Below are 72,089 nucleotides of genomic sequence, written 5' to 3' on the forward strand. Positions count from 1 at the left end.
TTGTGCCATTTGGGACTCAGCCACAGACTACTAGGGAGTCTGTCGGGAGGAATTTCCTCATTGGCTCCCAGTGGCTTACACACATAGCGGAGCACATAATGGAAATCCTGTCACCAAACTGCATTGAACCTGAAGAGGGGAAAGGTGGATGCGAAGGAGGGGGGGAGGAGGCGGGAGGATGGCTGGAGCCCTGGTGCTTGCCTTGGCCAGCCAGACATCACATAGGCTCTGGCTAGAGGTGGCAAAGGGCTTAGCTGGTGGGGGCTGGTCGACAGTAGGGGGTATGGGGGGTGATGCGGGTGGCTAGTTGTAGGTTGTGGATAGTGGAGAGGCAGGGCGGGGCAAGGTGGCTGGCCCTGCCCTTACCAGACCTCTGTCATCAGTGACGAGAGTAACCCCCGTGTTTATATGCTTGCCTAGTGTGGCTTAGAACACAAATGGGCTATCTGTGTCACTGTGAAATTAAAGCAAAAGTTATTGGCATTCATTGAATATATGGCACCTAGTTTGCTTATCAATCATGTTACGAATAATTGCTTCTGATACACCAAATGTATGTCCTACAACCGATTTATTTAAAAAATCGCACACTAAGAAGAAGTTATAAGGATAATTTAGTTGCTAATGGCAGCCTGCAGTACCCCAGTCGGCCTTCAATTTGAGTTACTCAGAGGGGGCAGCACTGAGCTAGCCTGCAACGTCACTTCCTGGAGTAGCACAAACTGTGAGCAGGACCGGATTAGGAAATCATGTTTCGATTGGTTCTACAGACAGATTAGTTTTCTCTTTTCAGCAGTAGGAATTTGCTTTACAAACTGTACGTTTTTCCTGCGATTGTATTTTGAAATGTGCAAAAGACAAACTGTGGGCTGCAACCAACCATAGAAATATAATCCATATATGGCAGTTCCCATTAAAGCCAGGACTAGCATCCATTGCTAGAGTACCCATGAGTTTAACAGTCAAATTGCCAGGATAAATGTTACAAAACCCTTATGTGTATTATATGTCTATGGCCACAATGCAATAAGCTGTAGCCTATATTTGGCATGCTGCCCAAACTGCGGCCTACCCGACTGTAGGCATACCGGTAACTGCCAAAATAAATGAAACACTTGAGTAAACAAGGGATGCAAAGTATATGTTATGGTGTAGGGTGCATTTTCCTGGCATGGTTTAGGTCTACTTGTAGAATCTATGTCAAGGCGCATTGAAGCTGTCCCTTTTAAGACACTTTATATTTCTTTCATTTTGGCAGATTTTTTATAAACTATTGATTTTCTGTGGCTAAATGATACTCTCAGGTGTATTTTGAACATCGAGGGTGGGCTCCTGTGGTTGGATAAAAAAGTATAATAATACATTTATTATAATACATTTGGGCCCCCTATGGGCTTGGGCCCCTGACTCACACAATTGACCAGTCACATTTATTTATTATGCAGTTTATTTAATAAATATATGAATCAGTTACCCAATCAAGACAGGGCCCCCCCAGTTACCCACGAGGGCCCCCTACCTCCTCTCCTCCCCCCATCTGATGTTTAGCAGAGTGGCAGCAGGCTGTCTACACCACAGGAGGTTGCTGGCACCTTAATTAGGGAGGACAGGCTCGTGGTAATGGCTGTGTTTGATGCCATTCCGTTTTGCTGCCTCTTGGGCCCCCCACAGGCATGGGCCCAGGGGCTTCAGCCCCGGTAACCCCTGCATTAATCCAGCCCTGTCCATGAGACACCATCTTAACTGACAAAATGTGGCTTCAGTGAGCTATTGAGTCTTCACATAGGAATTAATGGTGTCACGTGATCGATGGCTTTGTCCATTCATATATACAGTCATTGGCTTAAAACATCCTATTTTTCATCTCTATTCTAATCATCATTGTTTTGTTACTTTTAACCTCTTCTGCACCAATTAGGAACATCCTATGTGACAGTCCTAAGGGCCTCAAGTTGGGCCTACTTGTGTATGTTTTGTTATGGGAATTATTATTGTTTTGTGTGGTGATGGGGGCAAAAATCGATACAGTTGCATATCACAATATTATTTTGGGACAATATTATATTGATATTTGATATATTGCTTTGTAAAATCTTTTTTAAATAGTGAGCCAACAGGATATCTGCACTTTTATTTCCTTGACTGTCCAAACCTCATTCTCATGTTCTCTTTTCAGCAGACATATATTGAGGACTATGTTTGGAACATCAAATCGCAGTTAATTTGCAGTATCGAATCACAACATTTTACATTTTAGTCATTTAGCAGACGCTCTTATCCAGAGCGACTTACAGTAGTGAATACATACATTTCATTTTCATTTCATGCATTTTTTATTTATTTTTTATTTTTTGTACTGTGGGAATTGAACCCACAACCCTGGCGTTGCACACACCATGCTGGCGTTGCAAACACCATGCTCTACCAACTGAGCCACAGGGATAATTTCATATCGTGAGGTCCCTGGCAATTCCCAGCCCTAGTTGTGTGTGTGTGTGTGTGTGTGTGTGTGTGTGTGTGTGTGTGTGTGTGTGTGTGTGTGTGTGTGTGTGTGTGTGTGTGTGTGTGTGTGTGTGTGTGTGTGTGTGTGTGTGTGTGTGTGTGTGTGTGTGTGTGTGTGTGTGTGTGTGTGTGTGTGTGTGCGTGTGTGTGAGAGAGAACTATAGACTCGGACACTGTCATTGGACATTTGTTGTTTGTTTTGTTCCTTGTGCCCACTGCTCAGGCTAAGGGACACTGTTGTTTTCGTGGCTGGAGCAAAGAGGGAGCAGGGAGAGAGGAGGAGGAGGGAGGAGAGGGTCGGGAGACAATAAGAGAGGTGCTGATTGGCTAAGGAGAATCAGCCTTGGCATCAATTGGAGGAGGGAGGAGGAGAAGAATGCTGGACACGCAAACCTCTGAAAATGAATGTCTCACCCACACAGTGTATACTCGTGCATCATCACACACATATTCCAACACACACACAATACATTCACTTCGATAAACACTGGCTTTAATCAGAGCTATGCAGAGAAAGATGAGGTAATTTTCAGACCATGCATCTGCATCATCAAAGCAGTTTAGAGCCTCCCTCCACCACAACAGTCCATAATGAGATCCTGTTCTGTTCTGTTTGCTCCCTCCAATAACATGTGCATATTTCACTGAGCTGAGGTAACTATGGATTTGGATGGCAACCCGCTTCTACCACGTTATAAGTGCTATGCATTGATTGGTTTCAGGGCCAATTAGGCTGAGACGTAATGCTAAAGCAGAGGGTTTCGATCTTAAGAGTTCTTCAAAGTTCTAGAGCTTGTTTGTTCTGTGTTCCACTGCCATCACCATCATTCTACTCACATTGCACAGCGACGACTCCGCGATCTCAATAAGGCTCGTAGAACTCTAACTTAATCTGCTGGATAAAACACTTAATCCATCCCCCCCATTTCCTCCCTAACGGCTTAATCCAGGAAGCTCTCACAATATAATTATTAATTTTTTTACTGATGCTTTTATCCAAAGCCACTTATTAAAGTGTGAGCCTAGTTTTATACAGAGGGCTTTAGTGGAGCCCACCAGATGTAGGCCCTACCTTTGATCAAGGGACACCGCCACAGTTGTGTCCCACCACTAGAGAGTTGAACCCGCCGCAGCCCCCCATAAGCACACACATACACACATACATTCACTCCCAACACACTTACACATAACCTTCAGAAGGAAGAATTCAGAGTTCCCAGGGTTCTCTCTGCTCCCTCTGCTGCACTTCCTGTGGTAGCTGGTGGGGAAACATCTCCCAGAAACCTTTTCAGTCCGTGCAGCAGCCTGGCATTGCGTATTAGGTTGACCTCAAGATGGGTAGCTAGATTCTCTCCTCCCTCCCTCCCCTCCTCCCCCACAGCGGATCTCTCCGCATGTGGATCAAATCAGAATCGTCCACTAATTGACTATTTACAGGGCTCCAGAAAGGCCGTAATGGACTTGATATTAAATCCCCGCTCCACTATTTAAAGCGTGTTTTCAGAGTGCCTCGGCTGGGCTGTAGGAGAGAAGGAGTCAGAGAGGGCCGGGTTTTTTTACAAGGCAGCCCAGTTAAGCCCATCGGAGTGGGTCAGAGTCATCAGAGTGGGTACCGCCCAGCCCGGGTCCGTGTTCCAAATAGCACCCTAGTCCCTATGAGGTACCCTACCCCTGACCGGGCCCATAGGGCTCTGGTCAAAATTAGGGCACTATATAGGGAATTTGTGCCATTTGGGACGCACACCCAGGCGGCTCTCAGACGGGATTATGGGATGACAGCGGTAAGGGAAAGAAAGGGCAGCGTGGACTGGAGAGAGGCAGGGGAGAGAGGCACCGGCACAGCCAGATCTCATCACCAATGAGTTCCAGATGGAACCCTAGGCCCCCAGTCAGGTTCTCACAGATAGGCTGCATCCCAAATGGCTTTTGACTTTTGAAAGGTAGTGCACTATAAAGGGAATAGGATTCCATTTTGGACGCATATGATGATACACTGCCATACCTCCGCAGCTCTAGAGTGGGGATACTGTGCTCTGCATGGGGCTTAAACTTGGCTTTTTTATAACAGAGATAGACTGCATTTTATGTGGAAAGTTCGCATAAATTAACGACTACTGCTACATCTGTCTTTTTATGCTCTATTCAAGCTAGCTATAGCCAGAAAAAGGTCATCATAAATTGAACGATGAGAATTAACTTTTGTTTTTTTTCCCAGTAGGTTCTTAATAGTATATTTTGGGTGTCTCCTGTTTTACAGGCAGGTTGTTCAAACCACATGATGCTTTTATTTATCTGTCCTCACCTCTCACACCATAGCATTGTTTCTGTTAGCCATCCTTGGCCTCTCATCCATCATTGGACAATCAAATCAATACAGATTATTTTGTAGTCAAATTACTCTTGACTGAATGGTCCAATATTCCCTCTTTTTCTCTGTTATGTTTCCTTCCTGCTCTTAGATCTGGTTGGCCCCAGCTGCAGTCCGATTCTGCTCACTCCTCCAGACCTACAGCCCAGCCCAGTAGAACCACCCGCACTGAGTTGAACATCCTCCAAAGAAACATGGAGGCCAGTCTAACTATTCAGCCTCACAACCACCATATCCGCCCCACATACACAGCCATCCTAACCATACTTCCTCCTGGTGTGCACATGTGAGAATAACACATTTGTGTATATTACAATACACATGGTTTATTACTAATATCCTGTATCTCATTATTGTCATACTTGTGATTTGTATGAAGCTCTATGTAATAAATATGTCTCTTAATGAATTTGACCAGATATTTTATTTTGTATATAACTGTAAAGATTTATTATGGTAAAATTATTATTTGTACCCACAATAGTTAGGTTCTCTTGTGTAGACACACTGCAAGGCCCCACATCCAATAATTTCTACATCCATTTCAGAGAGGAAATTATCTATATTTCTCGTATCTTTGGTGTATGTATTGTGGGGTATTTGTCATACCAGTAAAGGTGTATACATAACCTAAGTTGCTCATACAGTATATGGGAAAATACATGCATTGTCACTGTCATTTTAAGTACAAATGTTATTCATGTTCAAGATACTAACATGATCTCTGTTGAAAATATCAGCACCCCTCTTATCAGGCAAAGAAAGGTTTAGTCGCCATTATCAGTCAGGTTCAATCGCCATTATCAGTGCACCAAGTTCTCACCCACTGTTTGACATGGTAGACATTTCATCCTGTCTGAGGACCCTAGATCTCTGGCCATTGATTAGTTGGAGTGGGAAGTTCTCCTCCCAGATAGAGAGAAAGAGAACGAGGGAGAGAGATAATGAGAGAGAGAGAGAGAGAGAGAGAGAAGAACAAGGTAGAGAAATAGAGAGCGAACGAGGTAGAGAGAGAAAGGAGGTGCTGACAAGAGCCAGGGCGGAACCATCACCATAACTCAGGACCCTAATGATTGCTGTGTGTGAGAGAAAGCAGAGGGCTACAGGACCGGTATGTATGTATGCCCTGGGAGATCTGACCTCCTTTACCTCTACCATTCACCTACATATTTCACTGTACAGCCACGCTGCCCTGACACACACTGACATATGACAGACACAAATGATTTAATTTGATAGATAACTAACCCAATCAATGTTCATGGTATGATGTCATTTAGGTGGGTGTAGTTGTTGTTTATGTTTAATGTCTTTGATAGCTTGATTGGTTTTTAATAATAATAATTTGGTGGGTGCTTATATTTGTCCTATTTCATACAAGTGTGTGTTAATACGCAGGTGTGAATTGGAAATGTGATTTTTGCATATCCAACCTCTCCCTGAGACACCCTCTGAGAGTGGGGTCATAGCCAGGGTCTGCCATTATAATCGGTGACCCTGGAGCCTTGCTCAAGGGAAATAGAAATATAATTTATATTTCTGTGGGCCCAAAGCTCTAACCTGCTAGACTACCTGCCGCCCGTAATGATTGATGTGAGCTTATGTGTCTTAGATCACCAATGACAGGTAAGTGCTAGTGGAGGATAGACATAAATTCATTTCAGACTGAATCCATTACCATTATTATTACCAATATAATACATCCGCAAAGCTACTCTGTTGATCTTTTCAGCTCTATCTGACCTCTTCAACTTTTTGGAGTAAACATAACGCTAAGCAACAATGGGAGGCATACAAATATTTATTTCATCAGGTGTGCAAAAAAAAGAAGTTATATTGAATATCAAAAAGAAATTAAGGGATAACGTGGGTCTGCTAGGTAATAGACCACCATATTGTTCTATTATTATCCATTCCTACTTGTCAAGGTCAGACAGGCCAGGCCTTGCCGAATGTTACACGGTCGTCCCTGCTTCAGTTCAGCTCAGCTTGACTTCACAATGTGGCGCCTCGCCCGCCCCGCTCGGGCTGTTTTACATTTGCAGTCTTGTAAGGATTTTTCCAACTCAGTCATTTGGGGCTGGGATTTGTGCGGAGCTCTGTGTTCTACACTAGCGTTGACTTAACAGCGATTCCTTAAGCTCCCATCTGGTTGGCCAGGGACCTTCTCCGAAGTCCCACTTCAACAGGCGGGAACGCTGCTTTGGAACGGACCTCGGGTTTGTAGCCAAAGTGCTAAGCGTTTACTACCCTATTGTGGTTCAAAGACATGGGCTAACGCTAACTAAGGGCTGTTAGCCTAGCGGATGTTTGGCTTCATGCTAAGTGGTGTCACGCTAGCTTACAACATAGCTAGCAGAGGCTTATGGCTGAAGGTGAGATCTAGACCTACAAACACTTGAGCTCTGCTCAAATGGACTGCATGTGTGGGCTTGTTGTGTAGTTGACCTGCAGCCCATGTTTAAAAGTTCAACAGATTTCTAACTGGCAAAGTTTCTCAACACAAGCAGAGAAGGCAAATTAAATGAAGGCTTTACTCAAGGTCTCAACAAAACATTTGGACTGTTACTTCAATCTCTTCGCACATACACATCCATGTCCCACTGCGTCGTTTGCTGATAATAATATGATAAAGTTTTGCATTTAAATGTTTTTCTTAGAAAGTTTAATCAATTCATTACTGGTACATACGTGTCCATCTTAATCCTAAACACACTACTTCAAACACATCAAAGGCATAATGGATACTCTTCACTTTGCTGAACACATCTCCTTTTGACACTGTTTGACATTGATCATTTTTTAAAGCCATTATATGGCACGCTATAGGAGGGGTTCTTCCTCTGGAATACTCATCATCATCATCACAGTCCTGATGCTCCTCCAGTCAGGATAACATGGGTCTGAAGGTGCAGAGCTTTTGGGCAGATGTAGGCTTCTATTGGAGTTTGGCCACTCTGATTTGCTTCTCTTCATGCTAAACTACTATAGCTTCCACTGTGCAACTTGGAAAGGTCATCATGGCTGTATTTCAACATAATCTCACTTCAGATGCCTCACAGGCAGTTCAAAGTTGGCTGGCTGGCTAGGGGGAGTCTGGTTGATTCTGGACCGAACGGGTGGGTGGACATCGCTGCTGCCTCAGGAGCCACACAGCACCCCATAGCCCTAGCTATCATTCCAGTGGGCCCCTACACTGCTCTGCCCCATCTGGTACTGGTAGGACGGGTCCCGGATGGATGAGGGGGCACTCTGTGTTGGGAAGGCCGAGAACTCCCTGTGAGGCAGGAGAGGAGACCCAGGCCCAGGCTTCCTGTGGTACAGAGGAGGATAGACCAGCGGCCTACTATCCCTGGAACCAGGAACCGGTGGAGAAGAAGACGAGGCGGAGGATGACGAGGGGATGACGGCCAGGCCACGCTGTGCCGTGGCTGGACTGTAGACTCCTATGTCGGGCTGGGGGCGTGAGGGACCAGAGGGGGTGTGGTGGGGCACCACGGAGGTGGCGGTGGCAGTACTGGTGAAGTGAGCAGTGAAGGGCTGGTAGGGGACAGCCTCCACTGTCTGCACACTGTACCGGGGGTAAGGCTGCACCGACGCCCACACGTTGCAGTTCAGAGAGGGGGGAACCAGGTCGTCAGCCCCCACAGCCCCTTGGCCGTTCTCTCCCTCCATCCCTCCGTACATACAGGCCTCCCTGGAGCTTATGGCCTCACCGCAGTAGGGGTGGGACAACAGTGGCGGCTCATAGGAGGGAGGAGAACGGAAGTAGTGTTCCTCCGAGACTGCTGGAGGAGCCGTGTCCAGATACGGCCGTTTACAACCCAGTTCCAAGTGCCTGGTGTTATCTGTAAAGAAATGAAGATTGAATCATCATAACTGAATGCAAAAACTCAATGTATCACCCTGCTTTCCTATGATGCTTCTTCATACTGTTCGGAACTGTGTACCAATCCATTTATATTGGGTGATATTGATGTGTAGCACCAAAAGATGTGTTGCAAGACAACAAAGTTTTCTGAAAGACTAATGAGGACTGCCCATTGTCTGTGATTGACAGGTGTGGAGATTTTCAGGTAGGTCTGTAGCTAACCCACCTCTGTGTTTAAAGCAGTGGTAGAGCAGGCTGGGCTCTCGGCTGGAAGGGAAGGAATTGGAGATGTGTTCCTGGTGGTCTGAGTTCCCCAGGGGCACCCCACCCTCATACTGGTAGTGGGACAGGACCTGGGGGTGCCCCGACAGGTGTACCCCAGCTCCCAGCTTCCCCGTCAGGTGACCGTGTGAGGATAGGAGCCTCTGGCGAACCATGTTCTTAGAAATCACTGGGTAGTCTTTTCTACGGACAGGAAGGAGAAACAAGAATGGAAGGATTAGCGTTACAGTGTGGGGGAAGCTAGTCTGAAAATATAGTTTAACAAGCCAATTACTTCACACTGGAAGAAGTTAAGCTATACCAAAGCTACCCTTAAGAAAAATATAGTTTACTTACTTAAGTTACTTTGAAAAAGTAGTTCACTACATCCAAACTACTTAGTGAAAAATGATCATATCTAAATCTGAAATGTCATAGACTACAAATTGCAAGAACAGATCACTCTGGAGTCAGATGTTAACCGAATGTGTAGTTTAAACACAAAAAGTGATTATGCACACAAAAAAAGGTGTTTCAAGTGAGAATTGGGCAGGTCTGATGTAAAAAAGAAGGTACATTCTTGCCTACACCCATATGTTATTTTTGCTAGTTAGCTAGTTAGCTACACCACTACATGGCAACTACTGAAAACACTACCAAGATTTGAATTTAGTTCAACTACCACCAAGCTACTGCAAAATGTAATTAAATTACTAAATGTAGTTCACTACTCCCCAACACTTGCGTTAATAGATTCTACTTTGCAGAGAGAGAACGATGTATTAAAGGAAGCAAGCACAGTTAATCCATTCACAGGTGGGGAAAGAATCTGCTTAAGGAAGAAATGGAACAAGTTCCAAAAGGAAAAAATGGTTCCAATGAATGATGTACTGTGTCAAAAGAAGAATTGTTTCCATGATAAAGTAAATATTCCATATACTTTTATTGAGTGGCACATTCCCATAAACATACGGAACATACCCCTGGAGTCTGGAGACACGCAGGTCCCCTTCATCGCTGCCACGGAAACCCTTGGCAAACGGATTGTTCTCGATCTTTAGCTGAGTTATCTGGGAAGACAGCAACATATCTTGTCACTGCACTGACTCATCATGAAATGTGCAGCTAGGTTCAGTCAAAACTTGACTATGAAAACTTGACTTGATCTATAACTGTTCATTTTGGATTTGGAACCTTTCTCCTGCAGATAGTGTTTTGAAGACACGCTCTCGTATTACTGACATTAGAAACGTGTCAGACTATGTGCAGAAGACGTTGAACATCAGACAGCAGGTGGACAACTACATGCTTGGTACACATACTGTACCTTATGGTTCTGGTAGGAGGTGACGGAGATGAAGGCTGTCTCATGAAACACGTGAGTGCAGTAGGCTGTGTTCTTAGACCCAAAGGCGTTGTTCTCGTCGGCCTTGACGATGTGGAGCCGAGGCTGGTACTTGTGCATCGAGTTCAGGATGATCTATCAGTGGGAAGGAAGGAAATGTAGAAGAATAGAAAAACCAGTACAAGGTCAGACCAACAAAGTCGTTCACAGCACACAGTCCTCTTAGAGGCACCAGTGAATGACCGGCCACCACCACAGTCTTGAGACTTTTTAAGATGTTTGTTTAAGAGGTTAGTTTTTTCCCCCTTTAAATGAATGATTGTCCCTGGCCTAGATACTAAAAGCCAAGTGATGTAATTGTATTGACTTGAATAGACTCATAGTGTGAATGGCGTGCTTAAGATGCTCAGGTTTTCCATGGCTAGCCTTTTTTGGAGGTAGGCCTATTTTAATGCTCCTGGAGTCGGCGTTAGTGTGCATACAATGCCCAACTTTGTCCATACAATGTGGACATTTGTCAATGTAGTGTAGTTCAATGTGTTGATACTGAAAAGTGGGCACCCCTTTGTCACACTTGAGTTGCAACTGTATAGTGCATTAATCAGCACGTGTGGAGTGTGCTCAATGTTTGGGTTGGGGGGGGCTAGGTCAGCACATCGGCACCAGTCTGCTCAGAGTAGCCCAGTAGCCTAGGAACATGCTCACTGGAGCGTCAGCAGGACTGGAGCAGGGTCATCTCCAGCGTAACTCTGTCAGGACCGATGAGCATCAAGCTCTCCCACCTCTCCTACCTTCTAGACTCACAGCCCGCTGGTACTAGAGCCTTGACTTAAGAGGCCAGCCCCTCCAGGAGGCTACCACAGGAAGAGGTTAAGACTAATTTGGGAGGACGGGCTCATAGTAATGGCTAGAACGGAATAAATTGAATGGTATCGAACACATCAAATGCACGGTTTCCATGTGTTTGATACCACTCCATTCCAGCCATTATTATGAGCCAATCTCCCCTCAGCAGCCTCCTATGCTATCAGGGCACAGGCGGCCGGGGTCATAGTTGCACCCTGAACAGCCCAATGCTCACATGCCCCTTCCCCCTTTTTGTTGGGGCAAGGTTCAGACAGAGATAATCAATTGGTTCATTGGCTGACTACAGACCCTGTAGTGACGAAACTGATAGAAATAAGCTAGTGGTTGGTTGACTGGAGACTATGGTCACGACCTTTGTCTAGTCTGCTAGTCTGGCCGGGGTCTGTCTGGAGGCAGTGCAGGAAGGAGTCTGACTCCCTCTGTGCTGTCTGGTTGCATTGATCAGGACAAGCCTTCCTTGGATCAATCCAGAACCAAATCATGCATTCTCTCTTTCATCTTTTGGGTAAAAAAGCCAGCCCCAGACAGTCTGCTAACTGGTTTATAAACCAAGACACGCAGTGACAGCTGGGAAGTGACAGCATTTCAGGAGTGATTCCTTGGACCATCTCTTGGTCAACAGTAGCAGGGGTCAGTGGGAGCCCAGATCCCAGATCAGTGATAGTGTTTTTACTGCTGATGCTGACAGGTCAGATCCCAGATCAGTGATAGTGTTTTTACTGCTGATGCTGAGAGGTCAGCAGCAAAGGGAGGGGAAGGGCAGAGTTTGTGGGGGATGGTCAGGAAGGGGAAGGGTTGTCATAGATCTGAGATACCCCTGGGTTGAATCAAGCTGATGGCCATCCTGCTCTGGACTGTGGACTAGCAGCCATGCTGACCCACATACTTGAACACACAGTCATGCAGACCGCATACTCACATATACATAAACAAACACTCTTGAAAAGACACACTCTCAAATGCACAAACAACAGAGTCTGTCATTGACTGTCATTAGCTCACTTCACAAGCTGTTTTATTTCAACTGTGGGTCAGTTTATAGCAGGGGTGTCAAACTCATTTTGCCTCTCGGTCTTGGCAGTTAAAATTGGTCATATTTCCTAGGAGTCAAAATATGAAAAAAATAGTCCTCTATCCATCATTTCTAGAGTTTTCTGTGCTCCCTGACTGTCTAGCTTTCATTTCAGTGATTATTAGCGAGCTAGATTTTATCCCTCCCACCCCCATGGGCCGTATGCCATATGTTTGACACCCCTGGTTTAGTGGGTCAGGTGGGTGGTGGATCCAGTGCTATGCAGGCCAGAGGGAGGGAGAGGCTCTCTGGCTCCCCTGCTGGCGTGGGCTGTTCTATCAGCAGGGCTTAGTAAGACCTGGCCCCTCTCTCTCTCTTTGTCCTCATTACTCGCCCTTATCACTATCCAGGCGGCGGACTCAACCTGACAGCGAGCCCCGCCACTGATCCCAGGGGTTATGAACCTAATGAGCTCGCCTTCTGACGGGATGGCTTTGGACAAGCCTTCCCAGAGTTCCTCTGGGCAGCACTGCTGCCGCAGTCACACTTCTCACTCCCTCTGTGGCAAGATGCTCACTTTCTCTCGTATGCTTTCTCTCGCTTCCTCTCTTCTCTCACCGTCACTCCCTCCACTTCAGTCCATCTTTCACCCTCTCTCCTGCTCTCTTCCTTTTCCTCTCTGGCCATCCTTCCTCGAGTCCTTCCCCCTCTCTCACTCTCATTCCATGAAGACAGCTTTATGACTCTGTCTCTTGTTAAAAAACACATCTATTCGGCTGTTGTTTTAACACTAGTCTTTTTAAGTCTCATCTACTGTGTAGTTTTGACAAAATGAGCTGTGTCCAATCACCTCTCTTGTTTTACATGACCAGGAGAAGTGATAAGCTCTATTGTGTGAAATGACCCAGTGCCTTCCTGGGATGTGAATTCACCTAAATTGTGAGGCATCAGTAAAGGGAAAGAGGGATAGCTAGTCAGTTGTATAACTGAATGCATCTTCTGCATTTAACCCAACCCCTCTGAATCAGAGAGGTGCAGCGGGGCTGCCTTAATCGACATCCACGTCATCGGCACCCGGGGAACAGTAGGTTAACTGCCATGCTCATGGTCAGAACGACAGATTTTTACCTAGTCAGCTCGGGGTTTCGTTACCTGCCGCCCAGCTAATCATCTCTCTCTCTCTCTCTCTCTACCCCTTTACAGTTAATTTAGCTTAAAGATTATAAACGTTGACATTAGTTTGTAGACTGAGGATCACTCACATGCCCAAAGGGGTCCAGGTGGTTGTTGGTGAGCTTTAGCTTCTGGAAGGACACCATCTGCCTCATCCAGTGGGCTCCTGTAGCAGGGGAGTCTGGATGGACATAGAGCCTCCCTGGCATGGCCGGCTCTGCCTTGCCTGCCACCATCCTGAGTAGAAAGAGAAGGAGAAGAGAGAAGAACGAGAGTGGGAAGGAAAGAGAGGGAGATGAAGAGAAAAATGAAGGTGCAACGTCGTGATCGTCATAAGGACCCCTTGGCTAGCAGCAACCAACGACCATTACTCTGCCAAGATGTCTCAGCCATTGTGGCAATCCAGCAACCATATGCAACCCAGCAGCCCAGTGATCTAGCAAACCCTATTGTCAACCTCTTGTCACGGCATGGCTAAATCTTCCAGCAGCCACACAACTCCATTCAGGCTCACTGATTGTCCTCTGATGCCGAAGAATCCCTTTTTTATAACAAACACATGTAGCTCCAGTCAGTAATGGCAGCGGTTTCAGCCGTCACACTATGGGCTATAGGAACCATTCCTCCAGACTGGAGGTGGTGGTTGGTGGTGGCTGCTTCAACCGTAACATCACTGCTAATTACGCTCCTCCAAGGTGTCGCTGAGAAACTCCAGAACCCACGCTGGCAAACGCTGGGATTCCAGGCCCTCCCAGGCCATCCCACAAAGATCGGGAACAAATGGCTGTAAAACAAGAAATGGCTGGGTTTCTGCTGGAGAAAGCAAAGCACAGTTGTGCATTTTATGGGGGCTTTGTTTGGGTCTCAAATGGTACCCTGCATTGTGCACTACTTTTGACTACGGGCCCTGGGATTAGGGTGCCATTTAGGATGCAGACTTTTCTTTTCTTGGCGTGACGTCGGGTTCTGGTTTCAGTACGCCCTACCCTGGAGACGGTTGTTTTGTCATTTGCACGGCCAGCAGTGCCAACGGTTGATGCTGCAGAAGCAGGCTGTGGTGGCATCACCGGTCATGGCCAGAGGGATACAGTTTATATCAAATTGATGTCAAAAGTTGCATTTTTTTGCATTTTAGCTAAACCTAACCCTTTTCCTAACCTTAACCTAACTCTCCTAACCTGCTGCGTTAATTCTCCAAACGCGTTTTGAAAAGTCAATTCTTTCTGGTCAATTCTAACATGTTGTTTCCTCTCTAGGCATCACCCAAAGTAAAGGGTCACTGGAAGGCCAGTGGGTACAGCCAAGCTGTTTTTATCCCGTAGGTTTTGACAGGCGGCTTGCCAGTGCCCTGCGGTAATGAACTGTGTGCTAATGACAATCCGTAGCTACAGTTAAGTTTGAGCAGTGACTGAGACATGAGGTTCTGGTCTTGGTGTGCTCTGAAAGAACAAAGGAGCATGCATGGCATGGCATACTATTGTAATATGACCTCAATAACAACAAAGTTGCCTGTGCACAGCCTTGTCACTTAAAATATTACACTACTAGAGATTTTGATGATCATCATACTGTATTTGCGTCCTCTCTCGTTCTGAGAAGTGGTGATTTTTCTCTGCAGCCATGATGTTTGAACATGGTTGGAAGAATGTCTTTTTTGACATAAACGATCCCGTTTTTGTGGGAAGAGGGGATTAGGGCGCTCCTTTTCACAAGAGCAATGATTAAATTGACAGAAACCAGTTGGTTTTCCTCATTATTCAACCACAACAGACTAAATTTAGACATCCATGACTGGAGGCAGCAAGTGCCTGGACTCACGCTCCATCTCTCCATTCCATCAATGAACGGATAGAGCTGAATGAATGAACAGATGAGTGGGAGATGAACATCACACATGTTGGTCTTGAACACAAAGCAAATGTTGTTAACCAATACACACAAAAAATGAGGGTTCCTCAAGGGTTATTTGTGAAGGGTGATGGTTCTATGTGGAACCATACTGACCCAAAGAACCCTTTGAGCCCTTCAATAGTTCTTTGCAGTTTGCGGAGTCAAAAAAGGGTTATTTCCAATTTCAATGATAATTCAAATAATTAAACTCATTATAATATTTTGGGGGGTGGTTTGCTCTTTTTGTACAACAGTGAGTGAGTGTCATTCCAGTTTATCTAATCTTTTTTGTTATGCCATGTTGAAAATTACTATGGCCAGTGACGGTGTTTTGTGAAAGACTAACATATGGCCTTGTGTCAATTGAGAACTGTTGTGTAAGTCAGTGGTTCTCAATTCTCTCCTTAAGGACGCCCAGCTGTTCCAGAGCTAGCACACTTGATTCAACTTGTCAACGAACACTTAAGCCATAAGGCCCGAAGGGGTGTGGTATAAAGCCAATATACCACGGCTAAGGGCTGTTCTTAGGCACAACGCACCCCGATGTGCCTTATTGCTATTATAAACTAGTTACCAACGTAATTAGAGCAGTAAAAATAAATGTTGTTTCATACCCGTCGTATACGGTCTGATATAGCACGGCTGTCAGCCAATCAGCATTCAGGGCTCGAACCACACAGTTTATAAAATAATATAACCTATGGAATTTTAACAATATAATATGGCTAACCAGAAAAAAAGAACCCTGTATGGTTCTTCAAAAAGGTTCTTTGTAGAACTTTTGAGATTGAAAAAGGTTTTTTATAGAACCATTCTCCATAAAGGTTCTATAAAGAACCATTACAAAGTGTTGTACTGTATAAAGCACCAAAAAGGGTTGTAACCATAGAGAACCTTTTTTTATAGTTCTTTATAGGAAAGGGTTCTTTAACACACCATAAAGGTTCCATTTAGAATAATATGAGCATAGTTCTTTATAGATGTCACAGTCGTGAGGAGAGACGGACCAAGGCGCAGCGTGATTGGAGTTCCACATCTTTATTTTTGTGAAACTTAAACAAACCAAGAAACAAGAAACAACCAACGACCGTGAAGTACCGTAGTGCTACATGCACTAACTCAAAACAATATCCCACAAAGCAGGTGGGAGAAAGGGCTTCCTAAATATGATCCCCAATTAGAGGCAACGATTACCAGCTGCCTCTAATTGGAAACCATACAACCCAGCCACATAGAAAATCAATGACTAGAACACCCCCCTAGTCACGGTCTGACCTAAACACCATAGAGAACCGAGGGCTCTCTATGGTCAGGGCGTGACAATAGAACCTTCAAAAAAGGGTTCTATACAGCACCAAAAAGGGATCCGCTATGGTTACCATCCTTTTTGCTGCTGTATGGTTACACATGTAACAACGTTACATTATCCAACATGACATTTGTGAAAGGCGAGGAGGAGAGGGAGGTGTACATAAAGAATATAATGCAGAAAACATGTTAATTTGTACCCTTCCATTTATTTGGTTTGCATAATGATGTCACAGCATGTAAAGTGTTTGTTCCAGAGCCTGCCGGGAACAGTGCCCTCCGCCAGGGATGTGTGTGTGCGTGTGTACTGCTTGTCTGTGTGTATACTGAATGTGGGAGGCAGCATCACCTCAAGCATATAAAACTGTCTGAGAGTGTTAAATGTCTCTCTCATTTGCACCCACCGTTATTGTCTACTCTACAGCATTGGGGGTTGTTTTCCTAAGGTGAGAGGAAGGCCTCAACAGAGCGGTGGGGCTGAATCTGTGGAGCTGAGAAGATGAGAGCTATTTTCACCTTCCTTAAGCTCACCACTCCCTCCCCACCCTCCCTCACCACCCCATTTCTTGACCCCCCTTTCTAAAGCCAATCAGCATCTGAGACAGGGTAGAATGGGTAGATGTCTCATAACAACCATTAAGGATGTTACTCATCTAAACCCTGAGCTTAGAGAAGAACTTGAGCAATACTGCAAACTGGAAGAACCACCCTGACAAGGTTTTTGGTAGGATTTTATAATTGTCTTTGTATGTTTTGTATACTGTTGTGTTGTATGTATTGCTGTATTGTCTGTTCTTAATATGTAGATTTTTGTATTGACTGTATAGGAGCTCCCGAGTGGTGCAGCGGTCTAAGGCACTGCATCTCAGTGCTAGAGGCGTCACTACAGACCCTGGTTTTATTCCAGGCTGTATCACAACCGGCCATGATTGGGAGTCCCATAGGGCGATGCACAATTGGTCCAGCGTCGTCCGGGTTTGGCTGAGGTAGGCTGTCATTGTAAATAAGAATTTGTTCTTAACTGACTTGCCTAGTTCAAATAAATACATAACAAATAGCTGCTGTGTTGGTGACCAGGTTTCCCTTGTAAAGGAGATTCCTTATCAACAGTCTTCCAGGTTAAATAAAGAATCACATTTTTTAAAAGGTGTCTCTGACTTAACTCACCACTTGTTGTCGCAGAACTTGTAGCGATGGTCGTCGGCAGGGACGATGTCTGTGAGGAGGATGTACTTGGTTTTGGGGTTCATACCTGTCACTTTCACCTTGTAGCTGGGGAACATCCTCCTGTGAAGGACACAAGAAGGGTCTTACATTAAATTAGACATTCCCTAATGACGATGATTTCACCCACCATTATACCCACTAGAAATAAAGCTCGCTCCCCAACTCACTCAAACACGAATTGGGTCAGCAGGTGTTTCGTTATTGGTGACGAAGTCACCTCATCCTGATCCAATTTGGAAAGACTTGCCATTAGCTTCTAAGCACCTTTTGTATCGTAAGACCCGTAAATACAGAGGTTTATATAATGCTTTTTGTCATCGTGCTGCCCTCACACCTTAGAGCTTTGAGGGATGTTGAACGGGATAAGGCTAGTTGATAAGGCGCTTTAGGCAGTGATGTCACCCAAGCTTTTTGAGCACCTAAGAAGAACCTTCCCTCACCTAGCTACCTTACACTGGAAAAGATTTGCCTCTTCAGATGAGCTAATGAAAATCTGCTTTAGCCCCAAGGTGTCTCTCCGTGGGGCTAAGGGCACACGGTAAGCATGCATAAGAGGCTCTTCTCAGGCTTTGCAGGAGGGTTTTAGCCAGCCCTGAGTGTGGCATCAGCACGGAAAGTGTTCTCCCAGGCAGGTGAGCGGACGATTAGCGCTCAGAAAGCATATCAAGCCAGGCTTAAAGACTGATTGGGATGAGCTAGAGAGGTCACAGGGGATCTCAGAGTTGAGGGACATATGTAAAGTACAATCCCACTGGGCACAAACTGGTTGAATCAACGTTATTTCCATGTAATTTGTCAACGTATTGTGACGTGGAATCTACGTGTAAAGTACACGTTGGATTCACGTCTCCACCTCAACCAAAAATAAAAGTTAAAGAATCGGACTAAATCAAAACGTACTTTATTTATAATGCATTTAAGTTTGATTAGACTAGATTCTTTAACTGAGATTTCTGGTAGAGATGGAGAAGTGAATCCAAAATATAAATGATTCATTTGTAGAAAAAATGGATATTGAATTGTCAATGCAACCAAATATCAATATTTAAAGATGTACACTATATATACAAAAATATGTGGACACACCTTCAAATTAATGGATTTGGCTATTTCAGCCACACCTGTTGCTGACAGGGGTATAAAATCGAGCACACAGCCATGCAATCTCCATAGACAAACATTGGCAGAGGAATGGACTTACTGTAGAGCTCAGTGACTTTCAACGTGGCACCGTCATAGGATGCTATCTTTCCAACAAGTCAGTTCGTCAAATTTCTGCCTTGTTAGAGCTGCCCCGGTCAACTGTAAGTGCTGTTATTGTGATATGGAAATGTCTAGGAGCAACAATGGCTCAGCCACGAAGTGGTAGGCCACACAAGCTCACAAAACGGGACCTCTGAGTGCTGAAAATCGTCTGTCCTCGGTTGCAACACTCAATACCGAGTTCCAAACTGCCACTGGAAGCAACTTCAGCACAAGAACTGTTCTTCGGAAGCTTCATGAAATGGGTTTCCATGGCCGAGCAGCCGCACACACACCTAAGATCACCAAAGCTCGACGCCATTGGACTCTGGAGCAGTGGAAACGTGTTCTCTGGAATGATGAATCACGATTCACCAGCTGGCACTCCAACAGACTAATCTTGGTTTGGTATTTTGGTATTTTATTAGGATCCCCATTATCTGTTGCAGAAGCAGCAGCTACTCTTCCTGGGGTCCACAGAAACATGACAAAATACAGAACATTAATAGACAAGATCAGGACAGGACAGAACAACATAAAAAAAAATGTAAAGGCACACGTAGCCTACATATCAATACATACACACAAACTATCTAAGTCAAATAGGGGAGAGGCATTGTGCCGTGAGGTGTTTTGAAACCAGGTTTGCTGTTAATTTGAGCAATATGAGATGGAATTTAGTTACATGCAATAATGGCTCTATATAATACTGTACACTTTCTTGAATTTGTTCTGGATTTGGGGACTGTGAAAAGACCCCTGTTGGGGGGTAAGTGGGGTAAGTGTGTGTGTCAGAGCTGTGTGTAAATTGACTATGCAAACAATTTGGGATTTTCAATTCATTACTGTTTCTTATTAAAAAAAGATGTGATGCAGTCACTCTCTCCTCAACTCTTTGCCAAGAGAGACTAGCATGCATAGTATTTATATCAGCACTCTGATTACAATTTAGAGCAAGACACCCGGAAATGTCCAGGTGGTGCAGTGGTCTAAGGCACTGCATCACAGTGCTAGCTGTGCCACCAGAGATTCTGGGTTTGAGCCCAGGCTCTGTCGCAGCCGGCGACGCACAGTTGGCCAAGTGTCGTCTGGGTTTGTCCAGCAGGGATATCTTTGTCTCATTGCACATTAGTGACTCCTGTGGTGGGCCGGGTGCAGTGCACACTGACCAGGTCGCCAGGTGTATGGTGTTTCTTCCGACACATTGGTGCAGCTGGCTTCCGGGTTGGATGTGCATTGTGTCAAGAAGCAGTGGGGCTTGGTTGGGTTGTGTTTCGGAGGACGCATGGCTCTTGACCTTTGCCTCTCCTGAGTCTGTATGGGAGTTGCAGCGATGAGACAAGACTGTAACTACTACCAATTGGATACCATGAAATTGGGGTAAAAGTAAATTAAAAAATGAAGAGCAAGCTGTTCTGTTCTGGGCCAGCTGCAACTTAACTAGGTCTTTACTTGCAGCACTGGACCACACAACTGGACAATAATCAAGATTAGACAAAACTAGAGCCTGCAGAACTTGCTCTTTGGAGTGTGGTGTCTAAAAAGAAGAGCTTCTCTTTATTATGGACAGACCTCTCCCCATCTTTACAACCATTGAATCTATATGTTTTGACAGTTTACAATCTAAGGTAACGCCAAGTAATTTAGTCTCCTCAACTTGTTCAACAGCCACACCATTCATAACCAGATTCAGCTGAGGTCTAGAACTTAGGAAATTATTTGTACCAAATACAATGCTCTTAGTTTCAGGACCAGTTTATTACTGGCCACCCATTCCAAAACAGACTGCAACTCTTTGTTAAGGGTTTCAGTGACTTCATTAGCTGTGGTTGCTGATACATATATCGTTGAATCATCAGCATACATGGACACACATGTTTTTTTTAATGCCAGTGGTAGGTCATTGGTAAAAATAGAAAAGAGTAGAGGGCCTAGAGAGCTGCCCTGCGGTACACCACACATTACATGTGTGACATGAGAGAAGCTTCCATTAAAGAAAACCCTTTGAGTTCTATTAGATTGATAGCTATGAATCCACAATATGGCAGAGGTTGAAAAGCCATAACATACGTTTTTTTTCAACAAAAGGTTATGGTCAATAATATTAAAGGCTGCACTGAAATCTAACAGTACAGCTCCCACAATCTTTGTATTATCAATTTCTTTCAACCAATCATCAGTCATTTGTGTCAGTGTTGAGTGCCCTTCTCTATAAGCATGATGGAAGTCTGTTGTTCATTTGTTTACAGAGAAATAGCATTGTATTTGGTCAAACACAATTTTTTCAACAGTCTGCTAAGAGCTGGCAGCAAGCTGATAGGTCTGCTGTTAGAACCAGTAAAGGCTGCTTTACCACTCTTGGGTATGGGAATTACTTTGGCTTCCCTCCAGGCCTGAGGACAAAGACTTTCCTCTAGGCTCAGAATAAAGAAATGACAGATAGGAGTGGCTATAGAGTCAACTACCATCTTCAGTAGCTTTCCATCAAAGTTGTCAACGCCAGGAGGTTTGTCCACCTCTCCCACATTAACTTTACAAAATTCTAACTTGCAATGCTTTTCTTTCATTATTATTATTTTTTTATACATGAATATGATGGTGCACTGTTCATTGTTGGAATTTCCTGCTTAAGTTTTCCCACGTTGCCAATGAAGTAATCATAAAATAATTGGTAACATCAAATGGTTTTGTGATGAATAAGCCATCTGATTCGATGAAAGATGAAGTTGAATTTGTCTTTCTGCCCATAACTTAATTTAAAGTACTCCAAAGTTTTTTTTCCATCATTCTTTATATCATTGATCTTGGCTTCATAATACAGTTTCTTCTTCTTTTATTGAGTTTAGTCACATCATTTCTCAATTTGCAGTAAGTCAGCCAGTCAGATGTGCAGCCAGATGTATCAGCCACTCCTTTTGCCCCATCTCTTTCAACCATACAGTTTTTCAATTCCTCATCAATCCATGGAGCCTTAACAGTTCTAACAGTCAGTTTCTTAACAGGTGCATGTTTATCAATAATTGGAAGAAGCAATTTTATAAATTCATCAAGTGCAGCATCTGGATGCTCCTTATTAATCACATCAAACCAACAAATATTTTTAACATCATCCATATGAGAGTCACAGCAAAATCTTTTGTATGATCTATAATACACTATTTTAGGCCCAGCTGATGACAGGAGAACGCTACCTGCCTGAGTGCATAGTGCCAACTGTAAAGTTTGGTGGAGGAGGAATAATGGTCTGGGGCTGTTTTTCATGGTTCGGGCTAGATCCAGTGAAGGGAAATCTTAATGCTACAGCATACAATTACATTTTAGACGATTATGTGCTTCCAACTTTGCAGCAACAGTTTTGGGAAGGCCCTTTCCTCTTTCAGCATGACAATGCCCCCATGTACAAAGCGAGGTCCATACAGAAATGGTTTGTCGAGATCGGTGTGGAAGGACTTGACTGGCCTGCACAGAGCCCTGACATCAACACCATTGAACACCTTTGGGATGAGTTAGAACACCGACTACGAGCCAGGCCTAATCGACCAACATCAGTGCCCGACCTCACCAATGCTCTTGTGGCTGAGTGGAATCAAGTCCACGCAGCAATGTTCCAAAATCTAGTGGAAAGCCTTCCCAGAATAGTGGAGGCTTTTTTAGCAGCAAAGGGGGACCAATTCCATATTAATGCCCATGATTTTGGAATGAAATGTTCGACGAGCAGGTGTCCACATACTTTCACTTGGATAGTTCCATCTGTGCCACTGACTTAGTCTGGCTTTAATTCCAGTTTGTCTACAAATGAATCATTGATATGTTGGATTCACGTCTCCATCTCAACCAAAAATCTAAATTAAAGACTAGGACTAAATCAAACTTTAAATGCACTTTACATAAACTTTGATATGATTTAGTTATATTCTTTAACTTTGACGTGAATTCTACATCAATTATTAATTTCTAGACAAACTGGAATTAAAGTCAGTGGCACAAAAGATACATCTCCTTCAAATGTTGATATCTGGTTGCGTTGACAACCAAACACAATTCAATATGGAGCTGATTCCAACTACGCATATACTGACCTTGATCTTAAGCATGAGAATAGCAAGCTTTTCACCTGCTATTCGTTTTGGGTGGAGATTGAGTAAATGAAGGTGTGGCTGAGGTGTGTCTACAGATATGCTGTATTCTGACCTTTACTTAATTCCCTCATAAATCCACCACCTTTGCTCACAAGGAAACCATTAAAAAAAGTCTGGTGAACATCCTGGTTTCAAGAGAAAAAAAGCATCAACATAATGTTTTCCCGATATAAATAACACCATTCTCCATGGACTGTAATTTACAACTTGACAAGAGCTATTGATAAGAGCTAGGTAAATTATTGATCTGTTTGGATAAGGGAATTGAAAAATATAAAATACACTTGTTTTAGATATATTTTACCTTATAATCTTTGGAGAAAAATGTGAAACCAGTCTTATGGCAGCAAACTGAAGCATATCAACATAACGTTCCCACAGTAAAGTTTATGAAACGCTGAGCCATTATGCAGAATTTTAATTGAACAGCCTTTTAACTTGCAGGGATAGCCACTCTTGAATATCTTAATTATAGACTACCTCAACTTTCTCTGTCTATCATGTTACATATTAGCCACTATCAGTATCGACCATCAGTAGGCCTAATAACAACACATATTTAACTGCCAATGTACTGTTAGTTCCCTTCAGTTGGTATAGACTACATTATCATTCCATTTAATTAAATTTTTTCATTTACCTTCCTTTGCTTCTTCTGTAAATGTCATCACCACCATGTGGTTGTTGCTGAAGATCATTAAATCGTTATGGAGCGGAGTGCAGACCAAGCTGTAACAGTTTGAACCCGATGCATAGAGCAATACTTGGCCGTGTCATCACACAGTTCCATGGTTAGTACAGGCAATAGACCAGGGTATAGACTACTATTGTACACTATTCTCCCTATTAGAATTCTATGTACACTAATCTTCCAACATTACCATGGGTTGAAGAACTGAATGTGGCAATTTCAGAATGAATCAAACCACAGTTTTCTATCTTTCATGCATAAAGGCTCTCCTAATCTGTTTTTTATGATTCCTACATACTTTCCTAACCCAAAATAATCTACGAGATCAGAGTATTTTTAAATCTACCAATTGGTGCTGACACATAGAAAAATATGCATATATTTAGATGGCTTTTCTTTCTTTCCTAATATTCTGAACCCGTTATTTATTCAACCTTAAAATGTGGAAAACATCTCCGGCCACATGCTGAGGTTAGCCTACTGTAATTATAAATGTCTTCTTATGGCATCATAGAAGCGTGCATGTTCAAGACAGCACGCAAAGGTCGCAGGTCAGTGGAGATCTTCACAATTGCTATAATAATCTGTGCAGAATCTCAAACAGCATTGATCCCCTACACTATGTACTTTTGATGTAATCTCAACTACAATCCATGTAATTTGGTTGTGCTATTAGATGAAGCACAGTGATAACACATTAAGTTGATGTATGAATACAAAATATCCGATATTGTATTCCCATTTGAACTTTACTGTGCTTTTAAATGGTTGAAAGCGCAGTGATAACCCATTTCGATGACAACTGGAATTTGGTTGTGCTTTTAGATGGTTGAATGCATAGTGATAACACATCAGTTATTCAACAGACTTCTGGCTGTCTTTTTGAGTGGGGGGATAAAGGTTGAAATCTCATTGATCAACATTTCAATCAAATTTCCGGGTTAAAATGACATGGTGTTCCCAGTGGGATGTTCTTAGAACTCACATGATGGGTTTTGAGAGTGCAGCGGCAGCAGCACCATAAAAAGACAAGTGTAGGAACGCTGTGAGTGTAGCTCTCTGCTCTCATCCGTCTCAGAGAGAGAGGGAGACTCAGGAATGATAGACAGAATATGCTAATATAGCAGACAAGGCCATAAAACACATGAATGGCGCTACCTTCCGTGACCTCTTCCCTGAGAAACGGCTCTCTTTTTCATCACATCTGCGTCAAAGCAAAAAGTTGCAAAGGGATCTGCAGCACCCCTTATAAACCCCTAAGTGCTTTTTAATGGCGGTTCGGATCAGACAGCAGTTTTTACATCTGACTTGTCATCGTACCGCATCACCCCCTGAGAGTAGGGTCGGTCAAAGGGTCTGTACTCCAGTACAGTTGATCTGGTGCTTCCCCTTCTCCTGGCAACAGGTTTAAATAGAAGAGTGTGAGACACACTTGTGAAAGGCTGACGGTGACATGCTCTCTGAACAGATGAGTGTAAGAGCGAGCAGATAGCTGGGGCCCCCTAAGCAGGCCAAGCAAAAGGCTCTGGGTGCATCAAAAGTAGTGCACTATATAAGGAACAGGGTGCCATTTGGGACCCAGCCTCTATCTGCTGCTAACACACAATGCTTCAAAGGTCCCATCCCAGATCTTTCTGGCCTGACAGGGGCCCTTGCTAAAGCCTTGTTCATGGATCACAAATACTCAACCCATCCTGTACGGTAGAGGGCATTCAAGGCAGGTAATCTCCCTCTGTCTCTCTCTCAGGCTCCAAATCCAATCAGTGTGGAGATCAGTCCTGGTGTCATGCTCACAGAAAGACATTTTAATCTGAGGGGAACATCCAAAACAGACCTGCAGCTCATCCCAGCCCCACTCACACCCTCCAACCAGGCCCATATTGAGGCCTGTGTCAACAGATCAGGAGGTCTCTAGAAGGATATAAGGAGATTTCTATGTAACCCAACCTGACATTATTGCTGATGGTTTTTCAGCACATCCATAAGAATGATTCCATTTTCTGACAAAGACATGACTCATGAGTTGAAATAGTGGTGTATAGTTACGGTGGAAACCGTGTTCGATTGGGCCCCAGAATGACTCTCTCCCTATCTGAGTCCATTACCAAAAGACTCATCTCCACGACGTGGTCCACAGTATAGCTCAGCGAGGGGGCCCACACTGAATCACTTAACATGGCTAATGGCTAATTGGGGACCTCGATGGCTCAGCCACCTCAGCCCTGCCTGATGACAGATGCTGTGGTTTCCATGGCAAAGCTGCCAAACAGCCATGATGAAATATCTAAGCTTTACTGCCCATCCCCTTGAAGTGCCGGACTTTACTCTAAAGCACGCCTTTGAGTCATCAAAAACGTAATATGACAATGATGAACAATGGAAAGGGATGCGTTTGTTAGAGCGAGTGCCAGTCAAAACAATGTCAAACAAGTCAGGACAAGCTGATTGCCACATTTTCCCAAGGCATGTGTTTTCTGTGAACATGCGTGCCTGAGAAAGTGTTTGTGTGTGTAGAGGACTGGAGAGAATGAGAAATGGAGATGGAGAATGTGTATGATATCAGTGTCAGTGTGTGGGTGTGTGTTTGTGTGGTGTGTGCCAGCTGTTTCTTTCCTAGCAGCCCAGCACTATGAGCCTCCCTGCCTCCTAGGCCCTCCAGTCCAGGGATCTATCCAGGCTGTTCCCAAATAGCACCCTATTCCACTTATAATGTACTACTTTTGACCAAGGCCCATAGAGCTCTGGTCAAATCTAGTGCACTATACAGGGAATAGGGGGCCATTTGGGACTCCCGTCCAGTCTCTGGGAACATCCAGCACTGAGCGAGTTCAAAAGGAGCGGCAGGGGGATGATGGAGCGCTCCAGGCCACCGCTAGACGCCGCTGAAAGCGGGCCCCGTGGTCCTCTTATCACCCCTCTGCCACCGCTCCCACTGACTGGCTGTGTACAGACAGAAAGAGAGGAGAGAATGAGCACTGTGTGTATAGAAAGAGAGAGAGGGGAGAGTTGGAGCACTGCCTAGGTACGTTGAAGAGCAAGGATTAAGACTGGGATTGCTGCACTCACAATAACAAACTACATCTACGTTCCTCAGTCAGGAGTTCACTGACTGCACTGTAACAGGCTGAATGGCCAAGCTGCACTGTAACAGGCTGAATGGCCAAGCTGCACTGTAAGAGGCTGAAGGGCCAAGCTGCACTGTAACAGGCTGAATGGCCAAGCTGCACTGTAAGAGGCTGAATGGCCAAGCTGCACTGTAAGAGGCTGAATGGCCAAGCTGCACTGTAAGAGGCTGAATGGCCAAGCTGCACTGTAAGAGGCTGAATGGCCAAGCTGCACTGTAAGAGGCTGAATGGCCAAGCTGCACTGTAAGAGGCTGAAGGGCCAAGCTGCACTGTAAGAGGCTGAAGGGCCAAGCTGCACTGTAAGAGGCTGAATGGCCAAGCTGCACTGTAAGAGGCTGAAGGGCCAAGCTGCACTGTAAGAGGCTGAATGGCCAAGCTGCACTGTAAGAGGCTGAATGGCCAAGCTGCACTGTAAGAGGCTGAATGGCCAAGCTGCACTGTAAGAGGCTGAAGGGCCAAGCTGCACTGTAAGAGGCTGAAGGGCCAAGCTGCACTGTAACAGGCTGAATGGCCAAGCTGCACTGTAAGAGGCTGAAGGGCCAAGCTGCACTGTAAGAGGCTGAATGGCCAAGCTGCAATGTAAGAGGCTGAATGGCCAAGCTGCACTGTAAGAGGCTGAATGGCCAAGCTGCACTGTAAGAGGCTGAATGGCCAAGCTGCACTGAAGAGGCTGAAGGGCCAAGCTGCACTGTAAGAGGCTGAATGGCCAAGCTGCACTGTAAGAGGCTGAATGGCCAAGCTGCACTGTAAGAGGGTGAATGGCCAAGCTGCACTGTAAGAGGCTGAATGGCCAAGCTGCACTGTAAGAGGCTGAATGGCCAAGCTGCACTGTAAGAGGCTGAATGGCCAAGCTGCACTGTAAGAAGCTGAAGGGCCAAGCTGCACTGTAACAGGCTGAATGGCCAAGCTGCACTGTAAGAGGCTGAATGGCCAAGCTGCACTGTAAGAAGCTGAAGGGCCAAGCTGCACTGTAACAGGCTGAATGGCCAAGCTGCACTGTAAGAGGCTGAAGGGCCAAGCTGCACTGTAACAGGCTGAATGGCCAAGCTGCACTGTAACAGGCTGAATGGCCAAGCTGCACTGTAAGAGGCTGAATGGCCAAGCTGCACTGTAAGAGGCTGAATGGCCAAGCTGCACTGTAAGAGGCTGAATGGCCAAGCTGCACTGTAAGAGGCTGAATGGCCAAGCTGCACTGTAAGAGGCTGAAGGGCCAAGCTGCACTGTAAGAGGCTGAAGGGCCAAGCTGCACTGTAAGAGGCTGAATGGCCAAGCTGCACTGTAAGAGGCTGAAGGGCCAAGCTGCACTGTAAGAGGCTGAATGGCCAAGCTGCACTGTAAGAGGCTGAATGGCCAAGCTGCACTGTAAGAGGCTGAATGGCCAAGCTGCACTGTAAGAGGCTGAAGGGCCAAGCTGCACTGTAAGAGGCTGAAGGGCCAAGCTGCACTGTAAGAGGCTGAATGGCCAAGCTGCACTGTAAGAGGCTGAAGGGCCAAGCTGCACTGTAAGAGGCTGAATGGCCAAGCTGCACTGTAAGAGGCTGAATGGCCAAGCTGCACTGTAAGAGGCTGAATGGCCAAGCTGCACTGTAAGAGGCTGAATGGCCAAGCTGCACTGTAAGAGGCTGAATGGCCAAGCTGCACTGTAAGAAGCTGAAGGGCCAAACTGCACTGTAACAGGCTGAATGGCCAAGCTGCACTGTAAGAGGCTGAATGGCCAAGCTGCACTGTAAGAAGCTGAAGGGCCAAGCTGCACTGTAACAGGCTGAATGGCAAAGCTACACTGTAAGAGGCTGAAGGGCCAAGCTGCACTGTAACAGGCTGAATGGCCAAGCTGCACTGTAAGAGGCTGAATGGCCAAGCTGCACTGTAAGAAGCTGAATGGCCAAGCTGCACTGTAAGAAGCTGAAGGGCCAAGCTGCACTGTAAGAAGCTGAATGGCCAAGCTGCACTGTAAGAGGCTGAATGGCCAAGCTGCACGGTAAGAAGCTGAAGGGCCAAGCTGCACTGTAAGAAGCTGAAGGGCCAAGCTGCACTGTAACAGGCTTAAGGGCCAAGCTGCACTGTAAGAGGCTGAATGGCCAAGCTGCACTGTAAGAGGCTGAATGGCCAAGCTGCACTGTAAGAAGCTGAAGGGCCAAGCTGCACTGTAACAGGCTGAATGGCCAAGCTGCACTGTAAGAGGCTGAATGGCCAAGCTGCACTGTAAGAAGCTGAAGGGCCAAGCTGCACTGTAACAGGCTGAATGGCCAAGCTGCACTGTAAGAAGCTGAAGGGCCAAGCTGCACTGTAACAGGCTGAATGGCCAAGCTGCACTGTAAGAGGCTGAAGGGCCAAGCTACACTGTAACAGGCTGAATGGCCAAGCTGCACTGTAAGAGGCTGAATGTCCAAGCTGCACTGTAAGAAGCTGAATGGCCAAGCTGCACTGTAAGAAGCTGAAGGGCCAAGCTGCACTGTAAGAAGCTGAAGGGCCAAGCTGCACTGTAAGAAGCTGAAGGGCCAAGCTGCACTGTAAGAAGCTGAAGGGCCAAGCTACACTGTAAGAAGCTGAAGGGCCAAGCTGCACTGTAACAGGCTGAAGGGCCAAGCTGCACTGTAACAGGCTGAAGGGCTGAACTGGCAGTATGTTTCCCAAGCCACGGTCTAGTCTAAAGACACAGCCATAACTTCTTCCTAGCCCTGCCCCCTCACTCTGCCCCTTCCAAGGAGTGCTGACCGGACACTGCCCACCCTCTATAGCATGTTGACCTCTCACTGTCATCCCTTACAAGAGAAAATGTTCCTGAGAATCTTCATTCATTCATTTATTAATTTATTCATTCATTCTTCAAGTAGTGAGAGGGATTAAAACCTGCTATCTGGTCAGATCCTTTAGCATCTAGCAGCACCTAGCACTACTGCTTGATGCTCCTTCCAGATTCTTCTCTGAAAAAGTTGGTGTTGGAATAGATTGGCATTGACTTGTTTTGGCAGTCTCAGTTGAAAATTGAACAACAATATTTCTGTTAGAGCATGCAGTGCATAATGTCTAGCTCGAGCTGGTGTAGCAGTGAAGCAGCCTTGCTATGTTTACTCATCATTTTTACATAGAAATATACCTGCAAAAAATTCCGATTACGATTTTGGCCCCTACAGTTTTTCGTTATCCTACCTACAATGTTCTCGACAAAGCCAACTCTCGCCCACAGTGTTGGGGCCTACAACTGGTTTCATTTACAATACATTTTTATGTTCAATAACATTGTATCTTCACATCAGTTCAGACAGAGTTCATTCTTAGAATTGTTGAATTACGTACTGTAGCTGCTCGTACTCCATTATGGAGCAACATAAACCTGCCGTGCGTCCCATATAGCACCCTATACATGCTCACCATCGGCTCGGGTCAAAAGTAGTGCACTATAAAGGGAACAGGGTGCCTTTTGGGACGCCGCCCTGCTCTTCTCTGGCTTCTCAGGCTGACTGACTGTATAAGCCTATTCAGTCAGTCAGGTTTTTCAGCTGAGCGCAGCTGGTGGAGATGCGTAGCTAAGCATCACTCTGAGGCCGGGCCCTTCAAAGGTTTTAAAGGATTCTCAGCGCACTTTATCAGCTGGACAAGGTAAAGCCCATCTTTCACAGTGATGCAGCATTAAAGAAAAATTGTGGTGACCTTTTACATTTTGGACTGGGAAAAAAAGCCCCTGTGAGAAATGAGGGGTGGGCGGAGGTTGGTTAGAAAGCATCTTGTCATCTTCTGGTTAAAGTCCAGGTTAAGGGCCAGACTGTCTAATCCACGGGGCAGCATTAAATCTAACACAGAGCAGAGCTGTGGGTTTGTGTTTTCAATTAGATGTTCACTGGGGCAGAAATGATGTCTCTTCATTTTCTCTACCTGAGAAAAGTTAAATTAAACTGTTGAATTTCTTTTCTTGTGGACAGGTATTAGGAGCTTGGCTTGTGAGCTACCACTTCAAAAAACAATACTAGTTGAAACTTATTACTTCAAAGTTAAATGAAACTGTTGAATTGTTTTTGTTGTGACATAACTGCATGGTGTAATTGGTTGACTTAGCTCCAACAGATGGCCATAGCTACTCAAAATGGAGGTGTCATAATGACTACATTTTAACACTAATGAAAGCAGCTACTCAATTTACAGAAGTAACACATATTTCTGGGGAATCTGAGATGAGTCTAGTACAGTGTAGTATAGTATAGAATGTGTAGTGCTAGTCTACTAATATGGTATATCCCATGTATTTTCTGTGATATATGAACTGTAGGTACTCACCTGCCTGCTTTCGTTATGATCATCTCTGTTCCCGCCTCATGGAACTTCTTCCACAGCTCCCTCTCATGAAGAACAACCTTGATGTTCTCAATATTCTAAATAGAGAAAGGTAGAGACTGCCATGAGGGTTGGCAACCTGTTGTGGGCTTATAGACAATTCACATTATGCCATCTGCATTTTTAAGTTAAACCAGTTCATTCTCAATAAATCATTCACAATTGATAGGGTGTCCACCTACTCTGCCCAGACAAGAAATAAAAACACCCACGATTTAATATGGCCAATAATTTTGTTAACAAGTCAACGACTTCCTTAATAATAGCTAAAATTATTGAAATTGAGAGCAAGGAAACATACCCATTTGGTCATTTCCAAGAATAGGAAACTTCTGAACATATAATACCTTTGCAGTTGTGGTTCTGGCTCTGTGTTGAGAGCCTACAATACCCATGATTACCTGGTCTGGCTCATTGCCCTGGGGGATGCTGGGAGTTGTAGGCAGGCCCAGGTGAGCGGAGTCAGGGCTTAGGTCTGGGGGCCCTCCAGGCTGGACCCCAGTCACACTGTCATCCGTCACAGCTGAGGCCTTCTCCTGGAGCATCTCTTTGAGATGAACAATGGCTTCAGTTCAATACACAGACTTACAATACACAGACTTACAATACACAGACTTACAATACATAGACCATAGAATTACATATAGAACTTATATAGAACTTACATAGTAATGTAATAGGATATCTGTGGCATAGAATTACTATAATACTAAAATAAATCAGAGCATCTCTACAGATAATAACAGACTTACAATACACAGACTGACTCCAAACCAATACTAAACTGTCTCGTAAAATACTTCAATAACACATTCCCATGAAATGGACTGGACAAAATATGTTCCAACGAAATACACCGTACCCAAACAAAATGTAACACCCCTTCAAGATACAAAGATGAACCCCACCCCTAAAAACATTGCTTAATATTTAATTTAGCTATTGTTTATTTTTTCAACAACTAATTGACATGAATTGCATTTACATAATGTACTTGTACAGTAATTGCTGTTCATTTTGTATTTCTACAATAATAATGTCTATTAATACTGTAAGGAAATTAAACACATCTTACTGGAAAGCTGCTAATTAATTCAATCTTTTCTAATGAACATCTGCAGAATGACCAATGGGAGAAAAAAACGGAACTAAAGGGGACTCCGTAAAATTGTTTTATCAGATCATTAATTGTTGTCATCCCACACCTTGAATGATGTTCTTCAATGGAATTCCTGTCTGTTTTAGAAAGAAAATCTGGTGTGAATTCCTGTCTGTTTTAGAAAGAAAATCTGGTGTGAATTCCTGTCTGTTTTAGAAAGAAAATCTGGTGTGAATTCCTGTCTGTTTTAGAAAGAAAATCTGGTGTGCGTAAAATACACGTCTACTTCAATTTGTGTCTGTTATTTACACAAGAAAAGTATATATTTTTTATGAATTACTATTTATATTGAACGATGAATCAAAAGTAAATTGTTTAAATGTTTTAACATTTCTGGTAGATACAATTATTTAATATCAAACCTTACAAGGAAATTTCAAGGATACAGAAGTCAATGCCTCATTCTTGCACTGCAATAATACACACTTGAAGGTGTGTATTCAACAACAAATATTTGCAATGAGAGAATAAAAAAATAAAAAACTCAACAGCATATTAATTCATTCAGGCATGCTCTCCCATTGTGGGACATTTCTTGGAATTAGTTTTTCAGTTCTTGGAAACCAAGTCACTGTTTCATCCCCAAGCTACTAACCATTGTTAATAGAAATATCTGTCGAATTCTGTAGGCAAAGTCATTTCAAGGTGGATCACTGCAGCAAGGGCCATGTGCCATTGGGGGAATTTGGTCACAATGACCCAAATACTGTAGGATGATGGGCCCTCATTCACGCAAAATAGAGCCGATCTATGTTTGCAATGAGGTCCCATGTGAGTTTAAAGGAGGAATCGTCTACTGTACCCTCTGCTCTGCTCTCCCCTCATATGAAAAGATTGAATAGTAGCTAGCAAACTTGATTGTTCCACACATAGAATTTGAATTACCGGACCCATTCAAGTGACGTTATTCCCACATATGACTACACTGTTGTGCTTATTAGGTCATCGTAAATACACAACTACTAAGTAATCAAAAATATTCAAGCAACATACTGGCCATAGAATTTCAATTACTAGAATGGACAATCCCATTCAAGTCTGCGCTCTGTGATGGGTGCACCAGCGGCCATATTGAATACTTCTATTTCTGTTATAGCATCTCCATTTTGATTCTCTGACATTTAGTTTGATGAAAGAAATTACAATATTCCTAATATATATTTGCATATTAACACCGTAAATCATAAGAAACTCTAGACATAAGCTAATGACTCAGCCTGCATGCTTGGAGACCACGATATTAAGCACATGGGGTCAAGATGAATTTGTTCTTCAGAAGAGTTGGATTAAATATTTACTCTTCTAGCATACGGTGGGATACTTTTATGTAACGGCTCCTAAACACTGTTCATTCCATTAGTCCAGATCACCAGCTAAGCTTCGCTCTCTCACAGCTCTAAACCCAGCTCAAAGACAAACATCTTTTCATGAGAGACACAGATACACAGACAGCCTGGTATAGCCTCGTCTGCTCCATACAGTTCAGTTTCACAATGCCCTCTCCTCTCGCATTGCAACCATTCCCCCAGCCATTTTACCATACAGACTCAAACTGTAGGTCTACGTCACAAATAGCACCCAATTCACTATATAGTGCACTACCTTTGAACAGAGTCCTATGGGCCTTTGTCAAAAGTACTACACTATATGAGGAATAGGGTGCCATTTGGGACGCAGATATAAAGGTATACAGTGTACAATTCGGATAGTTTTTACACTCACCCCGGCCCTCCCTTAATCTCAGGCATGTAAACAATGTGAGTGCTCTCTCTCAGGATGAAAGAGAAGGGGCTCCAACTGTAAACCAACGCAGACATTTGCTAAAGCGAATAAAGATAAGGCGCGCTGCAAATCAGCCTTGGTACTTTTTTACCCTCCTGAACAGGGCCCTTTCACTTACCCTGTTTAACTAAACACGCTGAGCTAGCCCTCTGTTTATATCTGTGTCACTCCCAGACATATAATCCACTAAACTATTCATGGCAGATTGTCCTGTGTGTGTGTGTGTGTGTGTGTGTGTGTGTGTGTGTGTGTGTGTGTGTGTGTGTGTGTGTGTGTGTGTGTGTGTGTGTGTGTGTGTGTGTGTGTGTGTGTGTGTGTGTGTGTGTGTGTGTGTGTGTGTGTGTGTGTGTGTGTGTGTCTGTGTGTGTCTGTGTATGTCTGTGTGTGTGTGTGTGTGTGTGTGTGTGTGTGTGTGTGTGTGTGTGTGTGTGTGTGTGTGTGTGTGTGTGTGTGTGTTTTCGCCTCCCAGTCTGAAATGCATAGCCATGATGCATGATGCATGTTATTGAGACAGCTACCATAAATTCAAACCTGACCTACCATTTTGTGCAGCAGCCAGTCTCATGCATCTGGTGATGTGTTGCAGAGAGAGAGAGAGAGAGAGAGAGAGAGAGAGAGAGAGAGAGAGAGAGAGAGAGAGAGAGAGAGAGAGACAGAGAGAGAGAGAGAGAGAGAGACAGAGAGAGAGACAGAGACAGAGAGAGAGACAGGCAGAGACAGAGACAGAGACAGAGACAGAGACAGACAGAGAGCGAGAGCGAGAGCGAGAGCACCTTTATTGTTGTTGTATGTACGTCTCTGGCAGCTACAACTCAGCGATGTCAGTAGAATCACATCACGTAGCCTTGAGCTTGTTAGCACGCCATTTGTGCAAAATCATTTGGGATGTGAAACTGACCTATCACAACAAAAATGTAGTGGTACCAAAGTAGTAAGTGAGTATGGTGCTGTAAAATCTCTCACCTGCAAAGCAGTTCTCTAATGTTCCATTCCCTCCACAAAAGTGAATTAGGCCTATGTTTTAATCAATTGTTTGGTTGATTGATTGGCTTCAAATGTCAGTATACTACTTAACAGAACATCTCAGGATGTAATGTTTAGAGTCAAATGAAAAATAAAATATGATTTTATTTATTGTAAATTTGTGAAAATGTTTATAGTCCACATTTTAGAGACATCCAACATAATTGTTTGAGTTATGTATTTAGGTATTTCTTGAATGAAAAGGACATTATTTAGACTCCCATTTGTAGATTAAATTATTTGGTTGTAATTTGTGATCATATAATTCTAAAAGCATGTTCTAAAATCATTATCTGGCAGTCAGTCTGTATAAACTAATTAAATATATTATTATGAATAATAATGATAGTTTTATCATTATCGTTATCATTATTCATCATTAACTATTATAATAATGATACTAATAATAATATTTGTACCATTATTTAAGGATAAGAAATATTTTTCATTTTAAACAAAACAGATAGAATTGTTATTTTTTTAACTTTTTATATTATCTTAAAGCTTGAATTGAAAGTTGCTAAACCAATTTTGGACTTATAAATGAATACACCCATTGATTCTTGAAGAATATAACTTATAAATGCCTCATCAGCTTAGTTCACCTGTCTTACCCCATCAGAACCCAGAATATAAACTTGATTTAGTCCAATGTTAGTAAACAATGTCATGTAAACAAATACTGTATAGCGTCAAAACATGGTTAAAACTATCATTTTACTATAATGGATGGTCAGTCCTTGCATCCATAGTTCTCGTAGCTTTAACGTCAATAAGCTTTGAATACCTTCACAGGGCCCTGAAACATGTAACAGACTGGTCTTCTGGTGTTTAAATGACATTTCATGTCCTTTATACACAGCATCTAGGCTACGATCTAGAAAGAAACGTACAATCTCAGACAAGGGCTCTTGACATTTTTGAGAAATTGAGTAAATTATGTAACAACTGTTTTCATCATATTTATAGTAACCTCAAAATGATATTGTGAACATAAGAAGCATATAACCTATAACTTATTTGAGCATATGTGAAGTGTAAAGAAATTGTGACTTTGAAATTGTACTATAGGCTACATGTTCATATCAGTTATAATGAAATGTTTTATAGACCGTGTGACCATAGACTGTTACACATCTCCATAATATCACCACGTCATATAACGGTTAAGGACTCTGCTTTAGCTTGCATTGTTGAAATGGGCTACAGACAGCATTATCACGTTCACCATCACTATCAAGGCAGCCAAATAACGGTGAAAAAAAGAAAGTAGAAAGTACATCCTAACACTAATCGCATTAAAGAAGCTGAGCCTATCGAACTACGGCGTTTCCAGATTGACTCCATGCCTGAGCTTGTTTACAAAGCACAAAGCACGTAGATAGGCAGATTACAACGAAGATAGGAAATAATATTATTATATTACCTCATGAAATATTATGAGCTTGAATCCATTTATTTCACTTTTCTGTCTTCACCAAGGAAATAGCAGGAAGTTACGTTCCATTGGGACGTAGTTAGGGAAAGTCGTCCAGCATCTCATCTTAATAGACTTGCTTATCTTTCTCCGGCATAACGGTTCTCGAGTAAACTCCCGGACACGCGTGAGCGCCCGTGTTAACCCTGACTTGGTGTGATTCAACTCTCGTGAACTGACTGTTGCCTACTCTGCGCGTGTGCAGTGCGCTTTGAGCTAGAGAGATCGCACTTGGTGTGTGATGTTTTCTTGGAAACACAAAAAAGAATTTGCTCAATCCCTTGAATTGTTAAAACACCGGGATGAGTGAATTATTTGACTCGTTCCCCCCTCTCCCTTCCCTCTCTTCCACGCAGACCTGACGTCGCTTCTCTAACGACGAGAATACCTTACAGCGCGATGCACTGGTCCTCTGGAGCCAGAATCTCTCCACCAACGTCTATTGGACTAATAAATGTTGTGTATGACATGAATACAACCTCATCTCCTCCCCCATCCCACAGGCTATTGGTTACATCATTAAAAATACTAATCCCATGATATAGGCTATATAGCCTAAAAATAGATATAGCTGCAGAGTTTGATAGGGCCTATGGGATATTATTATACATAATATAGTATAGGCTTCATTAATAAACAATTCAGAGAATAATTAATATTTTTCCCGATAGGCCTTTTCTACTAGATATAACTCAGAAGAGCACAAATTGATCATTGAAGCATCCGCTCTGGGTCTTTGTCACTCAGGTGTCACTGTGCAAACAGACATGTGAGGAACCGAGTTACCTGTGAGGTGAACCATGTCCAAATCAGGATTGTTGGGGTAACAGAGTCTCCTCTGTTCCAGTGTGAGGTCAAATGACCTCTGAGGGCCACAGTGAAGACGAGTGGTCTAGCCTATAACCGACCCATTCTCTGGTCCAGTTAGGCTCTAGATTTGATTTCTTTACCGTTATTTCGCACGCCATGTTTTCCTTTCAAAACAGCAAATGACCTCTGAGGGCCACAGTGAAGACGAGCGGACTAGCCTATAGCCTACCCATCGTCTGGTTTAGTTATAGATGGTATTTCTGGACAGTTATTTCGCACGCCATGTTTTCCTTTCAAAACAGGAATAGGCGCCGAAGAATGACGCTAAAACGCTCATACATTTTCAGGTGAAATATGGTTGTGGTTTTGGAATAAATGGGTCGAAGCACAAGGCCGAAAGACCAATAAATCAACAATAGAAGTTGGCGGGTCGGGTTGGTCGGGGAGAGTTTGACTTATATCTACTGGTGACATGACCAAATGAACGAGAACAGCCTAAATGTCCTTCCCGCGACAGTTTGTCATTTTCAGCCCTTTCAATATTTCTCTGCCAAAATATGGCTGGTGAGGAGGCATCGAATGATCAGACAGTGGTCATTGTTTGAGTCTGTTGAATGTTTGGACATGGGTGATGTATTGTATCGGTTGATGTCAGGTTTTAGAGACCTATTGATGATTTGTCGGCTCAGAATATAGATTTCCATATACATTATAATGAACAAATGGCTTGATTTTGGTATCATTTTGAGAACAATAAATTGCATCTAGGCTGATTGTATTTGTCAGTTTATTGAAATCCTGTTTTTTAAAGTGTAAATCGGCTGAAATGTAACACACGAGTTGCCTTTAATTTCTTTACTTTGTAGATGGGGTGATTTTCGTTTTATGTTCGTCCATTTAACTTATGAATGATTTTTTTTTACTAATAATAGTTGTAATATTTCTTCATTGTAAACATAGCCTACTACAACTACTAATAGCCTAATAATAGGGTAATAATCATAGGCTAATCTAATTGAATGCACATTTGCATTTTTTTCGATAGGCCTGTCATCTTTATTATATGATAAAATAAATATCGACGTTTTTTTGTCAGGGAACAATCAAGCAGAATAGTCAGTTTTCTATGGTTTTCCATCTCATATTGCTATATCAACCCCTTCGCTAAATGAGACTCTAATCTGTTTTTAGTCGTCTGTCTTTAGTCATGTGGCGCCAAAAGGCCAAAGCCTCCTGAGTTTCCGTGAAGGCCTTTTGTTCCATATCGAACATACAGTCCATCCAAGATCTAACGCGGTCCTCCAAACATCAGTCATTTGCGCGGGAAGAACATATTTAGCGATACATGTAAATATTGACCCTAAATTCATTGCATCATATAAATACAATGCCAGGCTGTGTTTACACAAATACCTCGTAAATGTTGGACAGAAAGGAGTATTTAGAGGATGTTTCTGTCATATTGCTAATGTGCGCCACTAATAAAGGATATAGTGAAGGCTTGAGGAAATGCAGATGTGCAATTCTATCTCTTAAATCATATATATTAGCCTACCTCATGAAAGACAAAAAAAATGGTATGACCATTGACCAACAACAAATATACCGAATTTAAAACGCCCAAAGGCTAATACTAAATTCTGTGTAACTGGCCCTCACAAACATAACACGTGATGTAAAAGTAGCGGTTCTTACCTCCACGTTATTGCTCAGCCCTTCACACGAATTTGACCTCTGCACTGTACTCCCCTTTAGCTGTGCTTTTCTTCCGAGAATCTTAGTCCCACAAGGACAAACCTTAGCCGCCGTGATATAGAAGATGCTTCTGCTATAAAATGGTAGATTTTTTTTATAGGAGCTGAATTGAGATGGGTTTCTGAAAGGGAATTTAAACTTGACTCACTCCCACAGTCACGTGGTGCAGAAATTAGGAACAGGAGTTCAGTGGGGTTGTGGTGGGCTAGTGGACTTGGAGCAAAGCTGGGTGTTGCTGAGGGGACAATGTTCAAGCCTCGTTAAAAACTGCCATATTATATATACCGATGCCTTGGCGTTTTGGTCTCTGGTCCGAGACGAATAGTGTTCGTTGGTTTAGTAGTTAGGCTATATTTATGTTTTTGAGAAATACTAGGCAGAAAAATAGAAAAGTCCGTTCCTTTTATTCATGTGTCAATATGTTACCTTTGATGGGCCATTAATAAACCTTGCTAATGTGATGATCATTTTGGTTTTATTAATAATGAAAAGATCTGTTGCCAAAACATTAATTCCAATACAAACATCAGCTTGTTTTCACAAGTGAGAAAAACAAATGTGTACCAATTGTCTTATTTGAATAGTCTATTTTGAACCATTTTAATTCGTTGTTTCGGTATGAAATTAAACCAGAAACAGTTTTTTCCAAACTTAAAAAGACACGAATGGTGAATGAACACGTCATTGACCTTTGGCCCTGAGTAGATAAGCACGAGGTGCTGTACAGTCGCAAACAATTCAGGATTTCAGTATTACATTTCTCTGAACGGTCCGTAGAATATATTAGTTTGTTTCATGGAGGTATATCACTATTTTACCTACAAATTAATATTTATTAAAAACATTCTAGCAGAAAAACCTAGGCTTCATGCAAATATCAGTTTAATTTTAAAAAGGTTACAAGACCTTTTCACTTCTAAATCCTACGCTTAAGTTTTTTATTTGTATGTATGATAGGTTTTTGTTTTCTTAAAATGTAGCAATTAGAAAAGCAGATGTTTTACTCAATATCGTGATTGGAATGATATACACTAACTCTATGTATTATTGTTGGTATATGCCTATTCAGAACCAATTACGCATCTCTAACGAATTTGACATTTCAAATACTGTACATAATAATGAGATATTTTCATTTACAGTGCATTCGGAAAGTATTCAGACCCCTTGACTTTTTACAGCCTTATTCTAAAATTGATTAAATTGTTTTTTTCTTCTCATCAATCTACACACAATACCCCATAATGACAAAGCAAAAACAGGTTTTTAGAAATTGTTGCAAATGTATTTAAAAAAAAATTAAAAAAATGTGAAATATAACATTTACATAAGTATTCAAACCCTTTACTCAGTATGTTGTTGAAGCACCTATGGCAACAATTACAGCCTTGAGTCTTCTTGGGTATGACGCTACAAGCTTGGCACATCTGTATTTGGGGAGTTTCTCCCATTCCTCTCTGCAGATCCTCTCAAGCTCTGTCAGGTTGGATGGGGAGCGTCGCTGCAGAGCTATTTTCAGGTCTCTCCAGAGATGTTAGATTGGGTTCAAGTCCAGGCTCTGGCTGGGCCACTCAAGGACATTCAGAGACTTGTCCCGAAGCCACTCCTGTGTTGTCTTGGCTGTGTGCTTAGGGTCATTGTTCTGTTGGAAGGTGAACCTTATAGTCTGAGGTCCTGAGCGCTCTGGAGCAGGTTTTTATCAAAGATCTCTCTGTTTTTTGCTCTGTTCATCTTTGCCTCGATCCTGACTAGTCTCCCAGTCCCTGCTGCTGAAAAACATCCCCACAGCATGATGCTGCCACCACCATGCTTCACCGTAGGGATGGTGCCAGGTTTTCTCCAGATGTGACGCTTGGCATTCAAGCCAAAGAGTTCAATTTTAGTTTCATCAGAGCAGAGAATCATGTTTCTAATGGTCTGAGAGTCTTTAGGTGCCTTTTGGCAAACTCCAAGCGGGCTGTCATGTGTCTTTTACTGAGGAGAGGTCTGGTCACTCTACCATGAAGGCCTGATTGGTGGAGTGCTGCAGAGATGGTTGTCCTTCTGGAAGGTTCTCCCATCTCCACAGAGGAACTCTAGAGCTCTGTCAGAGTGACCATCGGGTTCTTGGTCACCTCCCTGACCAAGGCCCTTCTCCCCCGATTGCTCAGTTTGGCCGGGCGGCCAGCTCTTGGAAGAGTCTTGGTGGTGCTAAACTTCTTCGATTTAAGAATGATGGAGGCCACTGTGTTCTTGGGGACCTTCAATGCTGCAGACATTTTTTGGGTCATTTTTGAGTCATAGCAAAGGGTCTGAATACTTATGTAAATAAGGTATTTTTGTTTTTTATTTTTATAAATCTGCACAAATTTATAAAAAACATTTTTTGCTTTGTCATTATGGGGTATTGTGTGTAGATTGCGGAGGACATTTTTTTTAAATGTTATCAATTTTATAATAAGGCTTTAGCGTAACAAAATGTGTAAAAGGTCAAGGGGTCTGAATACTTTCCGAAGGCACTGTATGTGCCAATTTTACCCCAAACTCTTTGATGTTATTAACATTTATATAATGTTGTATGAGTGTACATGTTCCCTCAATCTATTCCATCTGACTGTATGGAAGTAGACTGAGCTCTGTAATCAGTTGTTTACAATAATATATTTGACATTTCCCCTCTCTGATATATTGCCGTACATACCATTATATTATATAGACGTTTGACACCACTCAGCCTTTTATGGTTTCGGAATTGTTGTTATGCTTTGTGACAAGGACTTCAATTCTGGTGTGGGGTTAAAATAGGGATGTTCTATTCTGTTCGATAAAGGACAATGCTTATTTAGCTGGAGTTGTGTCTACGTGATATTGTCTAACTAGGGTGAGCATTGGTGTCACAGCATACAGAGTAGTCCATTGGCTGATTTATGTTGGAGGGAGAGAGGGTTTTTCTTTCCTTGGGAAAACATTTGCCTGTGTAATTGGCAGTGGGTGAGAGAGAGGGGTCTCGGCTAATAAAAAACAAAAGAGGGGGACGACGTGGTTCCCCCTCTCTCTCTCTCTCTCTCTCTCTCTCTCTCTATTTCTCTCTCTCTCTCTCTCCCGTCGCTGTCTTCCTTCTCTTTAAAGCCACACTCCGTAAGGTGTGCGTATGTCATATTTTTCCAAATCAAGGAGTACATAATTCATTAGTTGAAATCATCTTACAGACTGTTCAATCTTGCAGACTGTGGCTTGAAGAAGCCAGTGCCTTTCCTTGCTGATTTGAGCGCAGTCAAAATGGCGGCGATAGAGAGAGTGGTGGATTTGGGCTTATTACACCTACAGTGCTCAGATGCCTGTTAGCTTAGCAGTGAGCATAGTGCTAGCCAGTGCACAGAGACTATTTCTCCCACTTACACCTCCCTGACCAAGGCCCTTCTCCCCTGATTGCTCAGTTTGGCAGGGCGGCCAGGTCTAGGAAGAGTCTTGGTGGTTCCAAACTTCTTCCATTTAAGAATGATGGAGGCCACTGTGTTCTTGGGGACTTTCAATGCTGCAGTGATTTTTTGGTACCCTTCCCTAGATCTGTGCCTCGACACAATCCTGTATTGGAGCTCTACGGACAATTCATATGACCTCATGGCTTGTTTTTTTTTGGGGGGGGGTCCTTCAATGCTGCAGAATTTTTTTGGTACCCTTCCCCAGATTTGTGCCTTGATACAATCTTGTCTTGGAGCTCTACGGACAATTCCTTCGATCTCATGGCTTGGTTTTTGCTCTAACATGCACTGTCAACTGTGGGACCAATCAATTGAATTTACCACAGGTAGACTCCAATCAAGTTGTAGAAACATCTCAAACAGGATGCACCTGAGCTCAATTTCGAGTCTCATACCAAAGGGTCTGGCTTATGTAAATAATGTGTTTCTGTTTTTTTTATACATTTGAAAAACATTCTACAAACCTCTTTTCACTTTGTCATTATGAGGTATTGTGTATAGATTGATGAAGATTTTGTATTTATTTAATTCATTTTAGAATAATGCTGTAATGTAACAAAATGAAGGAAAAAGTGAAGGGGTCTGAATACTTTCCGAATGGTGGGTGGCGGGCTCACTGTATGAGTCCAATCAGACTGTTCCTATCCCCTCCACTAGCCAGTCTGGGGGATAGAGAGCCAGTCGGAGCACCAGCTGGATCTATAGAAAGAAAATAGTCATGTACACTTCCTGTGTGAGCAGCCAATCAGAACCATGCGTTTGCCTAAATTAGCCACCCATGGTTCTGATTAGCTGCTCACACAGGAAGTGTAAATGACTATTCTCTCTCTATAGAACCAAATGGTGGTCCGACCGGCTATCTTTCCCCCAGGCTCTACTCTATGGCCATGGTGCATCATGGGAAACAGGAAGTGGCCCAGCACACTGACCAAACATCGGGGCAGATTAACTGTACATGGGGCTAATATTACGACTGTGTTACATCACGTTAACTTGAAATGTTAATTGTTAAATGTTAATGATGTTACAGAGACACACACACACCATGTCCCAATTGTCACAGCTCAAGTGTCCGTTGACTGTTCAGTTTGGTAGACCTTCAATAATGAATGGTGTGTGCAGTTGTGATAGGTAATGTACTAACTAGTATGAAATTGTATTATTCGTCTAATCAATATTAGGAGAATCTTCTGATTTAAGATTCTTTTTTTTCCTTCATTTTTATTTATAAAATTTATATATTTTTCAAAGTTATCCACCCCGATCTGAATGTATCTATAGAGCAATGACCTTGATAACGTTGTAAAACTTATCTCATGATTTTAGTTATGAATATTCATAGGGCAAGCCTACCGTAGAACTTGTGTTAAATGGCTTCTTGGCAGGATGGGATTTCAGATCCTTCTTGGAGCTCTTGGGGTGGTTCAATCAGAGGAGGCTGGTGGGAGGAGCTATAGGAGGACAGGCTCATCGTAATGGCTCGAATGGTATAAATGGAACGGAGTCAAACAAGTCCAACAAGTCCATTTATTCCATTACGGTCTTTACAATGAGCCCGTCCTCCTATAGTTCCTCCCACCAGCCTCCTCTGGTTTCAGTCCAACCACAAGTGGGCTGGTCTACTCTGAAACAACAGCCTCAAAAGAAGCTTTAACCCAATTATGTTTTTCAAACAAGTCTTTGTTTATTTCCATTTTAAGTGACACACACTATAACGTTGTTTTGAATGATGTCAAAAATGAAGTATCCTTAATTTGGGAGGTAAAGTTGAGTCCAAATAGCTGTGGTTGGATTAGATCGAGTATAAATCCCCAAAGGCCAATTAATGTAGAAGATGTGGTTTGTTGAAAAACATTTTGAATGCAGTCAAAGGTTATCACAGATAATGAGGTTGACAAGTATAAGAAGTTGGCTTTCTCTTTTCATCCAATTTCTGACAATTCTATACACTTAGATTGCATTTATAGATATTTGGTCAAGTGACATATGACATCCTCCAGTATTCTCTCCGGTGAAGTGAAGTCCAGTGCAGATGATTATACTGTATAACAGGGTTCCCCAACTAGTGGGGGATGGCATTTAAAATACTTTGAAAACCCCCAAAAATCTGCTCCAACTGATTTTAATTTTGGAAATTTGTTCCCAAGTATTCCCACGCATAATAGAGAGACACGTGATCGTATAGAAATGTAAGCAAGGTTTGAAATGATGATGTGTTAGTCAAATATTAGATCTGTTTGAGCTTCTTGCGGTCAATTTGCAGTCTACAAATGATTTGTAATTGTGTTCCAGCCCCCCTGACCATCTACTCAAGAAAAAAAACGGCACACGGCTGAATCTAGTTGATGATCCCTGCTGTAAAATATATCATCATATACTGTATATGCTGTGTTTTCATATACTTCTCAGAAGTTGTCATTCCCATTGACAATATTTAATGATGAAACTACTGCCTTGAAGTTTGCACAGGCGCTGAATAGCCCTGCTTACATCCAAATCTATAAACTAAAACAGAGCCATTGATGACCAGTTAACCCCTAAGGTATGGGAAAACATTGGAAAAGAGCAGAAACTGGGGCTCACCCATACCGAGGCTTACCCCACATGGGGAAAAGTAACTCAAGTGCAGTTGACATCTTCTGGCTTTCTGTCAAGGCAAATGGACAGTTTATACACATGGTTCAGAGCTGTCCGAAGCGAATGAAACACTGAGCCCTGGCTGTCAGCTAGCCGAGGGTGTCATGCTACAAATCTCAGTTGAGACCCACTAGGTTGTTTAGGTTCAGACTCAGGCAGAGGCAGTGGAGAGGCAAGGTTCACATTCCTATCTGAGTGTGGAGGTCCTGGACTGGTAAAAATGACCATGTTACGTCTCTACCAGAGCCATGTATTTCATTCAATATATATTTAAGGCACGAGGGGGTGTGGTATATGGCCAATATACCACGGCTAAGGACTGTTCTCACCCACAACGCATGCGGAGTGCCTTGATACAGCCGACAGCCTTGGTATATTGGCCATATACCACAAACCCCAGAGCTGCCTTATTGCTATTACAAACTGGTTACCTACATAATTAGAACAGAAAAAAATAAATGTTTGGTCGTACTCATACCCATAGTAAACGGTTTGATAAACCACAGCTTTCAGCCAATCATCATTCAGGGCTCGAACCACCCGGTTTATAATAATAAATATATGGCTCTGATCATGGCCAATCTGTGTAGGGAGACAGAATATTGGATATATTGGTAGCCTGTTACTTGCAATCCCTTGCTTGTTCTATTTGTAGATGCTCATTGTTGATCGTGAACCCAATGAGCAGACTGATCATGTAACTGTTGAAGCTGATTTTAGTTACACTGGGAAGTGTAAAGAGGCCTACGTCTATGCTGCGAGATAAAACAGTCAGGGGTCAGGGGTCTCAATTTAACCACAGAACCACTCATATAATTGTCTTTTCTTCATCCACAATACAAACAAGCACTGCTGCACATGTCTCTGTTCTCTGTAAAACCATTCTCATGTTTATTTGGTGGTATTGCCATCAGTACTCCATTACATCACCATAACCATCGTAAAATCCTTAGCTAGCGTAAATGATTAGAAAAGTAACGCACTCTGTTCTTCTGAGGTAAGCCCTTCAAGCTTTGAAGTGAGATGGGGTTTGGACTGTTAGCGTTCAGTTCATAGCAGTGCTACGAAACATTAGCGTCAGGGTTAATTGGTGTGTTTAGTCCAGTTTAGTAGCTCTCTCCTCTCTCGCTCGGTATGTAGGCATCATGTGCTGTGTGGTTCAGGATACGGTCAAGCAAGCCCCATAGTCTCACTAACACAACACACACACACACTTACTTACACAACACACACACTGTGACACACACTGTGACACACAAACACAGTCACCTCTTCCTGTTCACCACTCTTTGATCCCCAAAGGGGAGACATGGGACCTAGTTTGGCCGTCCGACATTACAGAAGCCGTGGGGCTAGTCCTGCTCCACACGCTGTGTGTGTAGTGCTGCTTGGACCTCCCAGGGAGACTCCAGCATCCCAGAATCCCCCTTTAACTTGATGGCCCCTTCCTGTGTCTCTTTTTAAAACACACATCTTCCTTGTCTTCTTGTCATCTTCCTTGCTAGAGTTGGGCCAACACGAGCCAGAACAGATTCAATACGCCTTGGCATAGACTCTACTAGTGTCTGGAACTCTATTGGAGGGATGCGACACCATTTTTCCAAGATAAATTCCATCATTTGGTGTTTTGTTGATGGAGGTGGAAAACACTGTGTCAGGCGTCGCGCCAGTGTTCAATTGGGTTGAGATCTGGTGACTGAGACGGCCACGGCACATGGTTTACATCGTTTTCATGCTCAAAAACCATTCAGTTACCACTCGTGTCCTGCGGATAGGGGCATTGTCATCCTATGGGGGCTATATAGGGAATAGGGTGTGATTTGGGACACACCCTGCGTTTCTTTAAAGAATAGTAATTGAATATGGGTTGGTTATGGTGAGGCTTTGGATGATGGGACTACTTTCCTAAACCCTCTCGTCTTTGTGTTGCTCTCTATATATGGAATAAGGGAGGTCATTTATCATGCAACACTTAGTTTTTCCCTCCATTTTTATTGGTAGCGATTGACTTGTAAGTGGTCATCTAAAATGTATTTCAAAAGACTTCCCTAGTACTCAGCCTTTGTTCTCGAGGAAAGAGAAGCATTGAGAGAAGTAGAAACACAGAAACACCAGGACTATTGGAGACAGAAACTAGACAATTAGGAAGCAACATGGGACTTAAGCCTACTGATGACATCAGTTCCCCATCAGTGTGCAGGGATGATGTGTTGTGAGGGCACATGTAAGTGCATGACTGAATGCAAGCTTTTGAATAGAAATGTGGTCATATGTGTATGTATGACCCAGTGAACAAATATGTTTTAAACATCTGTCTGTCTGTCTGTCTATGGCCTAGATTCAATCAGATTAATCAACCGGTGGTATCTGACACCACATAGCTGATGTTTTGGGCGGTGTCGGAGGTGTAACGGAGTTGGAGCTGTCACATCGATGAGCAGCTGCTCTTGTGATTGTCACGAAGCCACACCCGTCCCACTCGCGTTAGAAGTTCAGAACGAGAAAGTGTAGGCTTAGGCAATATAGAAATAATGGCGCTGAAATTGAAAATCATTAAACAAAATATTGAGGATTTCTATCAGCCTAATCAAGGTGTAGGCCTAGATTACATCACACATTCCAGTGTTCGAAATTGTAAACACAGCTGCAAGGGATTCCAACACTTTTGGAAAAAAGGCAGTGGTGTAAAGTACTTTAGTAAAAATACTTTAAAGTACTTCTTAAGTCGTTTTTTGAGGTATCTGTACTTAACTATTTATTTTTACTTTACTACATTCCTAAAGAAAATGATGTACTTTTTACTCCCTGACACCCAAAAGTACTCGTTACATTTTGAATGCTTAGCAGGACTGTCACGTCCTGACCAGTATAAGGGGTTATTTGTTATTGTAGTTTGGTCAGGACATGGCAGGGGGTGTTTGTTTAGAGTGTTTCGGGGTTTGTTGGGCTATGTTCATATTTAAGAGGGGTGTTTGTTTAGAGTGTTTCGGGGTTTGTTGGGCTATGTTCTTTGTTAGTCTATTTCTATGTTACTTCTAGTGTGTCTATTTCTATGTCATGTTTATTGGGTGGACCTTCAATTGGAAGCAGCTGCTCCTCGTTGCTTCTAATTGAAGGTCCTATTTAAGAGGGGTGTTTTTCTATGGGATTTTGTGGGTAGTTGTTCTTTGTTTAGTGTTTGTTGCAACTGACAGGACTGTTTTCGGTTTGTTCTTTTTTTTGTATACGTATTTAGTTGTTTCTCCTTCTTCAAAAAGAAGATGAGTATTCATATTCCCGCTGCGTTTTGGTCCAATCCTTACGACAACCGTGACAAGGACAGGAAAATGGTCCAATTCACACACTTATCAAGAGAACATCCTGGGTCATCCCAACTGCCTCTGATCTGGAGGACTCACTAAACACAAAAGCTTAGTTTGTAAATGAGTGTTGGAGTGTGCCCCTGGCTGTCCATACATTTGCTTAATATAAGGAATTAGAAATGATTTATACTTTTGATACTTAAGTATATTTTAACAATTACATTTTATTTTTTATATTTAAGTATATTTAAAACCAAATACTTTTAGACTTTTACTCAAGCAGTATTTTTCTGGTTGATTTTCACTTTTACTTAAGTAATTTTGTAATAAGGTATATTTACTTGTAGTTAAGTATGACAATTGGGTACTTTTTCCACCACTGAAAAAGGCTTCCAAAAGAGTTATTTGGCTGTCCCCATAGGATAACTATTTTTGGTTCCAGGTATAACTTGTTTCCATGTAGAACCCTTTCCGCAGAGTGTTCTACATGGAACCCAAAAGGGTTTTTACCTGGAACCAAAAAGGCTTCTTCAAAGGGTTCTCAAACAGGGACAGCCAAAGAATCCTTTTAGGTACTAGATAGCACAAGAGTGTATTAATGTGACCGTGCAGCCAATGTCTGCGATAGCTATGCCGTGAGCCACTTCTGGATTTGACAGTTCGAACGCAGTTCCACCTCTAACACATCAAAACACCAGCTATGTAGGTGTCGGCTAGCTTGAATATGATTGAACCAAGCCCTATCTCTGAATCAAGCCCTATGTCTTTATGTGCACTATCTCCCTGTCAGCCGTTGTGACTGTTTCTCGCTGTGCTTAACCCGGGGTTGTGTGAGAGGATTGTATGTTTTTAGAAGAGCTGGCTGGTTTAGTCTCAGGCCCCAGCTAGGTCCTGCACTCTGTTCATCATGACAAACTCTGTTAGTCTAAATTCATCTGCTATGTTAATCTCTGTGTCAGGACCAGGGGTGCTGCGTGCTAGGAGCAAATGATTTCTCCCGGGTCAGATCTGAAAATCCCTCACCGCTCTTCTGCAGTGTTTTATGTCTTCTTAAATATGTCCTCAAGGACCCCGGAGATCAAAAGACACTTTGGACGTCTACTCTGTAAACTCTACAGGTCCTACAGGATGCATGGAGCATGTTTCTGAGAGTTGTCTGCATCCCAAATGGCACCATATTTCCTATATAGTGCACTTCTTTTGACCATGGCCCATAGTCACAATGTAGGGAATAGGGTGCCATTTGGGACACAATCTTGGGTTCAAGAGCTCATTTATAATATTGTTTGGTTTATCATTGATTTACTGGTTTTCGTATTGTAATATTTTAGTTTATACACATCCTTTTCCAGTAGTACTTTAAAGTACTACTTAAGTAGTTTTTTTTGGGTATCTGTACTTTAGTTTACAATTTATATTTTTTTTTACAACTTTTACTCCTTTTACTCCACTACATTCCTAAAGAAAATATGTACTTTTTACTCCCATACATTTTCCCTGACACCAAAAAGTACTCATTACATTTTGAATGCTGAGGCAGGACAAAATTATGGACCAATTCACGCACCAATCAATATAAGGCGTTATCATCCTTACTGCTTCTGATCTGTGTACTGCGTTTGTAAATGATGTCTTAAGGTGAATGCACCAATTTGTAAGTCGCTCTGGATAAGAGCGTCTGCTAAATTAGGTAAATGTAATGTCTGATTTTTGGAGTGTGCCCGTCTGTAAATACATTTAAATCATGGGGTCTGGTTTGCTTAATATAAGGAATTTTATGTATAGCATTTAGTTTTACTTTGTACTTTTACTCAAGTTAAAACATTTAGTACTTTTTCCACCCCTGTACTTAAGTACATTTAAAACCAGATACTTTTACACTTTTACTCAAGTATTATTTTCATAAATGTTGCTTCATATTTAGAACATATAGCTAACTTATTTTTGCTTTCTTTTGTTGCCTTTTTTCAGCTTTTGTGACATATCACGAAAGAACCCTTTACTAGGAGATAAAATAGTTGATCTCATACTGATATTTCCCCCAAAATCTTGTTTTTCAAAAGTAAGTAGTTGTGACATCTAGTGGAGAATGCTGGTACTTCAAAACTGTTTAGAGCAAGTCCACTAAGATGGGCAAGAACAAGCAGAAAGCCAGAGGCAGCTCCAGACCACATTATGTGTACGCAGGTGATAATAATGAAGTGTATAGGATATTTATGGTTATATTAAGATGTGATTATATTTGATGTCAATAAACATAGTGGTAATGGTGTAAGAATTACAGGGGCCTACAAAGGACAAAAATATAGGCAATTCCATTTTGACGTTGTTGTGGGGTTCGGTTAATTTCATGAACCTTGTGCAAACCAAATGCAATATCCATGGAGCCCTAATAGCTTTCTTTTCAACTGTGAAGCCCTAGAAGCAGAAATAAAACAGCTGTAACTTAATGAGACAGACAGGCACCGTTCCATTGTGAAACAGTGCCTGTCAAACATTGACTAGTAGAGACAACAAACAATTATTCTTCCTCTCTACAAACTTTAATGACCGTGAGGCAGGCATGAACTACTGCCAAGAATGTTGAAATCCAGGTCATGGCAAGTGTCTTCTCGGACCGCAGAGCAGGTGAGAGCTTCCAAGGAAATGTTTATTTAGAAGGTTACAGCAGCCCGTGCGCGCGCCACCCTCCTTGCCGGTCTATTCTGGGCTGATATCTGAGTCCTTGCTGGTTATCTCCGCCAAGAGATCTGTCTCTACTCCGCCAGTGGTGGGTTGTCCGTGTTCTCACCCAGCTCACGTTCTGAGATAGCGAAGGCATGGGGCGCGATATGGGATGCAGGATAGACTCCTCCTGCCCCCAAGACCAGCTCGTTAACTTACTTACACAGATTGTCACATGCCAGGAATCTCGATAGTTTTTGTTAAAATAAAGTTTTTAAATGTTCTTCAAGTTAATCAATAACTTTTCTGTTGTCTGTGTGACAGACCGCTAATGTTTTATTATTTAAACTTTATTTAACTAGGCAAGTCAGTTAAGAACAATTTCCTATTTACAATGACGGCCTACCCTGGCCAAAACCTAATCTGGACGACGCTGGGCCAATTGTGCGCCGCCCCATGCGACTCCCAATCACGGCCGGCTGTGATACAGCGTGGAATCGAACCAGGGCCTGTAGTGACACCTCTAGCACTGGGATGCAGTGCCTTAGATCGCTGCGCCACTCTATGGCCTGTTGGTCATGCATGCATCTTCCCTCTTATTGGCTACTGTTGCCTTCGATCTTTGAGAGCATGTATTTCCATTGTTATAGTGTTCACTTGACTGTCATGTCAATATAATAGACAATATTTTGCTTCTGCCATGACCTAGGGAGAAACGTAGTTACAGTGTTTAATGGTATATGTGTATGTTGTTTGTATAAACATATTATTAATCTAACTCAAATAATAGTTTCATAAATCAGCAAAAGACTGAAAGTGTTACTTTGTGTTCGGTCTCCCCTAATTATCTGCTATTCAGTGGAACAGACAACAGATAATGAACGCTTTCCTTTGCCCAGCCGTTGCTGACACATACCAGATCTACAACGCCTGGATAGGTATTTTAAGTATCAGCTAACCACATCGTTTTGTTATAGCAATCTCACGCAACCATTGGTTGATGCTTGCAATGTCTAAGCAGGGAAACGCGACCAATGCATTTCCTCTTTGCTGCACTGATAAAGCTATTTTACAGGCTATCTAATTTGAGCTCAAATATCGGCTTTTTACGGGAAAATGTGCCCTTGTGATTGGGCAACAGTGATCCAATCAGCGAAACACCTGCCTCTATGATCACTTTGCTAAGAGATGTTTGGAGATTCAGGTAAGTGTAAACATCATCTCCGTAAGCACACAGAACACAAGGCAACTGTAATGGACAAATAGATTAGCATCATCATGTCATTGTCTGGCCCTGATTTTAGTGAAAGGAGTCTGTAGCCTACTCACTCACCATGAGTCATGCTGGGTTGGTTGAGATCAGGAAGAAGGACATTTTCTCATGCCCATGGGAATGCATGTGAAAATGTGGTCAAAACGGAATATTCAATTGCTGTAGCTGAATATTCATATAAATAATTGTAGCCTAATTATATAAGTTAATGATGAGCAAGAGAATTGGAGTTATCTCGGTTCAGGCTTATCTCGTGCTCTTTTGAGTCATGCACACACTTTTAATTAACTCGTGCGCACATTTGATTTAATTTCGTTCCACCAGGCCTGGTAGAGATTCTATTCATGTCTGTTGTAGAAACAATGGAAAAATAGCGGCCTACACTGATCACTGAACAAAGTTGTGAATAGTCTTGGCCTTTTTACCCCGAACCGTCACCAATCATTAGTCGCATCCATGAGTCCACTAAACGAGCCTATTGATCAGTCATTGACTGATTGCTTTAGACAAATAGTTTGTTATCCGAGAGTGCGAGGTCGAGTAGCCCACTCTGTTAATTGAAGATAACAGAGTGGGCAACAATGGCCCTATAATAGAATGAGAGTTTTGTGATTATGGCTGCAGAAAGAAAAGAAACAAGAAAGGGTGCTCTAATTAGAAGAACCGTGGCTGGTGGGATCTCCCCCTACTCCCCTTGCCTTTGTGTGCGGGTGTGGGGAGGCTGTGTGGCCGGCAGGCAGGCGACAGGCGCCGGTTGCTGGACAAAGGGCTGTCTGCTGCCAAAGTGGCTAGGCGTCCAAGCGCCCATCCTCCCAAACTTCCCAGCCTGTGCTGTGGCGCTTAAAACCCTTTCACGGTGATATGGGACAAGTTCTCCCCGAGCAAGGCATCTCTCTCACGAGTAAAATATTTCCAAACAATAATGACGTTTTCATCTGTACTAGCCCGTGTGAAGACAATATTTGTGTACTTTTTGGAAAGTTATGCCTTCGGTTTCTGTAATGCGTCAACAAAATGCTTATAAGGCCTATGGCATGTTGAGCGCTGCTGTTCAATTTAATTTGTGTCTAATTACTTAAGGGAAAGTATATTTCACTTAACCCTCCTTATGTGTCAATTCTTGTTGATTTCAATAGACCTATAGACTACCGTAGGCTACTGTGTTTGTATGTCATACAAATGGTGATCCGTTTTTCTCATTAAGTCAAACGGTAAACTGCGTATATAGGCCAAGTGCCATTGAAAGTGCAGAGGATATGTGCGGTTGGAGCGGAGAGGAGGAGACGGAACTTCCGTGTCTCGCCCTCCTATAAATACTCCTATATTACTATCCGGTTCTATTAATAGTAGAATACAGACAATACTACAGGAAGCACTGATAGAAACACTAACAGTAGCTCAGTTTAAAAATAAATGTCTTGCATGTCATCACTCACGTGCTTCTATTCAACTGCAACGCAATGAAAATATGACAATTATGGGCCTATAGGACTAATTATTATAAGAATAAATTGACTTACACACGCTACATTGCTCTTATGAACAGAAACCTACAATATATTGATTTGCCTTTTTCAAAATGGTATAATGTAACATAATATTTCGTTTGAATTTGTTAAACAATCATCACTGATAAAGAACTTACACTTTATCCTCAAATATACTGCCAACAGAGGGCGCCATACACTCAGTGAACTACTGAGGTCATGTTTCACAAAACCGGTGTGTGTGTGTGTGTGTGTGTGTGTGTGTGTGTGTGTGTGTGTGTGTGTGTGTGTGTGTGTTTCAGGTCTTTGACCATTTTAAGTTCTATTTTGTAAGGCGGTATTATCATTCATTTAGAGGCATCATTCATCTGATGTTGGGAGATAATAATTCGGCTATAATTATAACATAATAATACTAGTAATAGGTAGCCAAGTAGGCAGCTTTATTAATCATTAATTTAAATTATTATTATTAATATTAAGAATTTCAAACGTACTTTAACTGTATCCAGTAGATACAAAATATGAGTGAACAAAACTTTTTAACACATTGTTTTTTTTTTATTGAAATTTTGAGATAATTCAACAAAAAAATGAATTTACCCGGACAACCAGCATGAACGAGATAAGCTTTCAAGTTAAATATATGTATATATAGATATGCATTGTGCCCCATTTAAAGATACATGTTATCATCCTCTCCTGTGGAGTGAAATGACCTGAGGTTTTTCTATATCTCTGCCTCTCCTGCAGATAATAGTCAGGTAATGTGACAAATAGGCAGCTTTCTCTCCATCTATCTCTCCCTCTCTCTCTCTCTCTCTTTTCTGATATTAGTTTTTGCAGACAGAGATTGCAGATAAACATGGCACACATGTCTGTTTCCTTCACGTGTCACAGGCAGATAATCAGCTATGCCTGTGCATTACATTTAAAGACGTTCTGGTTCAAACCAACAAGCGCTAAATAGCTTTCATTTACAGAAGGCCTATACGTTCATGTAAAATAAAAAAAATAATAAAAAGCAATGAGTTAAACTCTAAATATTATATACACGCCAATGTACAGTTTTGAATAAATTAATACCAATTGCATATTCTTGGATTCCTTTATAGCTTATTTACATAATTAATTTTTAATTACATAAATAGTTCAAACATTTTTCTGGCAGAAATGATAGGCCTAAGATTTCTTCTATCAATTATTTTTAACGGAATGTTTATTTTATCCATCCCTTTTGAAATAGGCTATGTTTTGAAAACCTTTTGGATGTAGCTTGTTTTCCTGTCATTCTACAGGTTGCACACCCATGTTGCACACCCATGTTGCACACCCATGTTGCACACCCATGTTGCACACCCATGTTCATTCAGTACTTATGCTGTTGCAGTGCTCTCATCATAAATCAAAAGCACGTCTATTGATTATAGTTCGATAAAGTTCTTTCTTTCTTCAGTCCCTAAAAACAATGCCACGACGTTCCACTGTCCTTTTAACATCAATATGTTCTACATGAAGAATGTTCTTAGTAGGTTTTCCTCCTTGTGGTATGGTATCCTCTCTGTGTACTCAAGTTTTAGCCAGCAGCCTAAAAATTCAGTGCCCACTTTTGGTTTTCATATTATTTCGATGCTTCAATTTCCTACAACATTGAAAGCGTACCCCACACAGTAACAGTAGGCGTTGACGCTGGTTCTGTCTCCTTCATTCCCTGCTTCCTTGCTCAGTCCAGGCGCGAGAAAAGGTAGGCCGGTATTGCCATTTCCTCGCGTAATGTGCTGTACAAAATGTTTAATAAAGTCCTCTGATTTTCAAGCCAAGTCGTGGTGGAATATATTATTCCATTAGTGAGATCACTTAGGGGAGTCTCTGGGGGGATACGTCTCTCTCTGGCTCTCCAGGCCGCTCACTAGTCTCTGGATGTTTTGGAGCTCATTGATAGAGTCCTTCATCGATTTGGGAGAGCTGGTCCTATGACTCGACCCCGCTTTGTTGTTGTGGATATCAGGCACGGGACTCGTCTCCCTGCTGCCCGATTTGGAGGATTCGGAGCCGGGGTTTAGGCCGCCTGGCAGGCCGGTGGTGAGTAGGTTTGTGCTCTGGGCCATAGACACCGGGATCTGGTAAGGATTAAACCGGAGCCGAGGGCGGGAGCTGGTGAGGAAGGGATTCCTCGAGAGCGAGCTGGCTGTAGTGCTGGCGGGCATGGCGGAGGCCGCGGCTGCAGCAGCAGCCATGTAGTTGTATGGGTATGGGAACAGGCCTCCAAAGGTCGGCATGGGAATGCCCTGAAATCAGACAGGAGAAAATGGCAGTTAAGTGCTGGGACCGTGTTGGTGATAGTGATATATTCAGACCATGATGTAGCCTACTCAAATGACTAGGCCTACTGAACCTTGGGGAACCCGCTCAACGACCAAATTATGCACGGCCTGAATAGCTAGTTCACTTCAATAATTAAACCTACAAGGAAGTAATCTTCTCCGATGTTAAAGAACCCCTTAGAATAATGAAGGCAATACGCATTGGATGCTAAAAAGGAGAACGCTTATTCCCAATCCAAAGGGGGGTAAATAAAAGCAAGGCCTTGCGTTTTTGCACCCACACATTTCCTGAGTGGTTGATTTATGGGTGCTCTTCTAAAGCATGTCATTTGAAACAAATATCAGACTGCTTTGAAACACAATTAACAAAACTGTTGTTCAAAATAATGGTAATAATAATATATATATAGGCCTATACCTTTTTTGTCGCTATTCTGCCAGCATGCGTCCTCACTATGGTAAGCGTGCAAGAGACCCAAGCTTCCCTAGGCCTAGTGGCAGTGACCTGATAATCCAACAACATACTGACACATTGAGTTCTGCCCAGAATAGGGCCTGCTGAATCTAGCCAGTTAAATGGTACAAAGCATAGCGTCTACAGTGGACTTTTGGCACTAAGTTTGGACATACTTGTATGACTCGTGCCTTAACTTAGATTTGTGTGTATTAGGTAGTTGTTGTGGAATTGTTAGATTACTTGTTAGATATTGCTGCACTGTCGGGAACTAGAAGCACAATCATTTCGCTACACTGGCAATAACATCTGCTAACCATGTGTATGTGATCAATACGATTTTATTTTATTGTATTGGTCAAAGCCTATTCTAGGCCTAAAGTCAAACGAATATAATGGCCTATAAGTGATCTCCGAGTTCAAACAAACAATTTGTTGCTGTGTAGAATGAAAGTCTCCCTTACCTGAGAGGCGAGCATGTGCTGCGACAGATGGAAGGGGAAAGGGTTTCCCGTGCCCTGGGCGGAGAGGCTGCCGTTTTCCATACCACTTGCTCCAGATACCGACGCCAATAGATGTCCCATGCTCATGGCAGAAAACGCTCCTGGGCCCATAGCGAACTGTCCAGGGTGAAATAGCATTTGTCCGGCGTTCATGGGATTAAAAAACTGCTGGCTGTGCAAGCCAGACAGGGCCAGACTCTGCAGGTGGCTCGCGCTAAAGTGTGAGGGGCTCTCTGTTTGAACCATGAGCGGGGAGAAACTTTCCTTGCTAGCGCTTATCCCGCCGCTGTCTGTGGTGTTTTTTTTTGACGAATCTGTAGTGTCTTTCCTGTGCCTGTTCTCCGTTTTGTCTCCTTTCTCAAGGTTCCTGAATATGGAGTTGCTCGGCTTCCTTGAGCCCGGATAGTCGTCTTTCTTGTCCAGACTCGGCTTATCGTTCACCCGGTCCTCGCACCACGGGCTGAAGGGAGAGGGCGGCTCCGGTCCAGGGCTGTTAGATGCGGTACAACGCTCATCCAGATGATCAAGTTCTTGTTCACTGTCAGTACAGGTTTTATCATCTGTTATAAAAAAAAAGTTGTAGTCAGAATTAGCTGTATGTTGGTGGGCCTAAATGTAAAATAACTGACAAAATTCCATGCCATACTCAGACTTAAATAAATACAAATATATCATTAATAATGGAAAGTAAAATAGCAGTTGAAACGGCAGTGGTTACAACGTTCACACACACACACACACACACACACACACTGTGTAAGTGATTATTTTAAGTGTACAGTCATGATTTAGTGTTAACATGCCTTGTCTAACCGTTTCCTTCCTACATGTCAGCCCAAGGCTTACTCCGACCATTAACATGTGGCTTTGTGTTGTATTTTTACCCAAGACTAAATAGACTTCAGTTATGAATCGAAAGTTGAGCAGTCAAAAGTTAGTGTTTTTCGATGGTCAAATAGCCTGATTAAGTCTATACATTACAGCAGGAAACAGTTATTTCATATTTCAATAATAAGTGAGTTGAACAAATAGCCTGTCACGAAAGAACATTGGAAATCTAAAGAACATGAGCTGCTGAAAACGATCAAAGTACATTTTGTAATTAGAAAATGTACAATTACTGTGTTTTCTTGGTAAATTGCATTTTGTGTTGCACATGAATTGTATTATGTAAATCTAATACTTTGACATAATAAATGAAATGAAGTTATCACAAACCGTACACTATTGGTTATAGGCCTAAAGCCTATTCTCTCAAACAGGCTAAATTACTAGAGGATTTGGCCTATAGCCTACATCGTTCAGCCACCATAAGTCTAAATGCCATTGGCCACAATTGCATTATTATGTTTAAGCTTATCAAACAAACTGAGATTTAGGTTTAATATAATTTATTTTACCTCGGCTGATTCGACTGAACCTAAGCGGGCTGGATCCAGGTCCGACTGGGGAGTGCGCACTTTCTCGGCCAGTTGTTGGCTCGCTAGAGGAGGCATCAGAGTCGCCCCCGTCTCGGTCTGCTTTGCATTGGTCTTCATACATCCGCAGAGAGGGAAGAGTCAACTGTTTCCTAGAGTTGAACGGTTCCCTTTTAATAATAGTGGGTACATGTATTCAAGTAAGGCATCCATACACCATTAACATGACATGATGCCAGCATTAGGCCGACCTACATTCAATGATAAGCCTACATCAGAGTTGAGAATAGCATGCATTTTGTCATTTTTATTTTGTTAACTAATAAACAGATTAAGGAATAACGTTGGGGCATGGTTAAAACATGCGTAACATAGGACCAATGCATATGATCGTATTATGATCATATAATGTCTATAGAACTAGGCTAGACTACACAGTGTGATGGGTGAATGGATATAACCTATGCTTACCTTTTCTCTCTCCTTCCATTTCCGGTGTCTCTGAATCCTTTGGCAAAAGGGTTATTATCGATCTTCAGCTGTGTGATCTGTAGACAGGAGAGAGAGAAAATATATTACACAGTGCAGGGTGTACACAAGATAAACGAGAAAAACAATGACAAATAGGCCTAACCATAGACGTTACATTTAATGATTGTTATTAGTAGTATTAGTCGTACTAGTAGTAGTATTAGCCCCATAACTCGGCCTATGGGCATATAGGTCCAGTTAGGCCTATGGTAGGCCGAATAATGTCTTGACCTATATATAGGGTCACGTGTTTTTCTCCACTTGATTTAGTCTGATATATTTCTCCCACATACATAGTGTCCCGTTAAACACACCGAATAGAACACACTCCGATGAAAGAAAGCCCCGGTAGATGTTGCATTATTAATAGGGGTTTAATGACGAGGCGTTATTCTCACGAGCCCCATGAGAACCATACAGTGTTTCTCCATCCATTCTTTTCCAAGAGAGTGAGAGAGGGGGAGAGCTGAGTGGGGGAGAGCTGAGTGGGGGCTGCGTCATGCAAGGCATGTCTGGAAAAAATACTGCATGGGCTTTAAAGCCAACCCTGTCACTGGAACCGCTGTACACGCCGCTTGGCCTAAATGTTTCGATACGGGGTTTGTCCTGTTTGAGAGGCCGGTGTTTTCCCCTCCTCGCCTTGTATGGAACTCTTGAGGAATTCGTGAATCGACCAATCAGGGAGTCACTGTTCCCCATCTGTCACGCTTTGATTGCGCAGGCAGCCTCCGAAACTGTGTAGTTCGCGGACAAATTGACGAGGCTAGTGCCTTCTAATCGATTGTGACTCTTTGTCATAAACTTTACGATAGCAACAAGACCACCTCTGACACGGACGCCAATTAGACTCATGGAGGGGAAGAGGAGAGCGGGCGCAGGGAGCTAGATCATTTTAGACTGCAACTAAAATAAATACTCACCATCAAACTTAGGAATTACTGACACCCTGAATAACCATGGGGAAATCAGTCTTTAACCAAATGGTGTCAGTGTCCAAAGAAGCGCCATCTAATTAGATTTGAATGGTATTGTAGCCAGCAGCATATCGTCCATAGCTCATAGACGGAAAGACAACAGCAATAGCCAACCTTTTCAAATACGTATTTTACTAGTCAAATATATGCCTGCAATTGCAGGCTAAACTGGTTACGTAAGGTTAACCATAACATTTGACAATGATGACCAACATGCGGTTTGATTGAGCAGGTGCATTTAGTCCTACAGATTAAAAACCCTGCAGAAGCGGTTTCACTGTAAAGTATGCCTTTAACGTTCGCAAACAAAGATCATTAAATGCAACAAGGTTAAACAAACGAGTGAGGCCATCTAATTCCACAAATGAGCCAATTATTCACAGCATAAAAAACAAACAAAACTAAATCAAAATTGAACCTCAGATTAACCCTTTGCTGATACAAAATCGTGGCATTTGTGTGAATATAGGGCCAACCTCTTATGGCGAGGTTCTTTCATGGTCACGAACATGAATGTAGCCTATGTTAAATTCCACTGTATTGTACAGTATTGTATGGGCTACTGTATTACATTGCTGACCTTGTCGTTTTGATAAGCTGTGACAGCGATGAAGTCAGTCTCCGGGAACACGTAAGTCCTGAACGTGCTGTAGGGGAGCTTCAGGATGTCGTTGGCCCTCACGATATGAAACCTGGGCTGGTATTTGTGCATGGAATTAAGAATCGTCTGTGGAAATATGGGAAAAAATGAATTATTAGCGTTTCATCGAGACCATCTGATGATATGCCTATCTCAAAATAACTCGTAGGTGATTAACACTATAAAATGAGATTAAAATATGGTATTATTATTTCTTATACTAATTATTACTGGGCCTAGTATCATTATTATTCATAACAGTGATTAGGTCTAATTTAGAATTGGGCCTGGTGTGTATTCTCAAAATGCAAGAGAACACACCTGTGGTCAACTCAGATCGAGATACAAAACAATATTAAAGATAAACAGTTAATGTAATGTTTGCATTGTCATATCTGCTGGCCAACCTACTGGGTATCTGATAACATTTATAACATGTATATTCTATACATTCATTAACTACAACAATACGTAGGCCTGTACACAGTGGCTGGATAATTAAATGTAAACTTTGGATAGCCTATGGCCTACATCTATCAAAACACTGCCTGCAACATTTTGCAAAAACGTCTGGATGCGTCTGGCATGTAAATGTTCCATTTGTTTACAGTCGGTTTGTCTGCACATAGGATCATTGAACACACGCTGCAGCTTCTCTCTATATAGCCTACTTATTGTGGCATCCATCATTTCCCTCTTCTCCGCGGATCATTTTTTACTGTAGGCTACAAAAAGCACTTCAGGGACCGACGGCGAAACACGAATAGGCACGGCCTTGGAGTTCGAGTACAGGCTACATCCATACACTGTTTTTATTCCACGCAGCTCAAGCTGACTCAAGGCAGTGAGGCTAGATCGGAGCAAAGCTATCAAACCGAAAGGACGCCACAGAGACTCGCCCTATCCAAACCGATTTCCACTCTGCCCGGTCTCCTTGACCTGATTTCTGAAGTCCATAATCCCCAATTCTCACGAACTTCCTCTTCGTTTAAATGAGGCTTTTAAAAAATAGCAAATGTAATACTTGAATCATGAATACAATCCTCTTCCACAATCGTGCACAACTCAGTTTTATAAATGTGTAATTGCGTTACATGACTATTTCTACCAACAAGAGCATGATATTAGATTTATAGGCTACTTTTATGACGCTTTAGACATTTTGGGAGATCATATTTGGAAAGAGGCCTGTAGACATCGAGTTGAACAATGTCCTGGCAACAGCCTGGCAATACTAAGCCATCTATTGGGAAAAATACAGTGGCAATACGTTAGGCCTACTAAAATCATGTTGCAAATAGAATGAGAATATTCAAGAACTATAGAAATATCTCGCTCAAAAAATACATTGTGTTACACCAAACCTAAAATATATTGTCTATAAAATGTGTGTAATTTATTATTATCCATCAGAAATACAATTGCGTGTTTAAATGTAAATAAAAGTCAACATACAGTACTTACAAATCCATGCTTGTCCGAGATATTGTTGGTCAGCTTTAGTTTATGAAAAGCCACCGGCTTGGCCATCCACTGCTCTCCCGTAGCTGGGCTATCCGGGTGAATGTACATTCTTTTGGGCATCTCTGGATCGGCCTTTCCCGCTACCATCCAGCGAGAATTGTGGAACTTGTAGCGGCAGTCGTCGGCAGCGACTATATCCATCAATAGAATATACTTGGCTTTTTTATCAAGCCCATTTATTCTGACTTTAAACGGAGGAAACATTCTCCTGGAAGACAGACAAATATGCGTGGAATTAACTCCATGTAGGATTATTCATACAAATATGACATTTAATGTTGTCAGACAAGACCCATAAATCTGTCAATAACATTGTAATAAGACGTCAATAGGCGACTTGCTCTCTCTCTCTTCTTCGTGTCCAGGAAAATGCAACACCAAGTCATCGATATAGGCAAATTATAAAGTAATATTCATTGACAGAACTGTCATTCATAATAAAAGAATTCCATCGAATGATGTACATGCAACTTTGCAAATACCATGATAGTTGTAGGAAATAAAACGAATAAGGTGTAGGTCCTAATAGCCTACTTAAAAGTACTTTGTATTTATTTTCTATTGTTAATTCTAATATTTGGGAATTCGTCTGCAATCAGCCGAGTGAAATATATTTATGATATGACACTATCAGGTTAAATCACAATCCTCTTTTTTCAAGTCTGACAGTCTGTTTACAAAATCCAGAAGCTCAACTGTCATGACAGAATGCAGTTTGATCCATATGCTATTCTCGTCTTACTGACTAAAGCCAGGGGAGTTTTTTCCCTCTCTGGCAAGACTACTAGCCTAAACTAAATTCTACATTTTCAAAATATGTCAAATATCCTTAACCGTCAGACGCTCCAAACTTGATTATAACTTCAGTATAATCGTACCATCAAAACTAAATAAAATGCTATCAAGTCAGGTCACAATGATAAAGAAAACTCTGATTGTATTTATCACTTTTAAGTTAAATAATTAACTTATTTCGATGATAAACTAGGCTTATAAATTAAAAAACATGCAATGAAAAACACAATCCCATCGAGCCCGTCTAGCCTAGCAGGGCCTGGACTATTACCTGTAATCATAAATGTAGCTACTTCTTTCGTACCCTCTTTGCTTTCGCCATAATCTGGCTGTAGCGTTACAGAATAAATCTGAACACAATGCACATCTGAACACAAAGCCTATACAGTGTGGACAATGTTTGTCCCACCAAGATGTACACGCTAAAATCGCCACTGATGGACAGAGAATAACCATGACGCTGTAGTCAGCTTCGCTGGCAATAATTGTCAGAGCGCACTCTCACCTTCCAGATTTGGTAATAACCATCTCCGTTCCTATTTTGTGAAACTGGTCCCATAGATCCTTGGCCTCCAGTGTGACTTTAGGGTCGTCCTCCACCTCTTCCTCGGGCTCCAGGCTCTTCAAACTGCGGAGATGAGCCGCCTGATGGTGGTGGCTGAGAGCCGGGTGGAGCCCTGCCTCCGCGGCTCCGACGAGATGGTCCGACATGGGCTTAGTGAGAGCCCCGTGTGGCAGAGTGAGCGTCGGGAAGAAGGAGGGTTGCGCGGCCGCTAGGAAAGCTGACATGGAGAAGTCGGTCGGCCGGTGAGCGTGGAAAGGGTGATAAGCCATGGCAGTCCCTGTGAAAACTGGATCTCTCATCGGTGCATCCAAAATATCGAAGTGAAATGATGATATACAGTGATATTCTCCCCCCTGGGCAAAAATAGTATGTCCGTTTCCAGAATAATTTATTTCAGTCTTATTTCTGTAAGAAGTATACAGAAGTAATTTCGAATACGGTGCCAGATAGCTAGCCTATGAATAGACGCGTTATAGATGGTTATTATCTGAAAAGAAATGAATTGATAGGAACTAGCCTATACTACAAGTAATCTCCAGTTGGTTGTACCTCCACGAATTGCAGTAACAATATCAGTCAAAGATAAAGAAGCAGCGACGCTTTGAGAGCAGAATCGGGGTTTCCTTCTTTCTCCCCACCAGTCGCTTTGATAAAAATAAGATGTCTCTCTCGGAAGGCTAGAGCAATCATTCCACACGGACACGGAGTTGAAATGGTTAGATCTTGCCCTGTTCGCTGTAGAACTGTGACTATCTCACATGTCCTTCCTGCCTCGATCCCAACACTAATGAACCAAGCCCCTTTGATTGCTGATTTTACGCTTTCTGGACCAATTGTGGGCCTCTATAGGCGTGGTTTTGACAGCTCGAGCCAGGCTCTAAGAGAGGGGGGTGGACAACAAGGTGTCGGAAGCATTAGCAGTAAGAAAACATGTCAACGGAATAAAATATTAACCAATGACAGGAAAGCTCGGGAAATCCCACCCCTATCTCCAAGCCAAACACCGGGTCAGCCCTCAAATCTTGGCCGGTGGAGGCATCACCTCGGTCGGCTTGCGCTTTATACTTTCGACGAGGTGCATAACTCCAGCCCAGAAACAATACCCGAATAGATAGTCTACGTTTATTGCTATTTAGTCGCTTTCATTATAGCGTAGAGGTTGGCTAAATCAAGTTAGTAGGCTATACCGGTGATTGATTTTTTAAAGTATGAATTTAGCTCAGGAAAACGAAGATTCCAAATAGATTTCTTTGTGGTTCCATTCCATGTGAAGATTATGTTGTCAGTTTAGGTCCATTTTTACATCATAGCCATTATATCTGGTTTCGTTTGTTTAGAAATCCGCGTGCAGTTTTATCTGTTGAAGTGTTGATCGTGGTTTGGCCATAATAACAGAGTTAGTTCCCTCACTGGTTGTGCGTAATGATATACTTACAAAGACTATGCTGAGACGGTAAGAGAGTCCACAGCCACCCGTACCTGAATGGTAGGCTATCGGACTCGATTTAGTGATTATATTTCAGGGCTGTCCATTTTCGTGACTCGCTGCTGTTTTGTGAACGATTCACAGCAAGGACAGCGACTAATAAACCGGACATTGCCACTTTAAAAACTGCCCCGGGCCATTCGAAAAGCGCAGAGACAGATGCTTCGCCGAGGCAAGAAGAAAAGAAAACGAATGAATTTCGAGAGCAAAATCGACAGATAGAACGCGGTGAGTGCTTGCTTATAGCCTTACAGAAACTAAATATCTGGTTTTCTTCTGTGTAGCCTATCTATGTCCTATTCACTTGGTTTGAGGCATAATAAATTATTCATGCTCACGTTATGACCTACGCAAAGTGATTAATTGTACACTCACATTAATTGTACATTCACTATTTGATTGCCTTATAGCCTAAATAGTGACAATAATAATAGCAGGAATAGCCTGACGTAGCCTATCGATAGCTCTCCTATACTGTACTGTATAGACGTAGACTATTCCTTTTATGCTAATATGACCTTCTTCGTTCTCATTTTCAGCATAACCTGAAACAGCAATGAGATGATTTATAATAATAGATTATCATGAGGGCAGTCTCTCCTCTGAGCGTGAGGGCACAACAGCGTCCTGACTCGCCAGAACAGTTTATTGGTATGTGTCAAACCCCATACAGTACATAACACACTTGAGACCATTGCAACGACCCCTAAGGCGACCCGACCAAAAACTTGGTCTTGGTACTGTTGTGTTGTACCTTTAAGAAATCCATTCTGTGGACCCTTGGCTTGATTAACTTGAATTCCGTTGGTTAAAGAGCCGTTTGGCGCCAGTCGGCTGACGCACCACAATAAGAGCAGACACTTGTCACTTCATATTTACCCTAAAATCCAACCAGCAGCGAGCGCCCTCCAATCCCCCTAGCCATCTACGCCAAAGCTGCGGCTTATGCCTGGAGTTTTTGGTCTGAGAATGCTCTTTCAGAGGGATTTTTACTTTGCATCAAAATGTAAGAATTTGGATACACGAAACAGTCTGCCCAGAAGTTTATCTGACGCAGACTAGTGGAACCGGTTCCGCTCTAGCTCAGCCCAGAACATCGTCACTTTGACATAAAAACTGAAACAAAAACTCATAATCCTTCCGAATGAGTTCGTCTGATACAAACCACACATTTCCGATTTACCCTTCTATCGCAGGCTGAGTCGGTGTTTTGTGTATGTCTAAATTTCTTCCCTATCAGTGTTCGCACAGCTCCATTGGCATTAGTGTCAATAGAATATAACACAATCCTTTCAAAGTGCATGTTGAGAGTTTGAAGGATTTACGTTCGATTTGAAAAACTCCGGAATTAAATTAAATGTAATCTATGCGTAATTTATACGTAAAAGTAGCATACTTTTTAGAGTTTCACACCTTTGACATGGTATAAGGTGCAATAGCTTTTGGTGTTGTTTTGTGGTCTATTCTAGTGCATCAAGGTTATATGGCTATCTTACTATCTTATTCATATCATCTGATTAGGAATGTACCACTAATAAAAAAAGAAATAAAAAACACCTTGTAGAATGAGCCTTGGTGGTATGTGGTGAGACACGTGTTACTTAAATCTGAACATGAAAATCCCAGCAAAATACCCAAAACGTTGCTTTAAACTTGTAAATTCTAAAGAAACTAGAGACAGTGGAATCTTTTTTGGAACATAGATCCCTTGTTTTTGCAGACCTACCCGTCACTATGCACTATGCAATGTGCAGTAAGATAAAACGAATTGATATTTATTCCAAAACTAATTTTGCTTCCAATAGCATTTTTATCTGAGACACATTCTGTAAATGGTTTTATAGACTTCTTATCGCACCAGTCGTGCTCAAAATTGTAGTGAATTTAATTAGGCCTAGTTGTCAATACATTTTGTGATCACAGCGAGCAGAATATAGCATGTAGGCAGGCATTTATCAGGCTTGAACTGAATCAATTATTCTGCATAACTAAATGGGAATCTTCATGGTGTGGCCTAATTTACAGGAATCAGGTAAATTGTGATTATTTCATTTCTAGTATGAACAATATAATCAGAATAATGGGAAATTGTTGAAACCCTGAAGAATTATTGTTGTTATAATAGGTTAAGGATGGTCAATTATGCATAATGGATAAGGATATAACATTTGGTGACTACTTTTCTAGCTCATTAGGCCCAACATGTTTCATCATTTACTTTTGTGAATATAATGTTCTTAAACCTTTTACAGTTAGGGAATTTATGTATAGGGCTACAGTTTCTGTGCTATTTAACATGACGCCTATTTCAGATCTATTTGATTTAGCTCGACTACATTTTTTAAAATCAATCTCACATTTTTTAAAGCACTACTCTTCCTTGGTACTTGTGTTTTTCGTCCTATATAGGCTATACATTCAACTAGTGGTCGACCGAGTCAATCAGTAGCCCAGTCAGGGAAATGAAGTGCATTCTAACAGACGCTATACTGCTGCTAGACTATATAGAAGACTCATCGTTAAAGCTTAGCCTACTTACTGAGGTTCAAGTTGGGCAGAAGAAACATTCTGAGCGGGAAAATATTAGCACCACATAGAGAATGTTAATGGTTTCTATGTATATACTTAAACAACTAATTACATCAACAACGGGTTTTCAGTTACGCTCCAGTTATTTGCTCTGTGTACCCACATGTACAGCGCCTTCATAAAGTATTCACACCCTACTTTTTCAACATTTTGTTGTGTTACAGCCGTTATTAAACATTTATTACATTGAGATTGTGTATAGGTCATTGACACAATATCCCATCATGTCAAAGTGGAATTTTGTTTGTAGAAAATGTTAATAATTAATAAAAAATTAAAAGCTGAAATGTCTTGAGTCAATAAGTATTCAACCCCTTTGTTATGGCAAGCCTAAAAAAGTTCAGGAGTAAAAATGTCCTTAACAAATCACATAAGTTGCATGGACTGATTCTGTGTTCAATAATAGTGGTTAACATAATTTTTGAATGACTTCCCCATCTCTGTACCCCACACATACAATTATCTGTAAGGTCCCTCAGTCAAGTAGTGAATTTCAAGCACAGATTCAACCACAAAGACCAGGAAGGTTTTTCACTGCTTCGCTAAGAACGGCACCGATTGGTAGATGAGTAAAAATAATATAAAACAGACGTTAAATATGCCTTTGAGCATGGTGAAGTTATTAATTAGACGTTGGATGGTGTAACAATACATACACCAAGTCACTACAAAAATACTGCTCAGGGATTTCACCATGAGGCCAATGGTGATTTTAACAGTTCAGCTTAAAACAGTTAGGGTTTAGTGGTTGTGAAAGGAGAAAACTGAGGATGGATCAACAACATTATAGTTAATCCACAATGACAGAGTGTACTGAAGGAAGCCTATACAGAGAATCCTGTTTGCAACAAGGCACTTAACTAATACTGCAAGAAATATGGCAAAGAAATTAACTTTTTGTCCTGAATACAAAGCATTATGTTTGGGGGAAATCCAACACAACCCATCAATGATTATCACTCTACATATTTTCAAGCATGGGGGTGGCTGCATCATGTTATGGGTATGCTTGTCATCTGCAGGACTAGGGAGTGTTTTTAGGATACAAATAAATGGAATACAGCAAAGCACAGGCAAAATCCTAGAGGAAAACCTGGTTCAGTCTTCTTTCCATCAGACACTGGGGAGACAAATTCAAATTTCAGCAGGTAAATAATGATGGCAGATAGCCTAGCGGTTAAGACTGTTAGGCCAGTAACCAAAAGGTTGCTGGTTCAAATCCCAGAGCTGGCAAGGTGGAAAAATCTGCAGTTCTGTTTTTGAGCAAGGCAGTTAACCCCCAACAATAACTGCTATCCCGGCGCCGTGGACGTGGTTGTTGATAAGGCAGCCCCCCTGCACCTCTCTGATTCAGAGTAGTTGGGTTAAATGCGGAAGACACATTTTGGTTGAATGCATTCAGTTGTGGACTTAACTAAGTATGCCTAAACCACAAGGCCAAATCTACACTGGAGTTGCTTATCAAGACGACAGTGAATGTTCCTGAATGGCCTGTACAGTTTTGACTTAAATCGGCTTGAAAATCTACGGCAGACATGAAAATGGCTTTCTAGCAATTTCTAGTAATATCATTTTTAAAAGAATAATGGACAAATATTGTACAATCCAGGTGTGCAAATCTCTTAGAGACTTACCTAGAAAGACTCACAGCTGTAATCTCTGACAAAGGTGATTCTAACATGTATTGTTGTCTCAGAGGGCTTAATACTTATCTAATCAAGATATATTAGTGTTACATCTTCAATTTTTTTGAAATAAATGTTCGATTTTTTTTTGTGTGTGTTTGTCGATCGTTGACCAAAAATGACAATTAAATACATTTTAATCCCCCTTTTAACACAACAAAATGTGGAAAAAGTCAAGGTGTGTGAATACACTATATAGGGCTAAATGGAGAAAAACGCAATCCTCAAGTGATGTGGTGTTATTACAGATTACTTTTAACGTCATTCATGCCAGAAGCATTCCCCGTTCTATGCTACCTGTTAAAGCAGAGATGAAAGACGTGGCAATAACGGAAATATTCAGCATATTTCGGTTAAACGTTGAACATAGTCCTATAGAAATATGCCCCATTACGTCTTTATGCTTGCTCCTGTGCGTGACAAGAGATGTGCTCGCCACACCTCGAGATCATTTCCTATGAAAAAGGTTGTAACCCCAAAGTAACAGACATCATTTTGCATTAAGCCCTGTGCCATGTAAGGTCCACACAATATCATTTGCTTAATTGCAAGTGTTAGGTGAAAATGTGCGGAAAGAACAGTACACCTTCAGGGTCATTGTGGTGACCCGCGTGTTATTGATATGCTGCGGGAAAATTCTAATTACGAAATAACTGTATTGTTACTACTGCAGCCTTATTTGTCTGTAATTTTGTTTTGTTATTTTTTAGGCTACTCCCACTACATTGTATTTTTTCTTTCATCTTTTCTTCTTCTCTTCCCATCATCTCTCCTGCTATATTTAGCCGGTAGACTGAGGCCTTGGCGCCAGACCGTTTAAGACCTGTCAAAGTCCCTCATATTTCCCCTTGTCACATGTATACCCAGCGCCTCCTTCAGCCAGGCTCCCACCAACCCCCTCTCCCTCCTCTTCCCCATCGCTCTTTCATTCTTGCTTTACTCCCCTTCCCTGCCCCCACTCTAGCTCTCTCCTCACACACACACACACACACACACACACACACACACACACACACACACACACACACACACACACACACACACACACACACACACACACACACACACACACACACACACACACACACACACACAGTTTAAATGTCTCTCCATTTCTTCATCTCCCACTCATTAAAGCCGGGTTTTAATCCCTCTTTCTCGCCCTCTGCGAATTTTGTTCAATTTGCTCGTCTTCGTGCTCGTGTTGTCTCATTGACCCGAGTCAGCAGGGCTGCCGGTGGGCTGTCCGGTCCGCTTGGCCAAATTGCGACTGATTGATGAAAAATAACAATTCTCACAAGCAGCACTGGTAGCCGAATAACCCCCACCCTACAACAAATACGATGTTACTTTCACGTGCTTTTGTAATAATAGGTTGAGGTTATTTGTAAAATAGTTGCACAGAACTGGTGATTATTCCAGGTCCGTCGATTGTAAATATTTTTTATGCTTGAAAATATATTTTAGATACTTATTTAGCGAATAGTATAGCCAATTTATTGTCTTTCCGACGCACATCTTGAAATCTTGGAGCGTTTGTCTGGAGAAATTGACAGCCATAGAGAGACAAGTATTCTAGCTCCCAATTCTATGCTGACAGCCTACCTTTCACAGGTAGCAACAGGTGGGGGCGCTAAAATGACCCCAGGGAACCGAGGAACACCCTTACTGCTGCTTTCCAGTCTCCATGTTACTTCACTAAACCAATATACTCTCATGGTGTCTGTGTTGTTCACTGTTTCACTCTGTCCAAGTTCATTTGACAGTGATTCAAAGGTGTGTGTGTGTGTGTGTGTGTACGCGTACGTGTTTACACACATGACATAGTTTTCTACCCTTGGACAATAATTCTACGTGACCTGTAGTAAAAATGTATTATTTACTTTAATATACAAAAACATCTATGCATTAAGAAAGGCTTTTATAAACACATGTCATGACAACGGGTATATAGTTCATGACAAAACAATGGAGGAAATATCTTCCCACCAACATTTACCTTCGTTGTCATTGTGGTTGAGAGTGAATGGAGTTTTTGTTTCTTTTCTGCTTCTGGCAACACAGGTTGAAAACACACAATACTCCATGCAGCTCCGGGAATGTCCCTGCCTGCAGCCGGCCCTCTCCTCCCCGGCTTCCCAAACTTTGATCAGCGAGGCCTGGCCGCGGAGCCGCTTGAGCCGTGCAGCATGTGGGTTGTTTTTTCAATTACAACCCATTCCGCGACCCTGGCATATATCATTAACCCACCCCTCCCACCCTCACTGCAGAAAGCTTACGCGAGCGTAATGGGTCAGGGCACGCTAACAGCATCTTATTTGAGTGCAAAATAGCAGCATAAATACGTACTTGTTTGCCATTTATTGATTTCTGAAAACATATTTAACAAAACCACTAAATAACTTACTATCTTTAAGCATA

General features: G+C 42.3%; 2 protein-coding genes and 1 long non-coding RNA gene across 7 annotated transcripts in view; 1 reads left to right on the forward strand and 2 right to left on the reverse strand.

Moving 5' to 3' along the window:
- Positions 1-6,653: 6,653 nt before the first annotated feature.
- Positions 6,654-39,430, reverse strand: LOC106580997 (T-box transcription factor TBX4). 2 transcript variants are annotated; one of them, XM_014162636.2, is made up of 9 exons: positions 39,297-39,430; positions 31,752-31,897; positions 31,294-31,388; positions 17,765-17,884; positions 13,489-13,636; positions 10,330-10,482; positions 9,984-10,072; positions 8,968-9,206; positions 6,654-8,718 (listed from the first exon to the last, which is right to left on the reverse strand). In XM_014162636.2, exons 2-9 carry the CDS (start codon positions 31,893-31,895, stop codon positions 8,039-8,041), a joined length of 1,668 nt encoding a protein of 555 aa, XP_014018111.1. In that variant the 5' UTR covers positions 31,896-31,897; positions 39,297-39,430; the 3' UTR covers positions 6,654-8,038. The 2 variants fall into 2 exon arrangements, with proteins under 2 accessions (XP_014018111.1, XP_014018110.1); XM_014162635.2 differs by lacking the exon at positions 39,297-39,430 and adding an exon at positions 36,741-37,210.
- A 15,289-nt stretch (positions 39,431-54,719) lies between these two features.
- On the reverse strand, positions 54,720-64,776 carry LOC106580995 (T-box transcription factor TBX2b). 4 transcript variants are annotated; one of them, XM_014162630.2, is made up of 7 exons: positions 63,849-64,776; positions 62,480-62,756; positions 60,965-61,111; positions 59,351-59,427; positions 58,862-59,049; positions 57,423-58,021; positions 54,720-56,468 (listed from the first exon to the last, which is right to left on the reverse strand). In XM_014162630.2, exons 1-7 carry the CDS (start codon positions 64,205-64,207, stop codon positions 56,034-56,036), a joined length of 2,082 nt encoding a protein of 693 aa, XP_014018105.1. In that variant the 5' UTR covers positions 64,208-64,776; the 3' UTR covers positions 54,720-56,033. The 4 variants fall into 4 exon arrangements, with proteins under 4 accessions (XP_014018105.1, XP_014018106.1, XP_014018107.1 ...); XM_014162631.2 differs by having other exon boundaries at positions 62,489-62,756; positions 63,849-64,774; XM_014162632.2 differs by having other exon boundaries at positions 58,862-59,031; positions 63,849-64,774.
- A 44-nt stretch (positions 64,777-64,820) lies between these two features.
- The window catches only part of LOC106580996 (uncharacterized), an 11,957-nt gene continuing 4,688 nt past the window's right edge, over positions 64,821-72,089 (forward strand). Inside the window, exons 1-3 of the long non-coding RNA XR_001323006.2 lie at positions 64,821-65,622; positions 65,934-66,045; positions 71,733-71,859. This is a non-coding gene — a long non-coding RNA (uncharacterized lncRNA). The remainder of the gene's footprint in view (positions 65,623-65,933; positions 66,046-71,732; positions 71,860-72,089) is intronic.

Source organism: Salmo salar, chromosome ssa20 (assembly GCF_905237065.1).
Source record: "Salmo salar chromosome ssa20, Ssal_v3.1, whole genome shotgun sequence".
Taxonomy (NCBI): Eukaryota; Metazoa; Chordata; class Actinopteri; order Salmoniformes; family Salmonidae; genus Salmo; species Salmo salar.

Coding starts and splice junctions, on each gene's coding strand:
- LOC106580997 (XM_014162636.2), bottom strand. CDS start 31,895: ATGCTCCAGGAGAAGGCCTCAGCTGTGACGGATGACAGTGTGACTGGG. Junction 9,207..9,983: donor CGTGTCTCCAGACTCCAGGG/GTATGTTCCGTA, acceptor TCCTGTCCGTAG/AAAAGACTACCCAGTGATTT. Junction 8,719..8,967: donor CCACTGCTTTAAACACAGAG/GTGGGTTAGCTA, acceptor ATTTCTTTACAG/ATAACACCAGGCACTTGGAA.
- LOC106580995 (XM_014162630.2), bottom strand. CDS start 64,207: ATGAGAGATCCAGTTTTCACAGGGACTGCCATGGCTTATCACCCTTTC. Junction 62,757..63,848: donor GTTATTACCAAATCTGGAAG/GTGAGAGTGCGC, acceptor TCTGTCTTCCAG/GAGAATGTTTCCTCCGTTTA. Junction 56,469..57,422: donor AGCACATGCTCGCCTCTCAG/GTAAGGGAGACT, acceptor GTCTGATTTCAG/GGCATTCCCATGCCGACCTT.